Here is a 60,948-nt window from a genome sequence, read left to right on the forward strand (position 1 = left end):
ATGAAATTTCTTAATTTTTAAAAGTTAAATAATGATGAATGAGAAATTATTTGTAAGGTAGAGTTTTTAAAAATTATTTGTTACTAGAATTTTTAAATTTCATAAATTAAATTAGTAGAATTATATACCTTTGGATATATTTAAAAAATAAAATTAATTAAAAGTAAATAAAACATCGTCAATCTTTTAATTTCTTTGATGAAATTAAAAAATTTTCATTAAGGTAATGTTTGTTATAAGATAATTATTTTAAAAATCAGAATAATTTATACATGATAATTAGATCGCTTTATTTGATAAACACTCACAATAGAAGCAAAAAATAACAAAGCAATCTTGCATCAGACTGCTTGTCTTCTTGTAGTTGGATCTCCAAGTTTTTGGAATGCTCCAAATTCCACTTGAGCATCCAAATCTGGATCAATACCGACAAAAACATCTCTGAACAGGGTTCTAGCACCATGCCAAATGTGTCCGATGATTTTATATTGCAAGTAATTATATCATCGACTTGGATAGCAATCTAATTTTTATATAAAAAGAGCAAAAAACTTTTATTATTAAGATAAAATGATAAGTAAAATTAACAATCATCAATTTTATCTATTTAATATATAAATTAAAAACTCAAACAATCATCAATTTTATCTATTTAATATATAAATTAAAAACTCATTGCATCTTAAAATTATAATTATTTTATATTTTTAAATTAATATTCATTGTAAAAAGTTTAAAACTAATTAACGTATTTTTTTTTAAATATTTTTATATAATATAATTTTTTTGGTTTTTCTTTCATTATGAATTTAATAGATAGATTTTATTTTTTAATTCAAATATTTTTTACATAATGTATATTATAAAATCAATTTACCTATCAATAAATATATTTATTAATTTAATAATTTAATTACATTTTATTATAAAATAAATAATATTATTAATATTTTACAAATTATTTTCTTTAAACAACCTTAAAATTATTAATTTATGTAATTATTATAATATGCATGATTATTTTCATACTTTTAAATAAAATAATATTTAAATTTTTGTAATACCAAACACAATGATCTTGAATTTTTAAGAATTAATTATTTTTAACCAAATAAAATGATTTCAAAACATGAGCATTAAGATCACTTTAATAATAAAATTATTAAATTATCTTAATAATAAAATCACTTTTATAATTTCATTATTATGATAACCTTACAAAAGATATCAAATGTTATCTAAAAATGTCTAAAAACAAATTCAAAAGCGAATAATTAGGAATAAAATAGGTGTGAAATAAGTTAAAATAATTACGAAACAAAGAGAGTTAAGAGGGGAAAATCTTAACGCTCAATATTCAAATCTCAAAATTAATAGTTGTCAATTCGAAAGTGAATAGTAAATTCACAAAAATATAATAATTAATTTAAACCTATAATATGACTTGAAAAATAACAGTATTCTAATTCATATAATAAAAATTATAAAAGTTATAAAGATATCAGAGTTGTGGGTGTTCACGTGGTATTTTTGTTATTTTTTAAATGTTTTTATTTTTTTTGTTTTATTTGTTTTTCTACTTTATTTTTATTAGATTTTTCATTTTTTTAATTTTTTCATTTAACTTATTTGTTTTTTTTTTATTTTTAAGATAAATTATGTAAGAAAAAAATAATGACAATAAGAATAACAAAACAACTCTATAAGATTTTTTTAAAAAATAATAATTAAGGATGTCAATTTTATCAATACTCAATGAAAAACCTAATTTTTTACTCTAATTGAGATAGAGATAGATATTATATTATGGATATGAAAATATAAATAGATATAATTTTAAATTTTCATTGGGTACAATAATGGGGATGTGTAATATAAGATTCATCCTATACCTATACTTTACATATATTTGTATATATATTTAGTAAATAGATTTTTTTATTAAATAATATAAATTATTTTTTAGATTAATTAAAATTAATATATTTTTATTAAAAATATATATATTAATATTTATTTATAAAAAAATTACCTAAATATATAAGACAAAAAATTAAAAAAAAGTTAAAAAACAAATTTTGGTTTTATTTTTTAAAAGTTATGGGTATAAAGATTACTTATACCTATTAAATACTCATGAGAATGGAGATAAGAATAAACTTAAAATACCCAATAAATATAAATATGAAAAATGATATAATATAGAAATCAAAGAATAGGAATGGGGAATGCTCTACCCTCTCATACTTTATCTATTCACATCTCTAATAACAATTGTATTAAATTTTATCTTTTTAAATAATTGGATCAAATCGGATTCGGATTTAGGTTACTTTGCTTCGACCCTCCTTAAGATATATAAAAATATATTTTTAATTATTTATTTAATTTATATTTATATATTATATTAATAAAAATATTATTCAATACCTTAATTTAATAAAAAAATATATTTATATATAATTAAGTTATAATTTATATTAAAAAATAATTACACTTATATTTTTCTTTATGTTATCATCTATTAAAACTTGATATAAAAATTTTACTTCTTTTATATTTAAAACATAATTTTTAAAAAATAAAAAATAATTCCACAACGAAACATGTATCTAATTCTTTCATATTTAAAATATGATTTAAAAATAAAAAATAATCTCAGCGAATATAGTTTTATTACATTTAGTTCTTACAGTTTTTGTACTATAAACATATACAATCTATATGTATATAGTTAGTTGAGGAATAAAATGCATTGGCAAAACTAATGTTTTTCTTTGAAATATTTTTGTTTTCAATCCTTCTATTGGCTATAAATTTCATTATTTCTAGTATTTGCTAAAAACTTTAATTTATTTTGGAAAAGTTATATTTTGTTTAATAAAACTTAAACTTGTTTTAAACTATGATTAAACGTTAATGATGTTTTCAGTTTACCATTACTAGACCAATTTTTTGATTGAGTATTGCCTTTTGTCTCCTTGAATCTATGTGTCAAAAATGACTTACTTCGAGGGTATTGGAGAGTTTTTTTTTTTTTAAATATCTTTTTAAAGAAAAACCCGTTTTTTTAGTTTGCTTATTTAGTTGATGGTTTAATTCAATTTTTTTATTTTGGGTTAATGTTATAAATGGTTTCTAAATTATATTAAAATATTAAATATAATATTTGAACTTTAAAATTTTAATAATGTATGAATTATGAATCTATTAATTAATATATTATTTATTTTTTTATTTTTAAGGTAATTAACTCCAAAATATATGAAAAACAAATAAATCTATAAAAATATTATATTAATTAATAAATTTATAATTAATATACTATAATAAAAATGTTTAAAATTCATCTATTATACTGAATATTTTATTATAGTTTAGAGAATTGCCTTTCCTATTTTTATATGTTTAATGTTTAATCTATATTTTTTTTTTTTTTTTTTTTTTGTCTCGTTCGTAATGAGTTGTGTAGGAAGCCCAACCCGAGGACCTTGCTCCTGCATCCGTTTGTCAGCATGTCCCAGTGCCCAAAGCCTGTTTTTTCCGAATCACATCGTAAATATATTTGATTTTTTTTGTTGATTTATTTTTATTTATAAAATAATCCAACACAAACAAAAATATGTTTAAATTGTTTATGTTAACGAAAAAACTCATCTAATGATAATTTAAAACTCATTAAATATTATTGTTCATTTATTATTCGGAACAATAATATAATAATAACAATGTTATATATTTACTTTTAATCTTTAGCTGAAACCCTATTACAAGTTTGGTTATGACTTATTTATTGATCATAAATATATTTATTTATTATTTATAAACATATTTATTTATATATATATTTATAAACATATTCGTTTAATATTTATAAATAAATTTATTTAAATTAAATGAATTAAACATAAATTAATTTTAAATATTTTACTATTTAAACGAACCAAATTTGAATGTAATATACAATTTTATTATTGAACATAAACTGAACCCAAATAAACTTTAAAATATTTGAACAAATCACAAACACGTATTTATTATTTTACGTTCGATTCATTTAAATTCCTATATGGAATGGTACTATGACAAGATAAAACATGCTGCCAGATAATTGGTGCTATTTTTTTCCAGACTCCAATTATACTTGTACTCCCCCAGTAAAATCACCTTTGATTTTGATGGCTCAACTCAACAACTTGAAAAATGAAGTATTGCCTTTTGTCTCCTTGAGTTTTGGGCTTTTTTAGTATTTTACCCTTTTCACATTTCCAAGTTTCTTCCCCAATCTTAAAGCAGGCAACTAGACAACCCAATTGACTGTGACTCCCAGTTTCTTCCCATCCCAGAACTGTACTCAACAAACTAATTTAAACTAAAGTTCAGATAGCTAAATATTTGCTTTAATATACTATGTTCACATGGTTCAGAGAATGAGATGAAACTGATATACCTCTATTCTGGTGGAAGAAGTGCAATTTCAATCTCTTGAAGTGATTTTCCTTTAGTTTCCAACACATTTTTCTTCACGAAAATTACTGCTAGCAAACAAAAGGTGGCAAAAATTGTATTCAGGACAAATGGTCCAATCTGCTCCAGTAACCACAAGAACAACAGACCAACACAGAAATTTATCACCTGTTACAAAAACCAAAGTCACGGGAGGTTCACAAAGTTAAAGAAAAGGAAAACAGGACAAACAAAAGAGAGAGATTGCCCAAGGGTCAAGTGCCTGTTCACCTAATTTCATTTGCAACAATCGTGTACGCTTGTCTGCACATTTAGGAGTCAAAACAAAGAAAAAAGCCCACCACCAAAATCACAAAAGCTTCTCTACTAGGAGAATATTAGCAAACTATCCAAGGAGACCTCTAGATTTAATATAATGCTTCCACTATATAACCAACAAGCACTACTTTTCACAAAAACTACAAAAAAAAAAAAAAAAAAAAAAAACCACAATAGATTGAGGTACCCTAACAATCTATTCACGCAATTTAACTTGATTAACTTGAAGAAAATAAGCAAAGAAATAAAACCCCCCGTCTAGCACCAAGATGTTAAGATGAAGAGGAGTTAAAACTAGTTACCCAATGGACAGCCATGCAAACTGACATTGCCTTTGCCGTAATCCGACCGGGAAACATTTCTGATAGGAGGAGACCAGGGACTGGTCCAGCACCAGACGCAAAGGTCAAGACAAACCTGCATTATCACATCATCAAGTTTGTGTTAGGAGAATGCCACACAACAAAATGAAGTTGCTAAATATAGATTTTTTTAATAGCCTTCATAAAAGTCAGTAATAAAGTCACCTTAGACACGGTCTATGGCACCTCACTGAATTAGAAAAAATTACATTAAGCAGCTTATACGACACATATCCCATTCATGCCCTAAGATGCATTTTTTTGAGGTGGCAACTTGTAATGCATTCAATAGCCAGATATCCATCATCTCATGATGAATGAAGAGGAAATTTTAAATATCCAAAGTGACACTAAGCCTGAAGGGTTTAATAAGCTTATCTCCACTCTAGAAAGAAACATCTTGATGTTCAAAGGATTAACAACTTACAACAGCATGCCTCCAACAGAGGGATAAACTTCATTGCTGCTCGAGACTAAGGAACTAGCTGAAGTTGCCTGAAGACCCATTGCCACTACCTGAAACACGAGAGCATAAACAAAGATCGAATAAAGTGTCAAAATTGTATTAAACATGATACAAATTGTTAGGTTCAAGTCTAACAGTCAGAAAATAAGTTCCACAACATCAGCACAATCTGAAAATTGTTAGACTCAAGTCTAACAAACAGAAAATTTATACCACAATATTAGCACAATCAGCTATACAAATATCCTCTAGGAATCTCATACTCTAGCAATGCACCTATATTTTCTGAATTTGTAAGTTCTTATCCTCTCGTCAATGGCAACAGCAAGCAGCTTTAACCTAGTCTATAGTATCAGGTAATGTAGCAGAACAATAACTAACTGCTCTTCTAAATTGCCAGAAAGGATATGGATTTTGAAGGTCCAACCAAGTCCACATATGTCTCGTACTTTCTCATGTAAGATATTATTTATCTACTATGCTATGTAACCATCCTGGTCCAGAAATTCCAAATTCAACAATTAGATGCCAAATTATAAACACCATACACAGCTACAGAACATAATCATATCACGATTTATTACCATATATGTACTGCTAGCATGCACCAAACAGTAAAAGACCAGCAAAACGTTTTCTTCCTTACCATGCCTGAAAAACTTCCAATGAGAAGTACCTTCCTTCCCAGTTTATCCATAAAAAACAATGCAACAAATGATCCTGAAGATGTATAAACAGCACAATTAAAGAAACACTCCACCATGATGCACAAGTCGGATACTTGTTAATGTAGACATTTATACCTAACAAATTGGCAATTCCCACACAAATGTTTGCCAGCACTTTTAAAGACAGTCGATGAGAAATAGAAAACAGCATTTATACCAGAGAGCTGTTGTAAAGCAAAAAGGGTAGACCCAATGAAAACAACTGCAAATGGGGAAGTTGACAAGTAATCATTTAGAAAGAAAAGTATAGATACTATGACTTACAAATCTTACTGAAAATTATTAGCACGTTCACCTTTATGATGATGGCCATAAAGTAGCTCTAAGAACTTGACTGTATCTGCCTCATCCCCTCTCTCTGACTTTGACAATTCAGCCATTTCACCTTTGACATAAGGTCCTCCCAAAAGTTTCTCAAACTCAGCTTCAGCTTCAGCACCTCTTCCTCTCTGAAGAATGTTTATAAAGCTTATAAGAGTCTAGTCTACTGAGAAAAGGTTACTTGAAGATAAACAAAGAGAAAGGATATCAAACTGCTAATATCTTTTTTTTTTTTTTTTTTTTTGCTTAATAGATAAAGGAGTAACAAGCATATATTGGGAAAAATAGGTGAGATTCCTAAGAAGAGATGATGTTAGGATATAGTGGCAATCAGCATAATCCACAAGTCAGAAATGAACTTAGCTTTCCCTATTAGTATGTCATATTCTCCTATAGTCAATCACAATAAAATTTCAGCCTCAAAAGAGTCTGTTTAAAACAATATAATGATTCCATTGTCCTGTCTCAACACCTAGAGCACTTGCATCATAGATGCTTATAAGATCTTACTTGAATATCTAAGTGATAGTGCTAATGCATCATTATGAGTAAAGCTAACCGCTCACAGTTCCAGAGAATTTAACAATAGTGAACATAATTTGAATTTTCTTTTTCTTTTGTGTAATTTTTAATAACATTTGCATCTCTCTACCCGGATATAAATTTTATTAGGGCAAGATGAAACTTAACAAATAGTGAACATGTAGAGGAAGTAAAATTATTATTACTGAATATGAAGGGAGAGAAAATGACCTTGAAAAGCCAATGGGGACTCTCGGCAGAAAACTCCATAAAAAGAGCAAGTATAGTAGCAGGAACAGCAGATGCCCAGAAGCAAATACGCCACCTGTGAACATCATCAAGTTATGAAATATTAACAATTTATGTGTCAGCAAAGCAAAATCCTAAGTCGTTAAAATATGTTGTTCTGATGGTGGTGCCGTTATAAAATTTGCTTCAAATAACCATAAACAACCGATTAAAACAACCATTTTGGTAATTATCATTTTCAAAGCTACTAGTAATCCATTCAGCATTTCTTACCAACCCTCAGTTTCCTTAGCAGGGAATCCAATAAATAGAGCACCCATCAATCCCAGGCATGTGGCAATTTGAGTGCAGCTTCCATATGTACCTCTTACATAAGCTGGAGAAACCTGTGCATGGATCAAATTACTACGTTAAAAAAGGGAAAGAAGAGAAGAAGACCTACAATATCACAGAAAAATAGTATATTAATCATCTTTTAGATACCTCTGTCACATAAAGAGCTGCAACAGGTGGACCAATACCCATCCCAGTCCCAACAAATAACCTCCCTAGAAGCATGCCCCAAAGGTTTTTTGCTGTTGCACTGCAAGATTATTTTTGGAATTATATAAGTATGCAAAATGTGGAACTTTATTAAGATTATCAATTTACTAGACTGCAAGCATGATGCCAAAGAAAACCTCTAACTTATTCTATATAATTTAATTTGCTTTATGAGAACTAAAAGAAAAAGGCAGGAGGGACTCAATATCTCTCAACAAAATTGCTCAGGGACCCCATCATAGAAAAGCATTTAAGCAAAACGATAGTAGATGAAAAAATATTGCAATTACCTCATTGAAGATCCAATTATCATAGATAAAGCACATAGCTGGAATGCCCTCCGACGCCCAACCCTATCTGCAATCAAACCACTGAACAGAGATCCAACAAAGGCACCCCCTAAACATGTGCTTACAACCAGACCTAGATTTCAACAAAAGACAACATTAAGAGAAATTACTGAAATAAGACAAGAACAACAGTTCATCGCACCAGTACCTTCGGCCATGGTATTCCCATGAAAACCAAGGTCATGTGAAATACTTTCGAGCGTTTCATTAACCACTCTGCATTATCAATAGCAAGCATTAAGAATATATTATCTCCAGAATTTACAGAAATACAAAAAAGAAAAAGAAAGTAATTCCCGAAAGGAACACACCCTAGATGGTAACCAAATAAGAAGGAAGACAAGGTTGCCACGAGTATATGCGGGAATGATCTCTTCCAAGAAGGGTTTCCAATATCTTTGCCCACTCCATTCAGCAAACGTACTTAAAAACCACATAAAGAATCAGCAAACTGTCAGTACTTTGTACTATTGAAACTAATAAAGACAACTTTTATTCACAAAATGCTTATAAAATATAAATTTATGGGTTAAAAAGAGGATTTCAAGCCATTCCAAATTTGGAGCAAAACGCATGCAAGCAATGAGGTACTAAAACCCATAAATAAAAAAGCACAAAACAAAGCAAAAACAAAGCTTTCAACTTCACACAACTTGTATTTTTTTAAATGGTTATAAATTGCTTCCTCACTGCTAACCATTTTATTATCTTCAGCCCCCCAAATCAAAAGATAAATTAATAATAAAAAACCTTTGTTTACATGCCTCATAAATAAATTCATGACATCAACCAAAATTAACCTTTTTTAATACCCATTAAGGAAATAATAATAATAATAATAATAATAATAATAATAATAATAATAAAAAGAATGAAGTAAGATGAAGAATACCTGAACCTTGTTCTTTGTCATAGGCATTGATAATATTGTCTCTGGTACTACGCTTGTATATGGAATTGGCATCGACGTATCGTCCCCGCATTGCCACGTTATTATAAACACCCTTCCCAGAACTATGTACAAAACTTTCTGCTGTCAACTGCAAAATCAAATCAAAGAAAAATTATATATTAATTAATCAAATTAATTCATCCGAATTTATTATTTAATCGTGTAATAATGTAAGCCAAAGGACTGCATAGAGAGATTAACAGAAATCAGAAATTAAAACATATTATTTGACTATAAATCTGTTGCATTGAACAGTTTGCCTGAAATAAAAAAGATAAATCTACGGAAGCGTTACTCGTTTTGAAGGATCAAGAGAAAGAACAGAAGTGGTTTTAGCTGAAGAACGACAGCGTTTTTGAAAGATCAAAACTTCAAGAACTCACCATTTTTTGGGTTCAGCATTGAAAGAAACAATCGGGTTCAAGGAGAAGAAGAAGAAGACGAAGAAGAAAAGTGGCAAGCAAACTATTTTTTAGTTCCAAAAAGCAGAGAATTTAAAGAGAGAGAAGCATGGGTGTATATATAGAGAAACGGGACGTCGTATAAGGAAGTACTAAATACCTGTAATTAGAAAATGAGAGCATGAGCTTTGAAAATGCTCGATAATGGCGATTCTAGAATTAATTAAGATAAAAGAGCTTGAAATGAGAGGTAATAAGAGAGAAATCAGAAATGGCGAAACGACAGGAAAACAAAAACAAAGGAAACAGACAGGTGGCTAAAATGAGCCTGGAAGAAAGGTGACTGGTGATTGTTGCTAACACACGCACTGTCACTCCCTCTTTTTTCCTTTTTTTTTTTTTTTTTATCCTTTCTGGAAAAGTGTCAGAATTCGTAATCGTCAGGTTTTTCAACTGAAGACAAGGAAATCTACGCATTTTTCGAAGAAATCTTCAAAAACAAAAAATAAAAAATAAAAACGACCCAGTTCTCAATGCTAACGTGCGCATCTGGTGCTTATGATTTTAATTTTTTTTTTTTAATTTTGAAGAAAGAGAGAACTGAGAAGGCAAGCATTGTTGTTGTTGTTGTGGTTGGAAGCTAGGAGACGAACACCTGTGCGTACGGAGGGAGGGAAGAGGTGCCAGATGTTTCATTTCTGAAACTGCTTTTGCTGTTTGACACGTGGAAATAAATATGACTTATTTTTATTTAGTTACAAATTAGAAAATTTATTTTTTTTTTTTTCAAAATTGTTGGTCTGTCTAAATCAACTCAGCGTGGAGAAGGGGTGAGGGGGGGAGGGGGGAGGGTTGGAATTCAGATCTTTCACCTCGGATGTCCTTTTCAATTACTAAATGACATACTAAAAAATTTGTTAATTTTTGCAAAACATTCCTATACTCCTGAAGTTTTAAATTAAATCAAATAATAAAATAATAAAATTGAATTTATTGAAAAATAAATGATAAATTAGAATCATCATTTGAATTTTATCAAAAAATAATTAAAACAAAACTATTTTACCAAATACGTAATTTATTAATAAAATATTAAAATTTAAATTTTGATAATTTTAAATATAAAAAAAAAAGATTATTTTGCTATTGTTAATTTTTTCTGCTTTACATTTTTAATCTATATTGATAAATAAAAGGAGACAAGGAGGGTTACCTGTTCGCAAAGTTGGCAATAGAAAAATTTTACTCCTTTTCTAATCAGATATACTTTTGGGGGCAAACTAAAGAAGCAAAGAAAAATAGAAAGTTTTAACATTTGGTTTCCTTCATTTTTACAGTTAGCCAGCGAAATGTCAACTTCCATATCAATTTTTTCGTGGGAGAATGAATATCAACATTACCAATTGTTTCCTTTTTGTAATATCTTTGAGCATATTCCCATCCCATGAACCTGACATTCCAGATTCACCAAAGTCCAAACAGAAGATTAAAAGGTATGCTCTTGATTTAGAGCTGAAAACCTTTCTGGGCTTTCTGAATACCTTCTTTTTCTCTTCATTGCCATTGGTGTTACTAAGATGTAATCTGTCCTAATTCCATAATTATTGGGCATTGGATGTTTGGAGCAAGTGGAACTTAACAAAAGGGAAATGAAAACTCTTTTCACACCCCCTCTTGGATGATCATGATTGATGTGGTTACAGGGTTATAGCATTTACAGGCATCAATCAGAAAAACTGACCTCTCAACAAATCGTTTGGATATTTCTCTTCACATGTAATTCTAGACTTTAGCTATAAATAGATAGATTAGAATTGGGAAAAACAGGTGTTTATCAAGATGGAGCAAGATAATGATACCAAAGATATAGGGGTAAACCATGCTTTGCATGGTAGAACCCAGAAAAGATACTAGAAAAATACCACAAAGCAATCACTGCTAATTAAATCTAACAAACAATTTAGTCAGTGATGCACACAAAAAAAAATTTTAGATCATATTTAGATCATATTTATTTCATGTTAAATATTTATAAAATTAAAAAATTATTGTATTATAATTTGAGTTGATATAATAAAATATTTATTTATTTATTTTTAACGAATTCATATATAATTTTTATTAAAATTTTAAATTATATTATTTTTATATATATTTTATATATTATTTTTATATCATATTTAAAACTATCAAGTTCACCGTTCAACTGAAAGTGGAATTAGTGCTTATAGAGGTAAGCTCCTATTTCCATTTTTTTTTCCTGTTTATAATTAGGAATTGGCTTTTTGAAAATCAAACTTATATGGTTACATTGCTAGAAAAGAACAATTTTGAAAGCTACCCACGGCTCGTTTACCATATGATATGGAAGCGTTAAAAGTGGTTTGCTAGGGACAAGGCTTGGCCTCTTCTATGATAGGTTCGGGTTCTGATGGCCTTTAAATGGAATACTTGTATTCTTTCCCATAATAAATATGAGACCACAACCACAAAACACTGCAAATGATCCTTACCCTTCCACAAACGAAGTAGGTCAGAGCCCATTATTTACTGCTTAACTGGCCTTGTTCAATTCAGCCGATGGTTTATGAGGTTCTTAGTTTGAAACTTTCTTGTTCAGTCATCCTTACAAATACGACGAAGAAGATTAAGTGTTTTGAGCTACTCTCTTGGAAAAATACTACCATCCTTCATTATTCTCTACTTTGGGCTAAATGCACAGGAGATTTTAGATCAATGGTCAAAGGACTTTTTCTAACATTTGTTTCAGTGATAAATGTATTTTTTTTCATTGTTCAAACATCTATAAGCAAACTATAAAAATTAAAAAAATTAAGAAAGGTCAAGAGTACTTTCCTAATTGAAAGTCACAGTTTTCTTGCAAATATCTATATTAGAAATACTAAATGGGTAGGATATGAAGCAGGATTTGTTACTGATGCCTGAACCAGCATCAGCGAAATCACAATGAAAATAAGTTGCAAAAGGGCTTGGGCTTTCATCCTATCGGCCTTGATGTACCAAAACCACGTTTTCAGTCATAATTTAGAAAGAATGCATGTGCGAAATATAGGAACAATGAATTTATGGGAAAAAAAAAAAATCATCCTCTTTATTACAAATAATGTATTAAAAAATTAGGCAAAAGAAAAAAAAGAATCAAATTTCAAATTGGCTGAAAACAGATTTTTAACATGAAGATTTAATCTATACAACAAGAATACATTCGAGTTTGACAAGGGTATGCCCCCTGGAATATCTCACGAACCAAATGCTTGCACAAAAGCACACACCTTGAACTAGTTCTGTTATGACTATACCATGCACATCATGCCTAGGAGTTGCCCCCGAAAAAAAAAATAATTAGCTTACGCAGTGTTACCAACCAAAGAACTCATTTGGATCTGTCAAACACAGACAGGTAGCTTTTAGCATAAATAGAAGAACCAGTAAAAAAAATTAAATAAATAAAAAACATTATGAAAAACATTTGAAATAAAAAAATACCTTATTCACAAGCAAGTTTACTTGCTCTCTGTACATTTCCTTCAAGTCTACAATATCAGCTCGGAGTTCCTCCAGCTGGATAGATGCAACCACTTAAATAATAACACATAATATTCTCATTTTACTTTGAGTGAACCAGAAAGAGTCAAACACAGCAACTCAATCAGACATGATATTCAAATTACTATTGATTATGAACATTCATTTTCATCATAATATTTATTTAAGCAAAGGTCATATGGTTATGATCTAGTGATACCATACATCAAATTCACATCTGTAAGCTACATCTCCTTGAATATAAAATTTTGTTTACCAGCAATGAGAAAGAATCCAAAATAAAAAGGCATGCACATCCTCATCACGTTCACCCATTAGCTCCAGAGCAGCAGAGTGTCTCTGCCTCAAGGCTTCTAGCTCTGCACGGAATCCTAGCAGTGTGGCAGCCTCTGCCTTCAACTTTTCACACTGCATCAAATGTAGACTAGGTTAAAGGCAATGACTAGAGAAAAACAGACTAGAATATTAATGAATGAAAGCTCACTCACATTTAATTAGGCAACAGATGGAAAACTCGGAAAACTCACCTGTGCAGTCATTTTGACTAACTCCTAGGCTAAAGAGTCACGGATAGACTCCATGGAAGTCTGAATTGAACAACAGACAAAGCTAGTTGATAAAGGCTATCTAAATGGTAAAAAGATATAACCCCCAACTCAAAATCAGGAAATATCCGGTGTTGAGCACAAAGTTTGAACATGTAGAGACATATATATTTTACTTCAAGAGCTCAAAGAATAAATCATACCAAACGTGACATGTAGGATGCAAGTTCACCCTCCTTTTGGCGAAGGAAAGATTCAAAAGCACTAGGTGTTGTGCTCTTCATGTAGAGTGGACTTAATGTTGCCTCTCCAATATCTCTCTTTTCATAGAAACCATCAGATGAGTCCAAAGATGCTTGCAGAAAATAGCTTTCCTCCAGGCTTCCTATGCTGCTAGCAGTAGAGAGTTTCCGGGACAAGCATCCTGCATAGAAGTCACACAATAAGTAAAGAAGATCATAAAGATCAACTACATCACAATACAAAGCATCATACCGTTCTCCAAAGTGGAATTATGCCTTGACATTGGGGCTTGCTCAGATACAGCTGTAGAATGCACACGTGCTGTCCTTTCCAAGTCTAACCGAGCGGCTTTCTCCCTTTTCTACTTCGTGTAATAAATCAAAAGCATCCTTCTGTAAGCTGAACCATAAGATCAAAACTATGTACTAACAGTTAAAATGGTTCCTATGTTCATAGAGGCATAATAAACTCTCAAGAAATGCATAATGTAACTTCAGCAGATAACTCAATTTGAGAGAAGTTTCATAATACTGAACTATATATGTAACTTATATTATCTGCAATCATGTGAAGAATGCAAGACGTCTTCTTTTTTATCATCAAAGTTAAAAGGAAAGAGAATTCAAGAAAGCAATTCATTGAAGAGAGTTTTCATTGAAGCTAAAGACACAAGAAAGGAAGATAGCATGCAAAGAGATTAACAGTAATTTTAAGCTAACAATAAATCAAAAGCACAACCTGCTGTAGAAGTTCACAGTGCAGAAGAGCATCTTGTAACTCTTGCTTATGTTTTCGTCTTAGTTCCCTAATTTACTCCTCAAGCTGATTTGCCCAACCTTCTTGAGTATCAGCTTCCCCCTTTGCTGCAAGGTATTCCTGTCTATTCTCAGCAGCTCTATGTCTCTCTTTCTCAAGGGACCTGCTTTTTGTTCCACTCTAAGACATGAAATCTGAAACGAAGCAAAGCAAAGCAAAGGATAAGCATATATCTACAAATGTTTCAGCAAATAAAACATACATAAGCCACAGAAGTAGAACCTGAGCTTCAAGAACATTCATTCGCGATAAAGTGTGAGATAAATGTTCATTCACAGACTGCACTCTCTCTTCAGCAGATGCAGTTTTTGCCTCTGCTTCCTGTAAATTGAATAGAATAGATAACCATGAGAATAGGATTCTGTATTAGCTTCACAAGTGATATCATAAAATGCAATAACTTTCTAGACACCTGAAGACAAGAGTTTAGAGATCTCTTGACAGCAGCCCAAGCTTCTGCTCTTCCGGAAGTTGTTTCCTATTAACAATAGAGCAAACAATCAATATACAAACAAATTAAAAAAACAAATAAAGACCAAGAGTGCTTGAAGCTTGTTAACAAAGAATTAGAAAGACATATTTCGCCTGCATGGCTTCAATCTGCCTTAAAAGAGGTCATGTAGACTCGGGTACTTGTGTAATCAACTCCTCACACTGACGCTCACTTGCCTGGAAAACAAAATTACAGCTGTGAACTACTGGAAACAAATTTCTGAAAGAGAAGGTAGCAAGGAAAGATTTAATATCTATACATATAGTCAGTAGAAACTCAGAACACTTGATAACGTTTTTGAAGATCTTCAATGTCCCTGCAATGCGTGTCTTCTCTAAATACTGCCTACATGGTTAGAAAACAACAACAACATCATACTTTTCATCTATTATCATGATAAAATCATGAATCTCAATTTATACAATGAAAAACCTGCTGCTCCTTTCTGCTTAAGGTTTGCCTTAATTCTTCAAGTGTCTGCACTAGCATGGCTTCACGTTCTTCAGCCTCTCTTAAACGACCCTCCAGTTCAGTTCTGGCTTCATTCTTGGCACGTGCCTCTGCTAATTCTTCAGCCTCCTTCACAGCATTTAGAGCATTTGTATAAAAGTCTTTTTGAGCTGCAAGTTCTGCTTGGTGTTTTTCAATTGTTTCTTGTAGCAAGCCTCTGTAGCTGTCTTGTTTTCTTAATGCGCTCTACCTTGTTCTCTTCAACCTGAAAGCAGAACAAAGAGCATTCATGATCAACAAGTTGAAAGAAATTATTACTATATGATAAAGTCCTTTTTATGCAGTTGAAAGGAATTCTCGGACAAAAATATGCCTGAAAAAATGATATAACGCTCAAAGGTCAGGAGTAAAATCTCCCACAGGTCTAGAACTTAGGAGATTTCCACTTCCTCCCAGGTCTTATAGAATTAAGTAATCTTTTTTGTTCACATTACTCAGACAAAACTGAAGTAATAAAGAACATTAGTAAAATATAACAAGCAGTATATATTTTTCTTTTTTAAGTTTTGATAGGTAAATAAACAAAATAAAGTCACACCAACGACATGGGAATCCAAGTACAAGGCTAACTTTACAGAAGAAAAGATCTATAAAACTAATAGCATCATGTAGTTCTATGAAGCTCTGTCTATTGAACCAAAAATCTTAAGTATGAAAACTAGTATCCACATGAATAAAGTGTGAATACAGAATAAGTGTGAATACAGAATAAGAAGCAAGAGGTCTATACCAAGCAGTGTTTCGCAGTTATAAAAAACAAAACTATATGATATACAAATACTGAATTTTGAGACTCGTATTACTATGGAAAAACCAAGTAATCTGGTTGGCATTGTTTTACCCAAGTGAGTTTAAAAACTGAACACAGTATAGAGTTTCATATTACAGCTCAAATTATCTTGAATTCTAAAAATAATAGGAGGGAGAAAGTGTAATCAACCAATATCATCCAATTCTACGGCATGCACTTGCTTGAAGCTTTGTAGTCAGGCCTTTCTTCTCCTCTTCGAGCTCTCTAATCTAGTATCACAAAAATGCAAGGAAAAAAAAAAGTAAGAAAGTGAAGAGAAAGAAAGAAGAGACTATTTACAAGAAATTTAGAAATCTCGAACAACCACCAAACATATTGTCGTACCTGAGCCCTTAATTTCCTGATCTGTGCTTCTTGAGCAGCCTGCTTCTTTGAAAGCTCTTCACCTGAGAGCATAGACAAATATCTTGGAATAAGAATGCATAGAAAACAAAGGGATCAAATTTGCTCAGGAATAATCTAACCAAATCTCAACCAGACATCTAAGTAGATGCACCCAAGAATACACTTTTTACACTAAAATCCCATACATGGTAAATTATAGAAGCTTCCCTTAGATTTTAGCTCCATTATAAGGGTTAGGTTGGCAAAGATTTGGCAGTATATATGGAGAACTTTAAGCACTCCCTTTGTAGAATTCTCTATATATACAGCCTATACCCTGCCCACCTAATCCTTCTCTTAAATGTATTGGCTGATAATCCTACTCAAGTTATTTCTTAATAATGAAGCATGTTCATATATTCTCCTTAATAGTTGGGCTCTTTTACACAAACTACATTACAAAGAAATGATGTGAGGACTATCCAACAAGTGCCAACAAATCTAAAAGAAGAAAATAATATGGTTTTGAACAAGAAAAAAAAAAGATATAAAGCATCACATCAAACATAAACTGGAGTTTTCAGAATTCACCTTCAGCCATCACTTGATTAATTATTTCATCTTTTTCCTTCAAAAGAGCAGCAGCATCACCTTTTTTATTCTGCTTTCTTCAAAGAGTATCCCTTTCCTTAGTAAGAGCATAAACCTGGAAGAGACACACACCAAGAGACAACTAAACTTTAAAAACAATATATTTGAGCTAAAAGAGACAACCTTTTCCTATAAATCTGTCCACTTATCATCATCTTCTATGAAAGCATACAATACATTGACACCATTTTCAATTAATTGTAACTATAGGGCGCAAACTACATGTCATTTAGCACCTTTTCTAAACTACCCTAAATGAAACAAATCTCATGCAAGAAACTTCTTAGGTAATGGAGATAATCACAGCATAGTAAAAAGAAGCAAACTATTATTGGGGTAGCCTTTGAATTATATTCAAAGCACTTTCAGCATTATATCATGTGGAAACTGAATATATATTGAAAAACTGCTTATCAATACTGCTTATCTACAATTATACAAGAATCTTAGGTTTATTTACAACTAACTAGGGGTTAAACTAGGAAACTAAATCTTCCTTAATTCTAGGGATACAAATACTTAATTCTAGAGATACAAATATAAATATACAGATTACAAGATTACAACCAGCTATAAATAAGTGTTTTCCCACACTCCCCCTCAAGCTGGTGAATAGGTGTTTTCCATTCCCAGCTTGGAAATAATTTCTTGAAATGTTGCACTGCTGAGACCTTTAGTCAACACATCTGCAAGTTGACCCTTGGTTGATACATAAGGTGTACAAATCAACCCACTGTCTAGTTTCTCCTTTACGAAATGCCGGTCTACTTCAATGTGTTTTGTTCTGTCATGTTGCACAGGATTGTGTGCAATGCTTATTGCAGACTTGTTATCACAGTAGAGTCTCATTGGTCCATCCCACTTGATCTTCAAGTCTTCTAGGATAATCTTTAACCATAGTAGTTCACAAATTCCTTGAGCCATTGCTCTGAACTCTGCTTCAGCACTTGATCTTGCCACCACATTCTGTTTTTTACTCCTCCAAGTCACAAGATTACCACCTAAGAAAGTGCAGTAGCCTGAGGTAGATCACTGAACCTGCATAATCAGCATCTGTATATGCTTTTAGAACTAACCCCGAATCTCTTTTGAATAAGATACCTCTCCCAGGATTGGCTTTCAAATAGTGCAATATACAGTAGACAGCCTGTAGGTGCACTTCTTTAGGACTATGCATAAATTGACTTACCACACTCACAGCATATGCTATATCAGGTCTAGTATGTGAGAGATAAATGACTCTTCCAACTAATCTTTGGTACATCTCTCTATTTACAGCAGCATCTTCATTAGCTTCTCCAATTTTATGAGTAGGATCTATAGGGGTATTTGCAGGTTTACATGCAAGCTTCCCAGTTTCCTTCAGAAGATCCATCACATATTTCTATTGTGAGATAAAAATATCATGCCGTGAGTGAGCTACTTCAATTCCTAGGAAGTCTTCAATCTCCCTAGCTCTTTTATCTCAAATTCTCTAGCCAAACACGGTTTTAGAGATTCTCTCTCTTTTTCATCATCTCCAGTTACAATTATATCATCAACATACACTAATAGAACTGTGACTCTCCCTGAATCAGAATGCTTGATAAACAATGTGTGATCTCCTTGACTCTGTTTATATCCCATTGCTAGCATCACTTTGGCAAATCTCCCGAACCAAGCTCTAGGAGACTGTTTAAGGCCATATAAAGCCTTTTTTAACCTGCATACTTTGTTTGCTTCTAGATGACCTTCAAATCCCGGTGGAACCTTCATATATATTTCTTCTTCCAAATCACCATGTAAAAAAGCATTTTTTACATCAAATTGTTGAAGCTGCCAATTGTAATTTGCAGCTAATGATAACAAAATCCTAACTGTATTCATCTTGGCAACTGGAGCAAAGGTTTCCTGGTAATCCACTCCATAGGTCTGAGTGTAGCCCTTAGCCACTAACCTGGCTTTATACCTTTCAACAGTACCATCTGCCTTGTATTTTACAATGAAAACCCATTTACACCCCACCAGATTTTTTCCTTTAGGCAATTCTACCAGTTCCCATGTCTGATTTTTCTCTAAGGCCTCCATTTCTATTTTCATGGCTTGCCTCCATTTTTCACTGGATAATGCCTCGGATAATGTAGTTGGAACAGAAATAGTGTTTAGGCTCACAAGAAAATTTTTGTGGGATGGTGAGAATTTTTCAAATGACACAAAATTAGATATTGGGTATAGTGGATGCTTGGTACATTCTCTGGTTCCTTTCCTAATGGTAATAGGCAAATCATAATCACTAGTTATAGTTTTAGGAGATTCATGCTCATTTTGAGAAACAGAGTCAAAAACTGTAGTTACCTCATTTCCAGAGTTACGATCAGGTTCTTGCACTGACACTGGTTCAGGATCTGAAACTTTCCTTCTTGAGTACACCTATAATTCCTTCATAGAATCAAGAACAATATTATCCTTTGTCACATCTTTCGTATTTGGAATGGGTTCAGACTCAAATTCAATGTTTGACTTGGGTTCAGCAGAAACAGGTTTCGACTCATAAGAATTAATGGGTGTAAATGTTGAAGAAGGGGGCAAATCAAGCAAAAAGAAGTCTTTATCCTTATCTTCCATGAATGAAGTCTCTCCCTGAAGATAAGGTTGAGTAAAAAATGGTTTATTTTCTTCAAAAGTGACATCTGCAGACACAAAATTTTTTGGTAGGAGGATGATAGCATTTATATCCTTTTTGAGTTGAAGAATACCCCACAAAAATACACTTAATCGCTCTTGGATCCAACTTTCCCCTGTTATGACTGTGAACATGAACAAATGATGTACAACCAAATATCCTAGGTGTGAGATTGTTTGTGGTATTGAGGTTGGGATAAAATTGTGAGAGTAGTTCCATAGGAGTTTTAAATCCCAAAACTCTTGAAGGTAACCTATTTATAATGTGTGTGGCAGTGAGAACAGCTTCCCCCCAATAAAATTTAGGTACATTTGCTTGAAAAAGAAAGGCTCTGGTTGTGGCTAATAAATGACTGTTTTTTCTCTCTGCCACTCCATTCTGCTGTGGAGTATTAACACAAGATGACTCATGGATAATCCCCTCTTTTTGAAAATAGGTGGATAGACTCTGGTTGAAGTAGTCTTTTGCATTATCAGACCTAAATCTCTTGATTCTTACTCCAAATTGATTTTGGATCATGTTTTGGAAGCTTAAAAACACACTATTCACATTTGATTTGGATTTAAGTAAAAAAACCCAAGAGACCCTAGTACAATCATCTATGAATGAAACAAACCATCTTGCACCAGAAATATTAAGAATTGTAGAGGGACCCCAAATGTCACTATGAATCAAGTAAAAAGGAGTAGAACTTCTTTTGTTACTGATTGGAAAAGACACACATCTATGTTTTGCAAATTCGCAAATATCACAATGAAAATCTTCAACATTTAATTCTTTGAACAAAGAAGGAAACATGTTTCTCAAGGTTCCAAAAGAAGGATGTCCAAGACGAAAATAATAAAGCTAGATTTTGTCTTTATTGGAAGATTTTTCAGAAAGAAATGACAAAGGTAAACTATTTTTGATACTACTTGTGTTATTTGATGTCTCAAGATAGTATAGTCCATCCTTCTCCTTAGCAAGTCCAATCATCTTCCCCGAACTCTGGTCTTGAAATTCACAATAAGAGGGATAAAAAGTTACTTTGCAATTCATATCTCTGGTAAGTTTTTGTATAGATATCAGATTAGTAGACAATCCAGGAACATGAAGAACATTTTTGAGAACAAACGAGGGATTAACTTGAACATCTCCTAATCCTGCCACTGTGGTAAGTGAACCATCAGCAACAACAATTTTCTTATTACTAGGACACAGGTTATATGTACTAAACTTTTGTGGGGAATGTGTCATGTGGTCTGTGGCTCCTGAGTCAATGACCCAAAAATTCGTAATAGGCTTAGCCGAGACATTTAATCCATGAGAATCGGAAGCTTTACCTGAACTAGAAACTTTACCCAAAGAATATACCATAGTAGGCTTTTCAAGGATTTTCAATAAGTTTCTCAGCTTTTCAATCTCTTCCCTGTTGAACTCTCCTTGTTTTTGAGACATCTGTAGTACTCCAGTGATTTTCCCAATTAACATTTCCTCAAATTGGGTGATAGTGATATCTTTCTTTGAAAGGGTTCGACAATGAAGGCCTAAACAGGATTCGGCAATGAAGGCCTAAAAAAATCAGCAATGAAGGCTGAAAATTTTTCTTCCCAAGAAGAGCCTAAAGCTCTGATACCATGTGAAAACTGAATGTATATTGAAAAACTGCTTATCAATACTGCTTATCTACAATTATACAAGAATCTTAGGTTTATATACAACTAACTAAGGGTTAAACTAGGAAACTAAATCTTCCTTAATTCTAGGGATACAAATACTTAATTCTAGAGATACAAATATAAATATACAGATTACAAGATTACAACTAGCTGTAAATAAGTGTTTTCCCACATAACACTTTATCATTGATGTGGTTAGGAGAATGAGAAAGAGACAAAAGGTAGTGCCGAAAACTAGAGATCACCCCATGTAACAACCTCCTGTTATACTTAATCTCATACATAGTCAATAAGAACATTTAACCAGATACACTGCAAAAGGATATCTATGGCATAACAATACTTTTCCTACAGAGTCAAAATATTAAGACAATTGAAAAGAGCAAGTCTTAACTAGGAACCTATTCCACTAAACTAAATTATTATTTTATAAACATTACAAAATGTTAATAAAGGATTTCTAGAACCACTGGAGTTGAACTTAGTTGATCATATATGCCTTTTCTTTTCTCATCAGAAGTGCTTAATGGGTTACAAGAAATTATCAATCAGCTTTACAAAATGCAATGTGATAAAGCTCAACCGCAGTAAACCTTGATCCCAAACTCGCTTCAATAGCTTGTATGTTGAATAATGAAATAACTGTATAACTAACAATAGACAATGGTGATAGTCTTTACGCAATCAATTTCACTAGATACTCCAAATTACCAACTAATATGCTTCTTGCCTTCAATCAATTTTGAGTACTCAACACACTAGAAAAAGAGCATGAAAGCTTATATGCAGGTCCACATACTTGATAGACATAAAAAATTTATGCACAATGAAAATAGTAGCAAAGAAGGTGGCATTTTAATAAAATAGAAAAAGTTAGAATATTAAAACTTTAGAAGAGATTGCCAGGTGAATGCTAAGGCAAGAAGGTATACTAGAACTTTAAAAGCAAGTATAGCATTTAAAATTATGTAATTTAGTACCAAAGAGGGCATCTCAATAATAAGGTCCTGGGGCTTTTAACTGGGAGGTCCTAGATTCAAACTTCCAGGGCCATGAGATTTATGGGATGGAATAGGGCTTCTGCCACATGTGCAGACCAATGAATAGTAGGCACCTTCCTGCATACCCAAGAATATGCCATTGATAACAGTCCATTATGTTCACTTGTTAAGGAACAAGAAGTTTAATCACCACTCCAAAAGTTTCAACAAAAAAATTTACTGATTTAAGCTTCTGGAAAATCTCATAACATTTCTAAAAGACAATATCTCAACGAAAAATATAAACAAGAAATTAATATAGAAAAGCAAGAAAAAGAAAAGAAAAAGAGGAATGTGCAGAACATACCTTCTGTTCAAGAGTCAAAACCCTTTGACGATATTCCTCTGGCAAAGACTCAATTTCTGCTTCATTGGATTTTCTCGGTTCCAAACTTTCAGCTGTTAAATTGCAATCCTTTTTCATTTTTATTAGGAGAAAGACAGTGGAGCATTTTTCTAAATATATAATTAGAAGCACTTATTACTCATTTCTTGAACTTGGATGATTAATATAGAAGCTACAGAAAAAAAGGAAGAGAATGTGGTAGAAAGTGATTGACTTAAATTCAAAAATTAAAAAGACAAAAGAAAACTAGGAGAAATAAACTAGATGAAAATGTCATAACAGTTATGACTTGGGATATAGGTTCCAACAATTTGAATGATATATCACGGCAAGCACTGGCAATAACATGAGTAAAACTATATATATGTGTTTCTCATTGAAATGTGATAGCAAATATTTGCATCATTAGATCAATTCAATATAAACAAACTGAACCAACCAATAACCCTTTTACCAATTTTTCAAAGAAAGTTGAGCCACAAATAAAAATCAAAGAGTAGAATAGTCCCCATCGTTCCCATCATTGAGAATGATTTGCATATACGGAATTCCAACCACTTCTAAGACCCACATTCATAGTCCATATAAACCAGCAGTTTACAGTAATTACACTCATATAAAATGTACCAGGGAAGAATAGAACTTCACCATGGGGGCTCACCTAAAGTCCAATTTTAAAGACACATTTATAGAAATTGATGATTCTAAGGAGTGTAAAGGTTTATATTAAGCTTTACACATCGAAGTAAAACCAAATGCAAAACAAATGAAAGCTTGACCAGCGACAATAAAACATGAGCATATGATAAGAAGCTTTTCTTAATATATTTATCTATCAAACACAAATTTACAGAAGGCAAAATGAAGATAAGAAAAACCATCTATACATCAATCTTTCGTCATGCACCAGCCATGCCACCTTGCCACTATTATTAGATTAACAGCCATGTCTTTGAGCTGAATCTTCTAATTGATAACTTGGGATTTTTTTAATTTTAATCTCTATTAAGTGTTCATTTTTATTCAAGAAACCAATGGATACACAAAGCACTGGAAATCAACAGACAGATGAACAAAACATATCTAAGTGTCACTAGCACAATGACAAAGCCAAACCATGTTAAAGTATCTAGGGGGGAAGAAAAATGCCCATACATACCTTCAAATCCTCAATTACAGCTTTAAGTTGCTCATTCTCATCCATCAGCTTTGCAATTTCATCAGCTTTTGACTGAAAAAGAAACAAATTGAAATTGGAAATTCAAGAACCATATAACGTCGACCAGAATGGATAATATAAAATGAGATTTCTTTCCTTAATTGCCCTCTCTCTTGGACAAATGTGGCATAAGATATAACCAAAAACCAGAAGTATATAAGCTTCCCTTTTAATGTTATTGGTAAAAGCATCTCCTCATAGGAAGTAAAGGCTGGAGCCTATGGTTTATTCTCAGAAAATCTGCCTTGCAGATAATGACATATACACAAAAACCCCCCCCAAATACTCTTTTTCTTGAAACGAAAGAAATGCATTAAACAAATAAGTCATCTGATGTTATGGATCATCATAAAGGACCTAGCCTATGTAATTTGCCTGTATAGGAGACATGAAGTAAATGCTTCGTATATAAAACAATGGAAAATGTGAAGTACCTGAGCTTGCCTTGCAGCACCTTGCAATGCAGATTCCATCATTTTCATTTCCATCTTCACCTTCTCCAATTCATGCATAGAATCTGCTGAGTCAGACAAGGTAGTTGCAGAACTCAAGCGTAGATCTTCTTTAGCAGCGGTCTCACTATCATTAGTCTGCTGATCCACTTCAATTCTTTTAGTATTTGCATCACTTTCAAGAAAAACTGATTCAGAAACAGTCCCTTGAGCCTCATATGAAGGAAGCACCGTGGGCAACGAAAATTCCCAAGCACTGTTAGTCTCCTCAACACTGACAGTGTTTGAACTTGAGGGCGCTGGCTCATCAGGGCCACCACCAGAACCAGCTTGGCTATCACTTGAATCTTCAGCTTTAACTGGAGAACCCTTTTCTAAAATCTCTTCTGTTTGTGTCTTTTGTTCATCTCTAGTTTCAAGTATGTCTACAGCATAAATTGACTCTACTAGCACAGGCTCAGCATCCTCAACTTGGTCTACTTCTGCAGTATCTAATTTGGCTTCCTTGGAGTCAGAATCTTCAGAAGGTACCACTTCTGAGCTTTCTTTCTCTTGTTTGTTATCAAGAGAATCTGACAACTCAACATTCTGAAAGGTAGATTCAGAAGGCTTGGCTTTGGAAAACACTGGTTTTGATTCAGATTCAGGTTTACAAGCGTCTGAAATGGCAGTATCTGCTCTCTCCCCAGCCTCTGAATGTTCGTTATCTTTTTCCAACCTAGCAGCTTGTTTATCCTCTTCAACAGTGGTTTTATCAGGAGAATGAAGTGACCTGTCAGTTTTAGCCTCTTCTTTTTCCTCAACTTTGGGTGGAATCTGCGAAGATTCAAGTTTTCCTGATGACTCAACATCACCCTCCTCACTTTTATGACCCATAAAGGCCATAATTGGATCAAAGAGTGCTTTTCTGTCTGAGGACCACAATCCAGAAGCTGGAATGAATATAGACAGGAAGTCATAAGTACGATTCGCATTATAACTTCCATGTAATAATGACCAACATGCTTTTCAATTTTGAAAATCTTATATTGAAATGAATAAGCAATTAGAAGCATCTTTTCCTTTTGTCCTTTTCTTTCTTTCTTATTTATTAGATTGATTTTAATTAGAATTCTTGCATCTTTGATCTTTGATACAAGCGGTTATTGCTAGTTTAGGTCTATTGCATGTATTTAAGATTAATTCAATTTCAAAACAGTTCGGTTAGCACAACTTAGATTGATCTTAGGTTAATTTGCTGCATATTAGATTTAATTGTTTGTTCTTAGGTTAATTTTAATTCATAACAGTTTAGTTGCATCCTTAATAATTAATTAAGGTTAGATATATATGGTTAAGGTTAAATTTGCATAAACTACTTGCTGTTCAATTCAATTCAGTTGAGGTTTAGTTTGGTAAGATTAATTTTGCATGTTATTGAGTTATTTAGCTTAGGTCTTATTCAACTATAATTAATTCGTTTATATTACTTTCGGTTCTTGAATAATTTGCTTAATTTTGCATGTTTAAGTGGTTATTTAGTTGTTACATAGTAATTGAGTTATCTTTACTTATTGGTTTGCAAGTTCATTTTTCAATTGCGTTCTAATTTTAGATTTTATTACATATGAGGATTAGTTTGCTTGTTTTAAGGTTATTTGCATAATTTATATTCTATTTTTGCATATCTTATTTGAATTCTCCATGTATAAGTAAGAGTGAGATAATTTCGGTACTTATTACTCTCATATTTACAATCACTGTGAGAATGATCTTTATTTACTACTTACACAATTCTCAGCGCTTGCAGATTTTCAATCAAATTTTTAACGTTGTTGCCGAAGATTGAAAGGAGTAGTTTCAATATTGATACTAATCATTCTTCTTGTAGCTTGGATTTTATTTTTCTTGCTTTAATCTGTTTTGATTTTCTTGTTTTGTATGCCAACAGCTGAAAGTTCTAGTTTAGTGCCCTTAGATAAGGAAATAGAGAAAACTCTTTAAAAAGATTAAAAAGGGTAAAAAGCAAGCAACTCTTAATCCATCCTGGCTGACCAACAACAAGAGAGTCAAATAACACTTAGGGACTATGCTATCCCTCAATTAGATGGGTTTCAACCTAGTATAAGTAGGCCCATCAAGCCAATAATTTTGAATTGAAACCATCTATCATAAATATGATCCAAAACTCTCTGCAATTCTGTGGGTTACCCAGTGATCACCCCAATTTACATTTAACTAATTTTCTGAAAATATGTGATACTTTTAAGCAAAATGGAGTTACTGATGATGCCATTAGACTGAGATTGTTTCCTTTTCCTCTCAAGGATAAAGCTAAATGTTGGTTGGTGTCTCTCCTTCCTGGCTCAATCACTACATGGGATGGCGTTGTGCAAAAATTCTTGGCATGATTCTTTCCTCCCTCTAAAACAGCCAAGATGCGTAATGATATTACTTCCTTCAAACAATTTAAGGCCGAATCCTTACTTGATGCATGAGAGAGATATAAGGAGCTGATAAGGAGATGCCCTCACCATGATTTGCCCAAGTGGTTACAAGTGCAAATTTTTTATAATTGGCTGGTGGGGCAAACTAGAACCACTATTGATGCTGCTGCTAGAGGTGCTTTAATGGGTATGTCTATAGATGAGGCTTATGATCTAATAGAGGAGATGGCCATGAACAATTATGAATGGGCCAATGAAAGGTTAGTACCTAAGAAATCAGCCAATAAGTCTTTCATTAAACTAGAACTCTCTGCTTTTGGCATACAAAACAAGAAAAATCAAAACAAATTAAAGCAAGAAAAATAAAATCCAAGCTTGAAGAAGAATGATTAGTAGTGATATTGAAACTACTCCTTCCAACAACCAGTAACGACGCCAAAAACTTGATTGAAAATCTCTAAGTGCACAGAATCATACAAGCAGTAAATAAAGATTGTTCCCATGAAATTGTAAATATGAGAATAACAAGTACTGAAATTGTCCCACCCTTACTTGGAGAATTGAAATAAGATACGCAAAAACAGAATATAAATTATGCAAACAAACTTAAAACATGCAAACTAATCCTAATATGCAATAAAACCTAAAATTAGAATGCAATTGAAAAATTAACTTGCAAACCAGTAATTAAAGATAACTCAATTAACTATGCAGCAACTAAATAACCACTTAAACTTGCAAAATTAAGCAAATTATTCAAGAACCCAAAGTAATATAAACCAATTAATCATAACTGAATAAGACCTTAGCTAAATAACTCAATAACATGCAAAATTAAGCTTACCAAACTAAACCTAAACCAATTTGAATTAAACAGCCAGTATTTTACACAAATTTAACCTTAACTAGATATATCTAAGGGTAATTAATTATTAAGGCATGCAACCAAACTGTTATGAACTAAAATTAACCTAAAAATAACCAATTAAATCTAATATGCTGCAAATTAACCTAAGATCAATCTAATTTGTGCAAGCTGAAGTGTTTTGAAATTGAATTAATCTTTAATACATGCAATAGATGCAATAGACCTTAACTAGCAATAACCAAATGTACCAAAGATCAAAGATGCAAGAATTCAAATTAAAATCAATCTAATAAATAAGAACAGAAACTGTTTTTAAGATGAAAACTTGCAAACCGAAACTTTCATCCAATTAATTATGCAATTTAACTAATGGAAACCCTAAACATGCAAATCATGCAAATTGGAATCAATATGAACTAAATCTCAACCTAATAACAATAATCGAATGTTATAGGATGAAATTTAACATGCAATTAAGAGAATAATATGAAAAAAGTAGCTAAACTGCAACAATTAATCGAAGATTAAGCAAGATCGTAACTAGACTAATCAAAAATCAAAAACTGAATTGCAATAACTAATAATTAAACCAATTGCATCAAGATTCAATTAAACTGAATTGAAAAGAACTAAAAACAGAACTTTATTGAATTGAAAATTTAAAAAGAAAGTTGAATAATCTGAAATTTAAAAGAACAGAAAATTTAAAGAACAAAGAAGGCTTAAAAGAAAATAAGAAGAAACTATGGATTGGTCTGTCACTCCAACCACTTACACCTTTTCCTAAGACTTAAAACAAGGTATTTATAGGCAAAAGATCCCAAGAAGTATTCGGCTGGAATGGACTCTCTTTTGCAGCTCAACGGTTCGGTTGAACTTGAATTCTTGAATCCAAGAATGCTTCTCTAGTTGAATGCAAATAGAACTCTTCACAAAGAACTCTTGTAGATCATATCCTGTCTTCTGGATCATAAATCCTCTTCTTTCTTAACAGCCATTACCATTCACCGAAATGAACGTAATATCCTAAAGTCAAACTTATGATAAACAGAGGTTTACACTAGAAATTTGCATTCAAATGCATAAAGATTGCACAAAAAACAAACAATGCGAACAATGCAAAAAAAAAAAAAAGTACCTTCATTGCTGCTTGATTCAGACTTCTCTTCGAAACCTAGAGCAGTATCGAAAATTTTCTCAATATTCTTCACGCTTTCCTGGAGTTTATTAATTGCCCCGGCAAGATCAGGAAAGCCCCCTAAGGACACCTTCCCACCAAACCAAGCCATCCTTTTTTAGATTTAAATTCCCAAAATAACTCGAACCGATAACTGAAATCTACCGATTCAAGCGCATCAGAGGCCCTACATTTACATGCCAAAAATAAATTATAAAAAGGTGACATGATCCAAATTGTTCAAATCAGAATCCAACAAAATGTAAATCGCAGCTCGCATTTAGGAAAGAACTACGAATATAAGATCCAATCAAAGAAATAAAAATGTCGCTGCGAATTAATTGAGAAACTAAGCGTGAAAAGAAAAAATGGAAAACTTGAAACGAAACTATGAAAACACTACTGCAATTAATTAATTATAAGTAAATTAGAGAAAGTGAAAAGGACACCTGAATTAAGAAGGATAAACAATTAAATCGATTTGAAAGAAATTACACACTTTTTTCTAAAGATACCGCGAGAGTCAAATTGTCGAACCAAAATTTTCATTTTTCTCTCGGTTTTAGAAAAATGAAAGGGAAAAGAGGGAAGCATGAGTGAGAATCGACCTGCTCGTGGATTTGAGATTTCAAATCATCGAGATTTGAGGTAAGTTTGGTTTGGAGGGTGGCAGAGAGGATCGGTGGATCCAGGAAGCAAAAGAAGTGGGGTCGATCAGCTTCGCTCCGTGAGGTTTTTTTTTTTTTTTTTTTTATTAAGCTGATCAATTCTGGGTGGTACGTCGTCGTTTTGCAGGCAACTGAATTTCGATGAATCATTATTTCACTTTAAATAGTATTAATTCCTTTTGTTTATTTTGTGAAATCTAAAATGCAACTACAAATTACCATGCCATGAACATGATGATAACCCAATTCCAAAATAGAAATATTAATAATTAACTAGCCTAATATGTTTTTTATACATAGAAAATCGCAACATAAACATAATATTATATATATATATTTTTTATATATATATAAAAACTCACAATATTAGAATAAGAAAAAAAATTATAAATGCTCAAAACTTTAAACATGTGGGACACTACTATCATCTAAAAGTGACATTGTTTATACCAATTGAACTAAACTAACATAATTTGTTTAGTAAAAAGTATCTTTTTAAATTATTACTATATCAATTATAATTTTAGTGATTTTCAAATGCCAACACGGGAAAACAGTGGTATGCCTTGACCTGCCCGATAACTTTGACACAGATATGTTTCAGTTGTTTCTATCTTTATTTGTTTCTATCTTTATGAATAGAGGAACTCTGGACTAAGGGTGTAAACAAGTCGAACCGAGTCGAATAGTAAGAAACTCAAACTCGACTCACAACTCGAGACTCGATACTCGATCGAGTTTTATTTTTCAAGCTCAAGCTCGATTCGTGATCGAACTCGAACTACTCGAGCTCACTCGATTAAACTCGATTAATATGTAAAAATAAATTCGATTCGTATATTCGACAAGAGTTCGATTATTCATGCTCAAATTCGAACTCGAACTCGTACTCGAAATATTTTATTAATTAAAATAATAAAAATATATTTAAATATAAAAACTCGATTAAGCTCGCGAATTACTCGAGTCAGATATAAGAATACTCGAATTCGGCTCGATCGATAAATCGAACTACTCGAGCTCGAGCTCGACTCGACAATAATCGAACCGAATTCGAGTTTTTTTCGAATCGAACCCGAGTAGCTTGCGAGTACTAATATATCATTTACACCCTTACTCTGGACAACGTAAGCCCTTGGTTCAACTTTCAAGTGTTTATAATTAGGTTGCATTTGAAGTTAAAAGCATCACACTTCACACTAATACAAAAAGATTACACCATGAAGATGCCACCATATTTCAATTATCACTGCAATACGATCCACATACCAACTGCAGGATTGGTCATTTGTGATATTCAGAAATTACAACACCCTCAATTACATGCAAGTACGGCTTTGCCAGCAGCAGAATTCACTGTCCAAAAATTTCTGATATTGACTTCTTGATGATTTGGAACAGTTCTTTCCTGCGAGAAAGGTAAAGTTCCAGAGTTTGGTTGTTCCAGACTGAGTAAAAGTTTCACAAATCACCTATGGTGTTCTCTTTTTGAAAGTAGTGTATTTGTGTCATGCAATTTGTGTATTCGTATCATGTTTTACATAAAAATTGCATGTCACAATTTAAATCGACATAGAAAACATGAAATATATTTTTTGGTTTTTACTAAAATTTTAACCCATTTCACTTTCATATCTTTTTTCATATCATTTTCGTATTATATCACCATATCATGTTTTAAATTGTCAGCTCTAGATCTCTCATTTACAAGTAACATCTATAGGTTTCACCATAAACCAATCTCGAAAATCAAGGAATTCTACTTACCGATCAGGTTCGAACAAGAGATATCGATATATAAACCACTGAAAAGGAAGAAAAATATGAGTTAGTAGTTGAAGCCTTGGAGGAGAAATGGGGAAACATAAACATATACCAGTGAAATAGTAACCATGGGCTGAAAGCTGATGGGGGATCCAAAATAAAAAGAAAATAAAGAAGAGACTTTCAGTCTTTATAAACTAGCTAGAGCTCTCAGCAACAAGTCTTATATATTTGTATCAGCTAACTTACCGAAGAAAACAATATTCCAATAACTTCTAGCATATTTGGGATAAGTGGCAATTTGTCAATAGCCTGTTCATATCAAAGGAAGAGGGGTTGATGGGATTGAAGCCATTAGAAGTAATCTTTGAGCTCAAAACTATTAATAAGAAAGATGAACTCCAATCGTCAAAATTAAGAAACACAGCTTGAAAATCCGAAGCAATCCTATTACCGAAATCAAATTTGTTGATGTCCACAGGGCTACTATTGCTGCAAACCCCAGACCAATGAGACCTACCCTATCTTCATCAGATTTATCCCACTGTTCCAAACAAAGTAAAGCAATGTCAGAAAAATAAAAAGGTTAATGACTATATGAAAACTGCTGCCTAAGGCAAGAGTCAAGGATAAACACATGAAAAAAATTGAGTAAAAAGACTAGGTTTCCTATTCTCTCAATCTAAAACAATCAAGCATCCAATGAAGCTGAGCCAAGCATCCCTTGTTGTATGGAAACCACAGAAAGAAGAAAGAATAGGAAAATACAGAAGGGAAAAAAAGGTCAGATAAAATTTAAGCATACAAATTCTGCTATTTCTTGAATAAATCCCTCCCCCCCACCTCCTCTGGTCCTCATATATGTTTTAAGCATAAAGGGAGTGCAATGATGACGATTATTTGTGCTTGTGTGTCTAAGAGAGAGAGAGAGAGAGAGAGAGAGAGAGAGAAACTTACAATATTTTGCACTGACTTGACAATACTAAGTGAGGTTGAAGACTCTGAGCTATCACTTGTGGCCTTCACTATAACGGCACAGTTTCGTCTCTCTGCAATGCAAGAAAATCAGGAAACATAGGGAAAGAGTAAATCACCCAAAGCATGGAATATAGCAACTAATAGAACCTGATTGCCAAACAAGGTTTCCAACAACATCAGAGAAAAATGAAAAAAAAAACAATCCATAGGCCCCAAGAATTAAGTCTTAATTAGACACCCAATTTAATTTCAAGTAATTGCTTTGTACCTACACTAGATGAGTAGATTCCTAGAACTACCATGAGATTAACATAGCTGAATCCCATTGAGGGCATGGTTCCAGGATAATCAACAAACAACAATGCCAGATTCTTAAAGTCTTTAGCTGGCACGTTGAGGACAATTAACTCAGAATTAAATACTGAGAATTTCTGTCATGCCCTCGGTTAGATTGTTCCTTCCAACACCACCAATTGCCACATGAATATTTCATTTCCATCTCATAACTTTAGTCTAAAACAACCACATCCACACTGATATTCAATCAGGAACATTCTGTTACCAAACTGTCTCACACACACACACACACACACACATATAATATGCCACTGTTGTAGCAAAAGTCCCCGATTAATTTCCCCAAAATTTTATATCAACCATCTAAACCAAATCTTCCTGAGATTAGACACCCTTTCTAAACTACGTGTTGCACCATTTTTCCACTTGAGTATTCCGTGCTGGATATCTAAGTCTAGTTTTCAGTGGAGAAAGTTTCTTCCTTTAACTTTAAGACCTTTTGGTTCAAAAGCTACAGAAGCCATAAAAATCTACATGAAACTAAGTGCATATCTATCTAAGAAAAACCTATAACTAACATAAAAAGTGAAAATTGATGAAAATAGAGGCTCAAATTCAACTATGGAAGTCTAAAACAGACAGTTGCTTTAGGATAAACAAAAGCATATGCCATACCTCCAGTAGAAGAAACTGGGAGTTTCTGAAGGGTCCTGAAAGGGGTCTTTCTACCTTGTAAAAACAATGGTGGAGGCAAACTTGTAGTAATGGAAGCCATGAATACCTGCTAAAAAGCACAAAAAGAAGGACAAAAAAAGCAATTCTAAAAAGTGGGCTGTTTTCGTTGTAGTCCAAAAGGGATTAGATTTACTATGAAAAAGAACAAAGATTTTGATATAAAGAAGAAACTGAGTTTAAGGTTTTTACCTGAGTTGCAGCTACAATAGAAACTGAGAAAGATAAAAAAGGAGTTTTTTTTTTTTTTTTTTTGAGTGAGCCAGCGCCACAAAAAAGAAGTACTGCCTCACCTCATCAAAGGAGGTGAAATCAAGTGTGGGTAGATCTAGCATTAGCAGTAAGGTTTCAGGCTCATATTCTTTGCCGGTGGGAATGTAAACTTGATTTCAAATTCAACGGTTTTAGGGAATTACCCTTAGATGCCTCCTTTGATTTATAATTTTATTTATTCCTTTAATTATTAAAAATTAAAATCTATTATTTATCTAAGATTAGTTCTGTTAATAAGAAGAAAAATTACTCTTTTAATAGTAAAATCAAAATTTTAGTTTTATGAAAATATTTCATGAGTGAAATTCAAACAAAATCTAATATAAATTTGTCTGTATATTAAAATAATAAACAGTAAGACTAAAAGAAAAAGAAAACAATTAAATAAAGCTTAAATAATTTCATGAAAAATAATTTTTATATTTTCAAGTATTTGTTACGTAAATCACAAAAAATTATCTGATTAATGAAAAATAATTTACTAATTAATGAAAAATAAGATTATTTTTTTAAAACTATCTTACCCTTGTGAAAAAGAAAAGATAATTTTTAAAAAAATTATTTATAAATAAAATTATTTATCAATATATTTGAATATAATTTTATTCAATCAAATCTTGTACATGATTTTTTTAAGTTTAAACTTAATTTGACCTTGGCCAAAATATTATTAAATTAATAAATAATATTTTTATTTATTTTACTTAAAAAATTAAAATATTAATATTAAAAGTATTTTAATATTTTAATTTTAAATATTTTATAATTGTACTCAAGTAAAACTTTGAATATAATATTTTAAACATGAATTTAATTTGATTTGATTTAAAATATTATTATATTAATAAAAATATTTTATTTAATTTAAATTAAAAAATGAAAATATTAAAATTAAAAGTTTTTTGATATTTCAATTTAAAATATTTTTATTTTGTATATTATTAAACATAAATATTTTTAATATTTCAATAATAAATAGTATTATATTATTATTTTAATAATAAGTAATAACATATATAATAGTATTTTTATTATTTTAATAATCAATTTAAATAATATAATAATATTATTTCTTATTATGAATATTTTTAATAATTTCTTATTATTTTTAGTTTAAAATATATAATTTTATTTTTATTTATTAAGGCCTTTATGATACTATTTTAAAAATAAATATAAATAAAAAAGATTTCTATTATGATTTAATAATAGATACTTTTAATATAAAATATAAATATTTAAATAGTTTAAATATTTTAACAATAAATATTACTATTTTAATATTAATAAAAATAATATTTTAAGAATAACAATACTATTTTAAATATTTTAAAATATTAATATAAAAAATAACAAATAGTTTTATTTTAAGTATTTTATACTAATTAATATTTTAATATTAAATAGTATTATTAAAATATAATTATTTTTAAATATTAATAGTTTTAATGATAATATTTTTAATATATTTTAATAATAAATAAATTTTAATATTTTAATAGTTATATTAATATTATTTGAAAAAAAAATAAAATTTTCAAAAAATAATCAAATAAATAGAAAATATTTTTTATTAACTCGTCCAAACAACAAAAAATTTTATATTTTCAGAAAATATAAGGTAGTGTTTGGTTTATGAAAAATTGGTTATTTTTTTTTATTTTCACAAAAAAAAGACTAACAATCTTATTTGATTAAAAAATAGAAAATATTTCTAAAAACTGAAATAAAAACAGGCAAAATTTTGAGGGAAAAAAAAAGAAGAAGATGTTTTCAATATTTACAAAGAAACATAGTGGGGGGAGATGGAAAATGGAAAAGCACGGAAATTTTATAAAGTTTCGAATTTTATGTTTTTATAACCCAGAGACACAAGTTTCAAATCTGTAAAAAGGCAAAACAAGTTTTTTAAGTTTTAGATAAAACTCCAAACTCTTTCCGTCTGCTAGTTCTTCTTGTCTTTTCTTTTTTTTTTTTCCTTTAGTAACTGTTGCCTCAAATCCCATGCTCTTTCTTTCTCTTATTTATTTCTTCTGAGTTTTTTTTTTTTTTTTATCATTCTGGTAAGGAGTAGTTAGTCGTAGACAATGTAGGTTATAAAAGATCTTGTGGTCAACATTTCCTTATTTTCTAATTTACAACGCCATCTGTAGATCTATGCTCCGTTAATTTAAAAAATGGATTCCTATGAAAAAGAGGGGCTCGTTGAAAAATTTGTATCTAGTTAATTCCAGCGGCCTTGCAGATCTGCAAGAAAAGAAATCTTTTCTCAGTCTTCCTTGGGCCCATTCAGGAGCTCCAAATGCTATATTCCCAGCTCAATCCACCTTTCATCTCTAGCACAATTCTTGTCTATGGCATCAACCTTGGCTTCTCTGTCTCTTTCTTCATAGTAGGCTCAGACCACTATCGCAAAGATGTTTAGAAAGTCCAGCACTCAGTGGTTCAACTATACATAGGCCAACATTATATTTCTTGGATTATGAAACTTGTTTAGGTTTATGCATTGATTTTTTTTTTCAATTAAAAGGCTACAGAAGAATACTAGAAGACCATATTTTGCGGATGAAGATGTTTATGCATTGATGTTTTTTCAATAAAGGCTCCACATATGCACAGCCTTTGTGTATTTATAAATTACGTTTTTTTTTTTAATTTTAATATGCATTTTGCTTTAATTATTTAATTTTTATCTTTTTATTTTTTTGTTTTAAAAATGCATATGCTAAATATATTTCTATAATTTTCATTTTTCAAAACGACTTTTACCAAACATATTTTCCAAAATTCAAAAAACTGAAAAATGAAAATTGTTTTTAAAAAATAAAAATAAAAAAATATTTTGTATTACCAATCATAGCCTAACATTTTTTGAAAAACCATTTTTTGAAAATTAATTTCAAAAACCTTAATCTCACTTCAAATGTTATCACTAACAATTAGAGTACGAATAATAAGGAGTCTATCCCAAAATTGATTTCTTATTTTATTATAAGTTACAGTCTCGAGTGAATCTGAGATAGGTAAGTAAAAGCGAAAAAACAATCAGGAGAAGCCGATGGTTGGTCTGACATTGGCTCTCGATATTCTAGTCAATACGTGAAAGAAGTAAGCAGAAAGCAAAAGTTAAGAAAAATGGTGGTGAAATGAGAGTGGTAGAGTTATTTTGGGAGAGTGAGATAGAAATGTGACATGGTACAATAAGGTTGACCGGCTTGATGCATGTATTATGTTCTTTGAAATGCATAGATGACATGTATCCATAATTAATTATATGAGGTGAGACAACCAGCAGATCACCTCTAACCTTGTCAATACATGTTTAGAGTGGTGCTGTACTTACTCGTTTATCTCTTTTGGCCGAGATGAAAAGATTAAATTACCCTTAAGTCCAAAACATCCACCATAGATTACTGAGGTGAATTTTGTGAATAACGTAAGTTGCCATGGTGGCAACGGTTCAGCAAGAAATGTCCTTCTATGCCTAGTCAAAATTGCTATGCTTACATCGGCTAAGCCTATCCAAGTTTTCGTTTGTTGGCTAACATTTTTACCGTGTGGCATTAGTTGCTAAATTCTATTCTTCTCCGTTTAGGTATAAATTCACTTTGGCATAAAATTTGCCTGACGCAAAATTTTTGCCAATAAGATTAATATTACGAATAATTATTAAATTATAATAAAATATTCAATCAAATATTTAAATTTAAGAAATTTTTAATATAATATTTAAATTATAATTCTATTAATTAATATGATATTTAAAAAATTATTTATTCGTCAAATGTAATCATTTAAAGTTAATCACAAAAATAAATATCGCATTAATTAATCGATTCATAATTTAAGTATCATATTAAAAATTTTTTAAATTAAAATATTACATTAAATATTTTACTATAATTTAAATTTTACATAATATGTTCCTAAACCTTTAGTTTAATGGCTAAAAGCATTTCAAGAAACATCAAAGACTTGATTTTGAACTAAATCTCCTCTCTTCCCCTTATTTATTCCAAGATTTTGTCCTCTTAATGTAACAAAAAAAAAATTTACATGATATTAATCCAGTATGCTTGTTCTGGGCATTATTCTTAGCAAAATCACCACCATGAAGCATCACTATGAAAGTACTGTTGTTAGCTGGCATAATCAGACAGACTGTTTAACTATCCGGCTGCCACTCACCTTTTAACAAATTGTCAAACATCTTTGCGTTACTGCTTAAATCTAGGACCCAATCCTCAGACCAAAACAAAAACAGAACAATTCATTGCAGCTTAACTTCATGATCATTTCAATCCTTGAAGTAAATCTATAAAATTCTAAGGAATTCATTCCCAAAGCAAGCACACAGTAAAGTACTATCATACAATTATGTTCTTTTCAATTTAATCATTTTCCTCACTTTCAATTCCATTTCTCAGAACCCAATCCCATTTAATTACTAAAACATCAACTTCTTTGCTAAGTAACAAAAGAAACCCAATTCAAATAAACCCATCAAAATTCGAGCACAGAACACTAAGACCATGACTAACACAATAAACAATCCGTACCCATAAAAACAACAATTATTACATTAAGAAAAGAAGTTTCTGAAACACTAAAAGAATTTGCAAAAGATTACTTCTTTACCGAAATAGAAAGGACCCCACCCCAAGGGCTTAATACTAAGCCAACTGCTTTTGAGGCTGTTTAGACTCCAATGGAATCCCAAGCTCCCCCGTCTCCTCCTTCTCCCACTTCCCATTCTTACTTGGTACAGGCGCAGCAACGAAACTCTTGGTCTTGCTAATAGGTCTGCTCCTTTCAAGCTGCACAAAGTCACCAACTTTGAATTGGCTGTTTAGGTCATGAGCCTGGAGCGTCTACTTCTTCCTGACACGCCTCTTGTACTTAGGACACCACTTCCACGGACACTGTCTTGTCATTTGTAGCACAAACAACTTTGCCTTGCATGGATTTAATTGCCCTGATTGAAGGGAGAAAAGTTGGGTTTTTGGGGGGTTGGCGAGACAGAGAAGAATTGGGTTTTGAGAGACGAGAGAGGGAAGTTGAGCCATGGAGAAATGGGGATGAAAACTTGAGAGATTGCAGAGAGGAAGTTATTGACATTTCGGGGTAGAGTCTTTGGAGTCGAAGAAGGGGATAAGGGGGATACCGGGAGGTTGTCTTTGTTCTTTATCTGCGTGATTGCGCATTTGGGGTTGGGTGCCCGCAATGAATTTTAACAGGTATATTCTCCTTAATTTAAAAAAACAAAATTTTATTTAGCAAGAAAAGCTTTTTGGGTTTTAGTCATCGATCGGTGCAAACAAGCTTACCAAATTCAAATTTTCATGGGAAATTTAAAAAAAAGCTTCTTTTAACTTATACATATAGATTTATGAATGTTCATTTTGATCATCTAAATAACATTTCTGCCATTATTATGAATGTTCATCGATGGATAATATTAACTATATGAATGGCTGGTGAAAATTTGCTAGACATTCAAAAAAGATATAGAGTATATTTCAAATTGTACCAATTGAAACCAAATACTTTGAGGCACTGAACATGGCCCATTTGTTTTTTTGTGAAGATCATAAAATGCATAGGTTTATCTAGTTCCGAACCTTTGTTTTAGTGATTAAAAACATTTAAAGATTATTTGGAATCATTTTTTTTTTTTTTATACTAGAGTTTTGTTCAGATGTTAAAAAAAAAAAAAAAAGGCTTATCTAGGTTCGATCCACGTGGCACCACCTAAATGGGACTCCATATCTCTGTCAAGAAAACTCAGTTTACCAGCTGTCCACTCCAGATCCATGCAGAATATCAAAAACCCGAAGATCCCACTGCCAACTGAACTAAACCTGCAAGAAAAATAGTCACGAACCAAAACCAAGGCCATGCTTCTCTTGCAACTTTAGCTGCTGTTCAACCTACGACCATCAAGGGCCTCGGTGGCAGCTCCCTTAGTGGAACCAAGCTCTTTGTCAAGCCACCTTGCCAGAGTTTCAAACCCAAAAACTACAGGTACTCACGTTCTGTCGCCTGGAAATCCTAATGTTTAATTTCAGCCCATTTATTTAGATTTTTTTTTAAACTCAGGTATTTGACTATGATGTGGCTAATCATTTTAGTTCTTTTCTCGTATTTTTGGGCTTAGGTTTGGTACAGTGGTAGCAAAGTATGGTGATAAGAGTGTGTACTTTGATTTGGAGGATTTGGGCAACACAACTGGGCAATGTGACTTGTATGGATCTGATGCACCTTCACCGTACAACTCTCTCCAGGTTTGACCCTTAATTCTCATTTTGATGAAGATGGTAATTGGGAAGGATTTATGGAGTACTTTTACAAAAGTCCATTCAGTTCTAAAATTTGGTTGCTGTCTGCCTTTCTCTAAATATATATATATATATATATATATATATCTGATTCATGTTATTTTCCTTTGTTTTTGAGAGAAACATATAGCTTCTTGAGCCAAAAATATTAAGGTAAAGATTATATTTGCAATGGAATTGTGATGTTGATTGAAACCTGCTGCTGCTTTCATTGAGAGACGAACTCAAGACCTCCCGCCCTAATCAACTGAGCTATGAAATTAAGCTTTGACTTGAAGGTTGCAAGAAGTAATAACAATACTTACATAGTAAAATTGGGGAGGCTGTCATTTTCATTCGTAATAACAATCCTCTCTTGGGTACACTCCATTCGTATATTTATGGATCAAGAAAGTGACATTATTCAGGATTGTGGTCATTCCTGTTATTTTCATAACATATAGAGGTTTCAACTTTAGATAAACTGTAGTTTAATTATCAACATTCTGTCTCAAACATATCATATTTTTCATTTGAGAACATGGGAAGAAGTCAGGCATACAGCTAGCCATGTTTTGGCCAGTCATTGGTCAAGAATGATTTAATTAAGTCCTGTCAAATTCACCTTACTTATTTGAAATTAAATTGTTTTTTAACCCTTAATTATTTGCAAAAATTCCTGATATGCAAGTACTAACATTATGCACAAACGTTTGGAATGGCAGAGCAAGTTCTTTGAGACAGCTGCAGCTCCATTCACCAAGTGAGGATTGTTGCTCAAGTTCCTGATCTTGGGAGGTGGTTCCCTCCTTGTTTACCTCAGTGCCACTGCTTCCGATGATCTTCTACCAATTAAGAAGGGTCCACGACTTCCACCAAAGCCAGGGCCGCGAGGCAAAGATCTAATTTAGTGGAACTCTTGAGCTTTTCATTGTATGTTTATCTTCTTTTAGTTTTGAAACATGTAATCCTAAAAAATGACCTTTTTTATCAATCCAAAGATAATTGTTTCATGCTTAATTGGTGCATTGCTTTCAGTTTTAAAATCTGTGGTCATTGATAATGAGCCTTTCATTTCTGATTACATATAAGTTTTGCCATTCAAGAATTAATAATATGTCCATTGCCACTGTTAAGAAAATCCAACTTTTTCTGGTACGAAGGCTGCTCAGCGTTGCTTTCATCTACCCTTTGCTTTTCTTCAGCAGGCGAGTTATATAATTAACAAAAAGCCTTATTCTCACCAACATATGCATGGTTTGTTGGTAAAATACTGGACTATTAGTTCCGGTGATCATGGTTCAAATCCTGATAACTTCAAATATAAAATAAAAAAAAATGCCTGATTCTCTGATCACTGAATTCTTGTATTAATATCAGAAGTAGATCTACTGCCAAGTAATTGATCCATTGTCTGAAAATCTAGGAATGCCAGCCCAGATGTACAAATTCACGATCAATGGGGATAAATAAATATGGGCGTAATAGCATTTAATAAACATGAATTCTTTTTAATTCTGATGTAAAAATCATTAAAAAAAATCATATTTCAGTGGCTACCAAACTACAAATCCTTCTCTTGGTTTTCAAAGAAAGCATATATGGAATGCTGTTACAAAAGGGACGAAACGAAATACAGAATGTACCAAACAGCCCCACAAGTCAAGAGTAATCCCATCTAGGTTGACAAATTATATGTGAAGGTCAAGCTTTCTCGCACTCCATATTCCTTTGTCTATCACACTTTCTCTATCTCTCAATCTCTCTAACTGCTTCCAGTTTTTCCATTCTTTTCCCTCAATCTTCTCCTCCATTAATGGCGTGCAGTTGGGCTTCTTAATACACCCAAGCTCTCAAGATAAGAAACCTTCTTGTTAGTCACTATGCTTAGTTTTTGCATGTGCTTTTCATCACCCTCTTTGGATAAGTCAGGTGTCGAGTCTTCCTTTTCCTCAGAGTCATTTTGATCCAAACTCCAAGTAAGTAAATCTGAGAGGGTCATAGAATTTGTTATCTCTACCTCATATCTTGGGCTTGGAGGCACCGAAGTAGGCTGACTGTCATCCTTTAAAGGGCTCCATTTGCATGATGCTTGACTCGGATTTTGGACAGCGAAGTCAGCATGGAGGATCTCTTCAATTCCGGACAAGACCGTAAAGGCCAGGCTTTCAAGTATTCTTGAATAGCTCTCTAGGACAGCCTGCCCTACATCCTGTGATGCCAACAAGAAATCCTTCAATAAGTTTCCAAGCCTTTTTCTTTTTACACGAGTCTGCTACAATTTTAACACAAGTTATTAGATCTAAGAGTCCAATACTTTACCAACAGACCGCACGACTGTTATAGTTTTCAAGCTCACAAAATATTTGGTTACATTAAGAGGAAAACTTCAGCTACAATTGATAACCATGCATGCAATGCCTAACAAAGAGGATCATCCCAATGTTTTATAAAATTTATATATACCAGCAGAACTACTTACCCGGCTGTATTGAATTTTGCTTATGTCTAGTGAAGATTGAGGAAGTCCTGGGAACACATGTTTGATAATGTGTAAGATGGTCTTAGCTCTCTCCTCAAAGAGTTCTCTCTTCTCGAAGCTAACAGCAGAACTCCAAGCTGATTTTCCGTCCTTTTGGTTCATCTTTCTCTTCTATATTACTGTAGATGCCTCCATTCTGTTCTTAAGGTCTAAAATCTTGTGCTCTGATGATAAGTCCATAGTGGAGAGAAATTGATCAGGATCAAAGAATTCAACAGTGATACTCCTATAGATTGAATCACCAAGGCTAGCTTTTCCATTCTAGCAAAGCATCAATACAAATAAATGTGAGGATGGGATCATGAAAGTAGATTTTCTGCAGCATTTATATGTCGAGAATTTTCCTTCTTTACCTTTGGGAGTGATTCAATGTAGTTTTCGGGGATCTCCATCTCTGACAGAACTTGGGCATTAATAGACATTGCTGCTTTAAGCACTTGAGTCACACATTCCTTTTGGATCTGCATATTTTTTCTTGACTTATCAGACAGACCATCTCGGGGAACTTTAAAAGTAGGCAGCCACCATTTGTCATCTTTTCTCTTTTTGTTCCCTTTTTCTGAGTCTGGGGCATCTCTTGACAAATAATAGAATTCGTTTTGGTCCTTGATGGTATCTAGACAATCCTGACCATTGTAAGTTATCATTAAATGAGGCACTAGTTTGTAGCTTAATCACTATGACTGCAAAAATCGAAGCTCAAATGAACTAAAAGCATATATTAATCCATGTCCTTACAATAAGCATTGCATCAAGTTTCCGCAGGGCAGGAATGTTCTTATGAAGATCTATTCGTTGCTTTGTGACCATTATCTGAAAATCCAAGAATAAAGATTCTAAGTTATACTTGGTCCCTGGAGAAAATGTAACTATACATATCGATATAGCCATATAATTTGCTCAGATGAAGTCTGAGGGAGGGGAGGAGAGATAGATACCTCCATGTTTACTCCATCCTTGTTTTTCTGTTGAGAGGGAACTAATTCAACAATGTAATCAGTTACAGAAAAGAGCCAATCTATTTCTTTTCTCCACCTTCCTTTCCTTTCAGCTGACATAGGCGTTAAGCGCGATTGTTCACCAAATACAGAAGCTGAAAGCCATTGAAGAATCAAAACCAAAATATTGTTACTTTCTATTGATTAGACAAAAGCCATTCTGAATCCAGTATATTATATGGCAGAGAGAAAAACCAGGAAAGAAGAAAATACCAGCAAGGTTTGTAATGGCGTTCGATAGTGCTAAAGCTGATGAAACTCCCTTCCCTCCACCTGACATATCCTCACCTAAGAGTAATTTGGCAAATCTTTCCTTCATCTGCTCCATATCTGAATCAAAATCAAGGCAGAATTTTTGTAACCTGCAGTCAATAATAACAAGCCACAGTTCTCTTTTTTGTTTTATAATATAAAAAACAACCAAAATTTCCAACACTAGGAAATTGTTTCAGTTGGGATGTGTTTTCTTATACCACAATCAATCTGCAACATATCATGCTTTTTATTTTCTTTTCAATCATATCAAAATTTGAAAGATTATTGATGACCAAGATAGCTTCTAAAATCTATCATCTATATTTCTCCCAACATTACAGGGAATTAAATCTGTTTCTAGTCTAAAGAAGTATATATTAAACTTGCCATTTAACAGCTGCTTTTCTCTGGCTTGGTAGGCAGCAGCCATTTCCTCCTTGCTCAGCCTTGACTTGAGACCTTTGTCTGGTCAATGCTGGTAGATCATTTTGGAAGTCTTGATCCCGGAGTTCTAAATGTTACCCCTTCATCCAAAGCTGCCTCTTCTAATCTACTAGCACTCTCAACGCTCAAACTCTTTGCATGTCTTCCTGTGTTCTCATGCATACCCCTGAAATGAAACAACCTAGACCTATAACTTTCTTGTTCTTGTTCAAGTGCATGAACCATGTTTAATTATTTTCAAAAAGGACTTCTGGCAAGGAATCAAACAAAAACAAAGAACGATTACCCAAAGGGCGGAGAGAATGATGCTGTTGTTTGTCTTTGTTGTACGAGAGAGGTATGGAAGAGGGAAAGGAGGGAAAAAAAAAAAAGGGAGTTCCCTCTTTCAATTGATTCTAGAGAGATGTGTGTGTTATTGGGGATTTTAGTGAGTTGACAAAACTGTGTGTGGGGGTTGATAGTTGTGTTGCATTTTCCATTTTTGAGTAATAGTCGAACGTGGGGTGTATGTTTTCAGAAATGAGCTGTTAGTCAAGGAGAATAATCAAATAAACAAATTTATTAGATTATTCTGTATGTTGAAGGGTCTAGTTTCATTTCATTTGTAAAAGGTGTAACAATTGGATGGTTCATCTTCAATTTAAAAGTCAAGTCCTACTGAAAACCAGGGAAATAGAACAGAATGAAACATGCAAACTATCATATCATGTTTTAAATTATTTTAAATTATCAAGTCTGCTTCTACAACAAGTCAGGCTGGTTAGGACTTAATGATGTATGACCCTGACTCGCAGTTGCCTCCTTAATCGTTTCTAAAAGAAAAAAAAAAGAATCTGACTGATCATCCAGGACTTGTCTTGTAAGGTCCCAAATCACATTACGAAATCAGAGCTTTTCGCTGGTTGTTAAAATTTTGAATCTTCTGTTAATTATATTTCAAGAAACTAAATAAATACCAGTACTAAATTAAAAGAGAACCAATTAAAGTTTAGAATTATCATTTTGTTCTCAATGCTAGGCAAGTGTTAAAAACGAATTATGCAAAATAATGACAGGTTTGATTACATAAGGTTAAAAGACCCTGTGAAACAGCACTGCAATGTTTAGTCGCCAATGAGGGTTGATTGAGTTGATAAGATTTTAATATTTTGCTTGTAAGATCTAAATTAGAGTCTCACTGTCAAAATGAATTATCTTGTAAATCCAATGTATATTGTTACTCTGACTTCGAATTGAAATAATCTTTCATCACTAAATTTTTATAGACCATAAAAATTTATTGCCTCAAATCTCAATATATCTTTCTTTGACCAATAAATAAAAATAGTCACGACCAACGAACAGGTTGATCCAGCTTTGATCTTATGGTCTTATCTAAAAACTCAGATGAAAACCAATTTTCCTGCTGTCTGTCACAAACCTCTGGGGGATTTTTCTTTTTAGCAAAATTCAATTGCTGTATTTAAAAACCAAGGTTTCATAATAGAAAAATTTTGCAACCGATCAAAACCTAGTATTACGATTGCTATGTTTCTGTCAGGTTCTACTGTGGTTTAATTGAATAAGGATGAGTTTGAAGTTTGTGAAACTGATAGCTGGTTTGCATAGAGTTACTCTTAATTCGTAAGCTATTAAGTTGTTCACATATAGGATCATAGGGATACTTATAATGCATCAATTCATGATATAGTAGAGGATAAGCTTCATATATATAGCTTATGTCAAAATGAAATAATCAGCATCTTTGTAGGAAGTTCATTTGAAATTCTCTGATGTGATTTTTATATGATGGATGTTATTTCTGCAGTCATGTCTTTCATCTTTTTTATTTCTTATTTTCCATTGCTATAATTTGTAGTCTTAAACAAACAAATAACCATATTTCATGTTTTCCCCGCCATTTATTAAATAATTTATTTGCAGTGTGGGGTATGCACTAACCTGGTAGATAATTCATAGCTGGTAGTGTTGAGTCTAGAACTTGATTTATCTTTTTTCACTGCTTTTGATAGATCATGGATCATATCCCAATGACCAGAATATGAGGACAAAGATGTTGTATAGAGTTCACTCACCTTTGTTAGAAAGGGAAGATAAATACAACAAATGATGGACCACGGAATCTTCAAAGTGCCAACATCATTAAACAGTACGATTGAAATTTCTTTGTTCGCAACCAACATTTATAGCGCTGCCTAGCCCATTGGTTTGCCTGTCAATTTCATTGGCAATACCTGCCACCTGAAGTTTTTTCAGTATCTTCTTCTCACGTAGCAAAACATAGTTCTTTTCGTACAAATATCAGGATAAATCTTATTGCTGATATTATTGCAGCAAAGGTGTAGAATTGAGCATATTATATCACTGGGATGCTTAAACTTTCTTCCCTTGAATTTAAGTCTGGACTTTCCCTAGCTTTGATTTAGATCTTTTTCCACATCTTTGTTTTTTCCTTTTATTTACTATTGTTTGACTCTTCCAATTCAGTGGTCAATCAATTGGAATTATTGAGTTATGCAGGATTGGATCAGCAATAGTGAAAGAGTTGAAGCTTTCTACTGCCCTATCAGTTATCACTCCAGATATAGGAAACCAGAAACAAATTACAAATACTACCCAAACGTCGTTGACTTGGCTGCCAAAGTGCCAATTGTTAAATCCCTAATGTGGCCTGCGCTTTGAACGAGGAAACTGAGCTTGTATCTGGATTACTTTAAGGCCGGTCAGCTGGAGCATGACTTGATATTTGAAAACGAGCCTAAGCTACCCCAGCAACTGTTAGCACTAGAGAATGTTGTCCTAGTGCCCCAAGTGGATAGTGACACACAGGAAAAGAGAAGGCAATGGCTGATCTTGTGATAAGCAACTTCGAGGTGCAGTTTATTGTTGCCAAGCAGCATCCGATATCATCCTACATCTTAATTACATTCTTACTAGCAATCTAGTACACTAATTGTGTAATTCCAATCTGGTCTAAAAGCCAAGAAGAATCTTGCTATTTGGATAATCCAGATTCTCATCTTAACCATGAAATCAATTATTCTTGAAAAGCAATTTATTCTACATTTTATCTTGCCATACAGTGAGGATATCAATCAATAGACTAGGGATAACATAAAGGACGAGGATATTTAAAAAGAGCGTGGAGAGTGGAGACACCAACAAGGAAAACTAGTCTATCATATGCTGCTACATATCATCATTTCATTTCATTTCACTTATACAAAATAACGGAGGACACATTTAATTGGCTCCATCAGATTTCAGAGCATTACAAAAAAGGCTGTATTAAACCACACAGGGAAAATGCAAAAGACCCATGAGCCACTTGTGAGTTGTTATCTGTTTCACCCTTTTTCCTCCACTCTAACCGACATACAATTTTGATACAAAGGAAAAAAGAAACAGAAAAAAGGATCTTCACTGCACTTTTTACCCCTCGGATTTTCTTCCTTATTCAGCTTTTGCCTGTACAAGACTACAACCAAACATGAAACATCGCCTTGGTATCAAGGACATGTGGAAGATGAAGCCCCTTTGAAGATAAGGAACATGAGCCTCTCCAATGAAAAGTAGATGAAAGTCCCTTTAGAATGAGTGAAGAAACACCCAAAATTTGAACCCACCACACATTGCCATCCATTCCCATATTCGCTGTCAAACTCCTGCCAAAAAGAACTACTTGTTAACTAATAAACAGAAGGCTTCAGCTAGAAATAAAAAGGCATAGAATCTTTAAATCAAATGAGAAAAATAAAAGCATATGAACCTAAACCAGAGGAACGAAAAAGGAGAAAAGGGCACTCTTTTTTATGTTAGTTTAGTGTGAGGGGAGAAAAAAATGAACCTTTTTGATATAACCAGCAATGGATTTGCAGTCAAACACATCATAGAGATCCAGAGCTTGAGAAGCAGAAGCCATAGCTAGGATCCGCATCTTCAAAGGCATGTCTGTGTCTTCCACCAAAGCTTTTCCTTCTAACATGCTTCCTTTCTTTTCTTTCTTACAAATCTCTCTATTTCTCTCTTTCTCAGTCTCGCAAAAACAAAAAAAAAGAAAAAACCTGAGTTTGGGATTTTATGTCTGAATATCTGGTTCTTATCTTTAAGACCCAGAAAAGATTGGATCAATTCTCTCTCCTTCCCAGGCTACATACCAAAAAAAGAGGGAGAAACGCAGCCAGGCTCTCTCTCTTGTTTTTTCAAAAGTGAAGGACTAGGCCAGGTAGGCCTTTCTTTTAACCTTATTCAGTCGCTATTCATTCATTGTTGATAAAATAAGTAAAAACGATTATTTTTGTGATTTCTCTCTCTTACTTCTGTCATGGTCATTGTCCGTTGGGATAACGACGGCGGCCGCGGCTGTTAGAGTACGGTACTTCGCGTTCTGATGTCTGATTAGTTTTGGACATGTACATAACATCCGTATAGTTTCTATTTTTAAAAATTTATCTTAATAAATAATTTTTTATAATAATAATAATAATAATATAATTTTAATTTTGATATAATATAAACAAAATTTGATAATTTTTTATATAATTTTAATTTTGATAATTTTTAATAAAGTTTTATATATTTTGATACCTTTCGATATTAATTTGATAACTTATTTTATTATTGATAAAATTTTAATAATTTTTTATATAATTTTAATAATTAACTTTTTAAAAATTTATGATTTTTTTAATAATCATTGATAAAATCTATGTCATTATATATTTAATAAAAGATTTTTGTAAAAATGTATAGATTTAATTTAATAATTTTTTATAAAATTTTAATAATTAACCCTTAAAAAATTTATGATGTTTTTTTAATAATCATTGATAAAATTTATGTCATTATATATTTAATAAAAGATTCTCGTAAAAATGTACAGATTTAATTTTTGTATAAAATAATTTTTTTATAAATAATATTATTTTTTATTCAAATTTAGAAATTTTTAACTAAATTTTTTATCGAATATGTTCTTAGTAGATTTATCCTAATCTGTCAAGATAAAATTTCTAATTTCGTTTCTGCTAATAATCAAAGTTCAATTTATGACAACTTTAAATATAAAAAAAGATTGATCAATTATTGATAATTAAGTTATTATTGATTTACTATTATGTTATTAACGATTTATTATTAAGTTATCAATGATATATTACTAAATTATCAATAATTTACTATTAAATTAACATTGATTTACTACTAATTTATAAATGATTTACTACTAAATTATAAATAATTTATTTCTAAATTGTTGATAATTACTATTAAGTTATTGATTATTTGTTATAAAATTATAATTGATTTACCATTAATTTATCAATGATTTATTACAAAATTATCAATAATTAACTAATTTACTACTAAATTATCACTAAATTGTAATTAAATTATTAGTGATTTACTACTAAATTATTAATAATTTACATCTAAATTATCAATAATTTATTATTACGTTATCATTGATTTATTATTTACTTTTCCATTATCACAAATTTATTACTAAAGTAATCATGATTTATTATCAAGTTATCATTAATTTATATTAAATTATCCATAATTTACTGTTAAGTTATTTAACTATTATTAAGTTATGTTGATTTACTTTTAAATTTCTAATGATTAACTACTAAATTATCATTCATTTTACTACTAAATTATTTATAATTTACTACTAAATTTATTAATTAATTATTACTAAACTAAAACTGATTTATTATTAAGTTACACTAATTTACTATTAAATTATCAATTATTGATTATAAAGTTATCTCTTGTTATTTATTAACCTATCATTGATTTACTAACATGTTGTTATTTATTTACAACTATGAAACATGAAATTTAAAAAGTCTAATAATAATATATGAGACAAATTTTTTTTTTTATATGATAACATTATTATTTTATTCACATTTAGAATTTTTTGATTGATTTTTTTATTGAATACGTTCATAACATTCAAAATTTTCACTAATTTTTATTCAAGTTTTATTCAAATTCGTAGGTTTATCATAGCCTTCAAAATTAAAATATTGACTTCATTTATGTTAGTAATAAAGATTCAATCTTTGACAACTTCAAATATAAAAAAGTTATTAATAATTGACAATTACACTATAAGTTATTTATTATTAAGTTATAAATTATTTACTATTAAATTATCAATAATTTATTTCTAATTTATTAATGATTTACTATTAAATTATGAATGATTTATCATTAAGTTAGTAATGATTTTTATTAAATTGTTGATAATTTATCACTAAGTTACTGTTGATTTATCTTATATAAATATTTAAAAGCCAAAACCTTTGACAAAAAAAAAAAAATCCAATGTGGATGGCCTAACTTATTGACATATGGACTATCTTATATATTTTACATGTGCACTCATTTTAATGCATAATAATTAATTTAAATTCAAATATTTAATTAAATCAATATCAATTATCACCTTAATTATCTTTTAGTAATTCCCAATTTTAAGGCTCAATATTGTTTTTTGAAGTCCATTTATATTACTTTGAATTTAATTCTTTTCAACCAATCTAAATTCAAAACCATATATATCATCTTTATTTTTGCTAATCTTTAATTACTTTTAAGCATAATTTCTTTCCCTATTATTAATTGAATTAAAAGTCAAAATTGTATATTTTGTGACTATTCATTTTTAATTCTATAAATAAATAAATAAATTACAATTTAAATTGCCTTAAATCACTCTTAATTAAATTAAATTCCTAATTTTAGAGATCCAACTTCAATAGGTTTGCTTTGATGCATTATAATATTGGCTTTGAAAGTTTGCTAGATCTCTAATTCTTTTATTTTTATTCTTTATTTTTGTTAATACTTCCTTGGTACTATTTGTATTTTTTTATTATTTAATTTAGTCTTATATACATTTATAATACTTATTTTGATTATGTAAACTTTTTTATTATGTTTTATTTAAGTTGTGCAAATTAATATGAATATATAGTCATTCATTTTTTGGATTGTGATTCTAATTTTAGTGGCCAAACCTTGAAGTAGTAAATTTGGCAATAAAAGTGATTATTCAAGGATGCCATTTAAACAGTCTAGATTATGCCTTTATTATTGATATTACTGAAGCCTTATTATTATTTTTAAAAGGATGACTATGTTAGTGAGTACGATGGTTAATATTTTTACAAGGTAATAAAAGATTATAGAGCTATATGTGTGAATGAAGTGGAAGAAAACAATTAGATACCCTTACTTACAGGAATTCTTAAATTAAATTTGATACAACTTTTTATAAAGATAATAAATGGCTAGATAGTGAATGGTGATGTAAGACACATAAGGAAAGATTTATTTAAGTATAGTCACCAAAATTAATCATATGACAAATTTTTTTCATTAAAAAATGAGAGAATTTCCTTTTAAAATGAAATGTTACCTTTTAAATGGAGTGGATAGTGCATGATATTGTTGAATTTGCCAAAGTTATGTTACCTACAACTTTTAGCATGTAAGGAGTGTATGCATCGAATTTTGTTTGGAATATTTTCAACATGATTGACCCAAAGCTCATTAGCAAACATGGTCCTAGACCATTTAGGACCTATAAAGAGCTCACAAATTTGCCTATTCAGAAATCCAAAATCAACTCAAGTCAAATTTGATCAAACAAAGTTAAAATTAAACAAAACTTGATCAAAATGGACAGAGCCCAAGTCAATTCTAAAAATTCAAAATCTAATTGAAATCAATACAATTTAAAATTAAATTTGAAATTTTTTGAAACACTAAAATTTTTATTATACCCCTTAAAGACTAAAATTACCAAAACACTTTACAGGGGATATTTTTGTAATTTGACCTTTTTGAGCTTGGATTTTAGTGAAACTTTTCAGATCTTAATTTTATAACATTTCATGATTTTCGGTACATTTGAAATTACAGCAGCACCCAAAGAAGTATGAAATTACCAAAATACCCTTATAAGGGTATTTTTGTAATTTGGCTTTTTCAAATTTGGATTTTCACGAAACTTTTCACATCTTAATTTCATAATATTTTATGATTTTTGGTGTTTTAAAATCCAAAAAATGAGCATGAGAACATTAATTTTTAAGAACATAACCTAAATATAAAAAACTTTGTACTATGGGTAAACTGGTCTTTTATGGGTTTAGAAGCTAAAAATCCAACATTTGCAAGGAATAATGTGAACCATTGGATCTCTTTTGAATATTGATCTAATGGTTAAAGCTTGTTCCTTGAAAAAAGAAAGAAAGAAACTTTAGCCTTGGATATAACTTGATCTAAGGGCCTATATTCATCAAGAAACAAAGTTTAATTTTTTGAAACAAAGAGGCAAGTATGGGGAACATTCAATGGGGAACAAGCTGATAGGCTGAAGTGAAGGAACGGCACCTGCAACAAATGACAAGAGACATGGTTAGTGGAGTAAGAAAAAGAAACAAACCTTGAAGCCTTAAGAATGAAGGTTAGGAAGCTTTAAAAAGAAGTTTTTTGGAGTTTAAGAGGGAAAGCAAAAAACCACAGAAAAAGAGAGAGTTTTCAAGATAGGAAACAAGGAGAAAAAAAAATATTGTAATAGAAAGAAGACATAAAAAAAAAGAGAGGTGAATGGTTGAGGATGGCGTGAATAAAAAGAACAAAGCAATATATATATATATATATATATATATAATAAGCATACATGTAGCAAGCAAAACAAAAGGAGAGGAAGAAGAGGAAGCAAGGCTATTTGTACAAAGTAGAAATAAGGAAGGCAATGGACTAGGATTACTTCTTAACATTTTTTTTCTTTTTTTATTTTGTATTTATTGTTGCTTGCATAGGCATGCTCAATATGTATTGTTTATGTGTCTTGTTAGGTTTATTAGTTGGTGTGCTTGCTTTTCTTACTTTCATACTCCATTGTATGGAAATTATGAGAGCATAACCAGGAAAAGTTATCAAAGACAAGTTTCATTTTATTTTTGTTTGTAAAAAAAAAACCCAACACGACTTATGTTCATGGCTATTTGGTTAACATGGAGAAAGTTTTAAATAGTAAAAATAAAACCCAAAAATAAAAGACAATGATATTCTGTATGAGGAGAAATTCTAGCTTGTTTTTCTTTTCTTTCTTATGCTAACAGCTAGCGTATAATGGTCAACTTTCAAACCTTTCTTGTTTATTATTATTATTTCTTTTTTTGGTTGCTAAGCTTTCTTTTATTACATGTGGAAGAAAAGTTCAAAGTTTGAATTTGTTTTCCCTTCCAGCTTTTTGCTTCACGTAGGAGGTGAATTCTTGTAGAAGCTTTCAAGCTTCAATCTTTCCATGTCTATCTTGGTATGTGGTCTGTGTTGATTTGTTGGATAGACTTTATTTGTAAAAGTGTAAAAAGCTATGGGTTGTATGATTGTAGGATGAAAAAAATACCAAACAAAGAAAGCCATTGATAACTATTAAGAGCTATGGCATTGGGATCATGACTGTGAGCTTGCACATTTTCTTTTTGCCTTACTTTGGCTTGAGCTAGAATGAGAGAGTGTTAGTTCAAAACAAATAATAATAAACTTGCATTGAAATGCCAAGATATGGGGCTTTTTTTTTGTCACTTACATTTGTCTTGTTTTCAATTGCATTTCATGGTGCTGGCAGTGAAAAGATGGGGTTCTTTTGATAAAAAAAATAATGTTTAAACATACATGAAAGTCCGAAACGTGGGGACTATGGATAAAGCTGTTGGAGTTTATGTTTCTTTTTTTTATCTTAACATGAATAATAAAAGAGGTAGAATACTAGTTTAGGAAATCACTTTAATTGGAATGTTATGGTAAATAATTTTTAAAATATAAAACTTAAGGGTTGTTTTCAATAAAGTTTATTTTTTTATGTGTGTTTGATTTTAATTATACTCATGCAATTTGTTTATGATTGCTTAAATTTAATTGCAAGCTTAATTTTATGCATTGTTAGTTTCTTTATTGATTGGATTCTCATGCCTATTTTAATTTAATCTTTTATACCTAAATTTATGTTTCATATATTTTATTTATACTAGCAATAATAATAATAATAATAATAATAATTTCAAAGAAACTAAGAAATATATGTGAAACAGATAAGAATATAAAAAAGTTTCATTTTTAGAAGAATTATGAAAATGAGCTTGTTTTGAAAGTTTGACTAGATGTTGAAGATTTTTAAAGAGATTCGTAAATTCTTAAAAATTTGAACCCAAATCTAACTAAAACCCCAAACTCATTTTAAATTTATAAGGATTTGCATGAAAATCTTTTATGAAGTAAGCTATTCCTGAATGTCACATAGATGTTGGGGTATTTAGGAAATTTTATTCTATTAAGAATTTTCATATATTTTTGCAACTCAAAATAAATTTGTTAAATTAATAAGTGTAAAATATGAAAGATAATAGGATAGAATTTTAAATATAAAAATTCATATAAAAATTCATATTCAAACTCTGCCTAGATGTTGGAGAGTCAAGATAGCCTCTTTATATTTAAACATGATTCCTAAATTTACACATGTTTCGTTTTCATATTAATGTCCTCATTTATATTGCAGATATATGTTTACTCTAGTTATGTCGCTAATATTAATTATATTATTATATTCCATTTTCACTACACAAAAAGTTTTTTTTCCTAAAATTGTCGATTTTGAATAAATGAAATTAAAATAGCATTCTAGAAAATATAATTGATCGGTACTTTACCTCGATGTTGGAGAGTCATCGATAATTATCATTTACAAAGAATGTTATATTATTATTTTTAAAAGGAATGTTATGGTAAATCTTATATGAAAAGACTATCTTCAAATTTCGCTTTTATTGTCAAAGACTTTGAAGATATTGCTTTAATTTGAAGATTTTCATAATATTCTGAAATAAAAATTTTTTAAAAACTAATTTTATTTCTTACAAACAAAGGGAATTATAATTAAATTTAATATAGAAAACCATTTTTATTCAAAATTACAAATAGCATATAATTAATTTGGTACCAATTTCGTGGGTGTTGCGGGGGTGTTAATCCTTTTCCACATGCAATTGACTTTCAAACCTGATTTTGATTTTGCAGATCAAAATCATCTTTTTAATAAAGCTTTAAATCCATTTTATTATTTTATTAAAAGATAAAATTTTTGGGTAATCAATCATACCCTAAAAAATATTGATGGTGACTCCCTATGTTTTATCATTATTTTTAAATATTTTACGTCTAGTGATCGAGTCTCTGGACTGATATGTTACGACTGCATTGTGACTCGCTAGAGACATTTGAAAATTAGGCAAAAAATTTTAATTATGCTCTATTAATGATTATTGGATTTAATTGGTTTTATTTAATATTTAATTTAATTCTTTTTATTTTAAAATTTTCAAAAAATATATACAAGTTAATAAATAAAATAAATTGTATGTTAGTTATTATTTTGTTTTAATTCTATGCTAATGATTTATTTATGATATTTTGATTAATATGTCACTTTGCATACTTTTGCATATGTATTACATCCATAAGCTCTAAACTCGGACTCTATTCTTTTTAGAAGGAAGTAAAGTAGTTACGCTTTCATGATGTGATAATCTTTGTATTTGTTAGTGAAATACTTTCACTTAGATTGAATCATTTCCGTTAGTAGCCTATAATGGGTGAGGATTAGAGAGCCTTACTAGTCTATAATAGACAATGATGTGAGAAATAGTCTAAGAACCTTTAGACATATAAATCTTAACCCAGCATATCGTGAGCCATAGGAAGCTTGCCTAGGGTAGAGCCTTGCTGACCTTTTTATAAAAATAACCCAAATATGTATTAAAATTTGAAAAAAGAAATAGATAATAAAAGAAAAACGTTTTCTTGAAAAAAAAAATTTTTCTTTTAAGATGTAGTTCATTCATTTTCTAGTTATCCAAAATTTACATTTAAAAAATGTTTTAAAATAAAATGAAAAATTTTGTTAGCATTATTCAATAAAAAAAAAAAGAAAAGACAAAAACAAATTTTTCAAAAAAAAATGTTTTTTCTTAAAAGTTTCTTTTATTGGCCAGATAAAAATGAATGAAAAAAAGAAAAATCTTCAAATCTAGTTATTCTGTGTGATAAAAAAAATCGGTGTTCTTAAACTTTTCCTTTTCCAAAAAAAAAAAATTTTAAATCCGAATCTTTCACATTTTCATTTGATCTTTTACATACATTTTTAACATTTTGAAAAAAAAGAAAATAATAAGGTAGTATATACACTCCATCCTATGCATCTTAATAGATACAACATGTATCACATTTCAAGCATAATAATAAAATGATACATGTATTCCATACACATTTTAATAGGTAGTGCATACACTCCATTTCATTACATATTTTAAGGTAGTGTCAATTTCATTAGGTTAACATAACACAAGCATTGTATTTTATGTAGACATATCCATGCACTTGATAGGTGCATGCATTCCATACAAGTATGTTGCATTAGACATAGGAATATATCTCATCACTCATATAAGTATGTCATTACATTTCATGCACAAGAATTCATAGATGGTAGGGTTTTATAGAACATACATTGCATTTCATATACCATCATCCCTGCAACATAACATTACATTCCTTTCGTACATGTGAAAATCCATTTGCCTTAGACATATTTGCATTTCATGACCTTTTTTATATCATCATCATATTTATGTATTCATAAACATGATTCTATGTATCATATAAGTTAAAAATTATTTTTGTGGCATTCATTTAATAAGGGTAATAATATAAAATTTTTGGCTTAAGTCCCAGAATAAAGTGTCTGTCTTGGTGAAAATTAGAATGGAAAAAATGAGAGATCAATTAGAAGTAAGGATTAGTGCTTTGGAGTTGAATTAAAAGGAATTTTGGCTTGAGCTTCAGTAAATGAAACAACAAATTGCTCATTGATAGAATTGTTAAAGTTAGTGGTACGGTTGAGTTTGTTGCTTCTCAAGGATCATTCTCACTTTTGACTTCATCAAATCAAAATCAACTGGTTCCTATTGGTTCCAACACTTTTCCTGAACATACTAAGGCATTAGGTGATTTTAACAGTGACCAAAGTTTACGTGAGCTAAAAAAAGGAATGGATGAATTGGTCACACAAATGATTGAACTTAAAAGTTTGATTTTCAATATGGAGTCACTCGGCTTCAAACAACCCTCACTAACTATACTAAGTCTAAACCTGTACCTAAATTCTTTTCATGACTATTTCGATCTCTTCTCTAAGCACTTAGGATTAGGCCCCCAAACTTTATGCAACCTTCGAGAATTCCACACTTGAATTCATTTCCACCACCTCACATTTCACAACCAATTGTTTAGCATGCTATCCAGTCACCACCTTCTAAACTTAATTTTTTACTTAAAGTTTCTCAATTCACTTCAAGACCAACCATACCACCTTTTTTTCAACAAAGCAAACCAATCATAGAACAAAAAAACTCCTACAACACCAAAAGAAAAACTCTTATTGATCCAATACCCATATCTTATATAGAATTATACTCACCACTCCTAAAAATCTATCTCATTGCTCTTATCCTTATTGAATCCCACAAACCATTTTTTTCCAAATGATATGACCCCAATGCGCTATATGAATACCATTTTGACGTCGCAGGTCATTCCCTGAAAGAGTGTACGGCTTTGAAACATAGAATACAAAGATTGATAAAAGTCAGATAGTTGAGTTTTGACACCAAAATAAAGCTAGTTATTATAGGAATCCATCATCGATCCATGTTAAGATAGCAAGTAATGCTGTAGGCGATAGTCAAATCGACTAAGATGATGAATGAAAAAAAGAAGCCTTAAGGTAAAGGGTTATTCTTACCAGCAATCATAGTCTACTTTTTTTGGATTTCTTAGGCAAGACAAGGGGGAGTAAGAGCTAGTCTAGCACTTTTTGGCCTTTGTCCTATGATTGTTCTTATGTATAAACTTGAAACTTTTGGGAATGAAAGAACACTTTTGAATTTTTTATGAATAGACATCTCTATTTATGTTTTATTTTTAATAATGGTGTGCCTAAAAGAGTCTGTGAGAAAGAATGATGGTTGCAAATATGTTTTCACCAAACTTTTGAGGTGGAAGAAATGTTTTTAAATAACCCAACTTGAATACATGAGAGAATTTGAGCTTATCCTCAATAATAATAAAATTTGACTTGCACATCATACATCATTTGTTTGAATTCATTGTTTTTCATGCTAGCTAAGGACAAATAATGATGATTATAAATATGCTTTTGTTAAACCTTCAAACCAAAAAGATATTTTTGAAAGTTTTAATAATAAAATTTATATCATGCATTTATGACTTTTGGAAATTAATAAAAGGTTCAAGGATGTCGCATACTGAAAAACAAGATCAGTTAAATTTGCACACTTACAACACTCGAGCTTTACCAGAATCATAAAAAATGAAAATGCAAGTCAGATGGATAGAATGGAAATGGCCAAAAAGAGATCAGAGAAATAGTTACAAGAATGCAATAGAATATGGGTAAATAATTGGCAGAATTAAAATAGATGTTAGCAGATTTGACAAAAAAAAGAATTGTTGAAACTCAAAAGGCAATTGAAGAAATAGTTGTTGAAGCACCATTATGTCCACTTGGGTTCACACATCCATATGTTTAAGACCCTCATATGTTATAAGCACCTCTAGTAACTCATCAACCTTATATGAATACTTTTGCCAAGTTACCTTCAGTTCAGATAAATATCAACCCCAAGTCTACTCCTTATGACTCCATTGATGTGCCTAATTTAGATGATCTAAAAGAATAAGAGCAACCAAAAAGGGTGTCGGATCCATTAAAAGATATAATAATAAAAGATAAATATAATCTGTTAAGAGAAAGACTGAAGGTAATTGAAGGCCATGATATACATGAGAGTGTTGATGCTAATAAGCTTACTTTAGTGCCTGATCTTGTCATTTAGCCAAAGTTTAAAGCTCCATATTTTGAGAAGTATGATTGAACAAAATGCCCTTTAACACACATCACCATGTACTGTCGAAAGATTATAGGCCACACTCATCATAATAAGTTATTGATCCATTACTTTCAAGATAGTCTCATTAAGTCTATAATAAGGTGATATACCTAGCTAGATAGAAGTAAAATTTACTGTTGAAATGATTTGGCTAGGGCTTTCTTAAAATAATACAAGTATGTTGAAAACATGGTATCAAATAGGTTGTCCCTAAAAAATATAAAAAAAAAGGTAACTGAAACTTTCAAGGAATATACACATAGATGGAGAGATATGGCAGCCCAAATACAACCCTTTTATCAGAGAAAGAAATTCTTATTCTATTTATCAATTCCCTAAGTACTTCTTATTATGAAATAATGATAAGGAATATCTTTAAAAACTTTGCTGACATAGTGATTATTGAGAAAATGATAGAAAATATAGTCAAGAATGGCAAGATTAAGTTAAATGTTGCAACTAATATTGAAAAGGAAAATACAATGAAAAAGAATGAAGGGGAGGTGCAAGCAATCACACCTGAGGGGCATCTACCCAAAAGTTCATCCCATGTAGTTTTTATCCTTTCTATCAACCCCACTTCTCGGTTATAAACAATATCACTCAGAGTCCATATCTTTGCCAACCAAGCCTACATCTAAGTTTTCTAGCAAATCCCTATCCCTAAATGACCATTCACAATCTTGTCCCTACATTTAAGCTCACTACTTGACCAACAAAAAATCAAAAAAGAAAAAGAAATGACCAAGAAAAACTACCAATCCCTATTTCTTACCTTTTACCTTTGCTAATAGAAGGTTGATACCTCACTCATGTGCCTTTAAAAATAACACCTAGTCCATCGACAATGAGCTATGACCCTAATGGCAAGTGTAATTATCATATGAGGGCAACTGGCCATTCAACTGAAAAATGCAGATAGCTAAAGAAAAAGGTTGATGATTTTATTAAGAATGGTTATTTGACTCAAAAATTAATGAAACAACGAAAATTGACTCTATCTAGTTATAAAGTGTGAAAAGTTGAAATGTGGAAGAAGGTTTCTAGTGTTGAAAGATCAAGATAGGATGGTTTTCTTTTAAACTTTTAACCTTTTGTGTATGACATATGCATGGTGTTCTTAAGAGTTATTTAAATTAA

General features: G+C 31.2%; 2 protein-coding genes, 1 non-coding gene and 5 pseudogenes across 9 annotated transcripts; 1 reads left to right on the plus strand and 7 right to left on the minus strand.

The window, feature by feature from the left end:
* Positions 1-3,986: 3,986 nt before the first annotated feature.
* On the minus strand, positions 3,987-10,308 carry LOC111280781 (putative plastidic glucose transporter 3; annotated as a pseudogene). The gene is made up of 14 exons (XR_016335098.1): positions 9,840-10,308; positions 9,219-9,366; positions 8,638-8,749; positions 8,475-8,542; positions 8,267-8,399; positions 7,917-8,016; positions 7,707-7,819; positions 7,416-7,509; positions 6,637-6,790; positions 6,417-6,543; positions 6,260-6,333; positions 5,575-5,663; positions 5,088-5,202; positions 3,987-4,635 (listed from the first exon to the last, which is right to left on the minus strand). The product of XR_016335098.1 is annotated as a putative plastidic glucose transporter 3 (transcript).
* A 2,460-nt stretch (positions 10,309-12,768) lies between these two features.
* On the minus strand, positions 12,769-30,216 carry LOC111280298 (golgin candidate 5-like; annotated as a pseudogene). Its single transcript, XR_016335182.1, has 20 exons — positions 29,937-30,216; positions 29,449-29,674; positions 24,999-25,948; positions 24,505-24,576; positions 23,307-23,414; positions 17,580-17,694; positions 16,989-17,050; positions 16,826-16,873; positions 15,776-16,058; positions 15,629-15,688; positions 15,436-15,519; positions 15,263-15,328; positions 15,073-15,171; positions 14,773-14,984; positions 14,287-14,395; positions 13,995-14,215; positions 13,774-13,833; positions 13,541-13,654; positions 13,187-13,261; positions 12,769-13,083 (listed from the first exon to the last, which is right to left on the minus strand). The product of XR_016335182.1 is annotated as a golgin candidate 5-like (transcript).
* Positions 27,432-27,537, minus strand: LOC149510693 (small nucleolar RNA R71). The gene has a single exon (XR_016335263.1). It is a non-coding gene; the product is annotated as a small nucleolar RNA R71 (small nucleolar RNA).
* A 1,074-nt stretch (positions 30,217-31,290) lies between the features above and the next one.
* On the minus strand, positions 31,291-34,271 carry LOC111280875 (CURVATURE THYLAKOID protein). 3 transcript variants are annotated; one of them, XM_022868406.2, is made up of 7 exons: positions 34,119-34,271; positions 33,870-33,975; positions 32,877-32,968; positions 32,374-32,463; positions 32,169-32,231; positions 31,923-31,960; positions 31,291-31,563 (listed from the first exon to the last, which is right to left on the minus strand). In XM_022868406.2, exons 2-7 carry the CDS (start codon positions 33,967-33,969, stop codon positions 31,509-31,511), a joined length of 438 nt encoding a protein of 145 aa, XP_022724141.2. In that variant the 5' UTR covers positions 33,970-33,975; positions 34,119-34,271; the 3' UTR covers positions 31,291-31,508. The 3 variants fall into 3 exon arrangements, with proteins under 3 accessions (XP_022724141.2, XP_022724143.2, XP_089613496.1); XM_022868408.2 differs by having other exon boundaries at positions 33,870-33,978; positions 34,119-34,262; XM_089757370.1 differs by lacking the exon at positions 34,119-34,271 and having other exon boundaries at positions 33,870-34,112.
* Positions 34,272-38,381: 4,110 nt separating this feature from the next.
* LOC111281158 (small ribosomal subunit protein uS17c pseudogene) lies at positions 38,382-40,173 on the minus strand (annotated as a pseudogene).
* On the plus strand, positions 40,057-41,536 carry LOC111281078 (photosystem I reaction center subunit VI, chloroplastic-like; annotated as a pseudogene). Its single transcript, XR_016335046.1, has 3 exons — positions 40,057-40,223; positions 40,357-40,483; positions 41,242-41,536. The product of XR_016335046.1 is annotated as a photosystem I reaction center subunit VI, chloroplastic-like (transcript).
* Positions 41,537-41,589: 53 nt separating this feature from the next.
* On the minus strand, positions 41,590-45,891 carry LOC111280988 (rop guanine nucleotide exchange factor 12-like; annotated as a pseudogene). The gene is made up of 7 exons (XR_016335000.1): positions 44,699-45,891; positions 44,270-44,386; positions 43,997-44,151; positions 43,797-43,871; positions 43,412-43,684; positions 42,999-43,319; positions 41,590-42,728 (listed from the first exon to the last, which is right to left on the minus strand). The product of XR_016335000.1 is annotated as a rop guanine nucleotide exchange factor 12-like (transcript).
* Positions 45,892-47,927: 2,036 nt separating this feature from the next.
* LOC111280824 (uncharacterized) lies at positions 47,928-48,971 on the minus strand. Its single transcript, XM_022868323.2, has 2 exons — positions 48,603-48,971; positions 47,928-48,420 (listed from the first exon to the last, which is right to left on the minus strand). Exons 1-2 carry the CDS (start codon positions 48,738-48,740, stop codon positions 48,265-48,267), a joined length of 294 nt encoding a protein of 97 aa, XP_022724058.1. The 5' UTR covers positions 48,741-48,971; the 3' UTR covers positions 47,928-48,264.
* Positions 48,972-60,948: the final 11,977 nt, after the last annotated feature.

Source organism: Durio zibethinus, chromosome 28 (genome assembly GCF_047325235.1).
Source record: "Durio zibethinus cultivar Kanyao isolate XHJ-2024 chromosome 28, ASM4732523v1, whole genome shotgun sequence".
Lineage (NCBI taxonomy): Eukaryota > Viridiplantae > Streptophyta > Magnoliopsida > Malvales > Malvaceae > Durio > Durio zibethinus.

Bases quoted from the DNA above. Each gene is read 5' to 3' on its own strand.
- LOC111280875 (XM_022868406.2), bottom strand. From the start codon at position 33,969: ATGGCTTCCATTACTACAAGTTTGCCTCCACCATTGTTTTTACAAGGT. The intron at 32,232-32,373 runs GTAATAGGATTG...TGATATGAACAG, and splicing joins CATCAACAAATTTGATTTCG to GCTATTGACAAATTGCCACT. The intron at 31,564-31,922 runs GTAAGTAGAATT...CCTTTCTCGCAG, and splicing joins CTCTTGTTCGAACCTGATCG to GAAAGAACTGTTCCAAATCA.
- LOC111280824 (XM_022868323.2), bottom strand. From the start codon at position 48,740: ATGTTAGAAGGAAAAGCTTTGGTGGAAGACACAGACATGCCTTTGAAG. The intron at 48,421-48,602 runs GTTCATTTTTTT...TCTTTTTGGCAG, and splicing joins TTGCTGGTTATATCAAAAAG to GAGTTTGACAGCGAATATGG.